Raw genomic sequence first — 72,089 nt, 5'->3', positions numbered from 1 at the left:
GTAAAGTTTGAAATAAGGAACATTTTGGTATAACTAACTCAATATGTCATTTTTTCGAATTAGTGTCTTCTGCCAGAACAGTGACGATTTTTTGTTAATAATTATTACTATTACGAACGGCCTACGTCATTATATGGCCGAGCTTCAGGATACTGACATTACCTGGGAGATGCAAAAAGCTTGGCGATTAGAGAGCGATAGAGGTTTTTCAAGCACAGCATGTGGTTCATAATATGCCTTACTTAGAATTAGTCAAACACCTGAAGAAACAAAATTTAATTACTTAACATGACCATACAATTATATTTGTAATCGTCCTTTGACGAATTCATATTTTATATGTACAGTTCGGTTATGAGGAATACAGCGGAAAACACATTTTGAAAATACCCGATATACTGGATTATTTGTTTGTTTGGGTAATTTTAGGTTAGGTTAGCTTTGGTTAGGTTATCTAACAAATAATCTAGTACATCGGGTATTTTCAAAATGTGTTTTCCGCTGTATTCCTCATAACCGAACTGTACCACATTTTTTTTATCTTTGGCGTTAAATAAAAAATACTTTTCTTTTAAATGTTTTTCGGTACGTAATTAAAATATTATGTGGTTGCTACCAAACGTTTGTAAGTCGATAATTTAGGTATTTAGAGTAAAGTTAACCACGGATTATGTGTCTCTATATAAATAAGTATGCTATCATCCACGGTGGCCGCGTGGCTTAAGCGTTGGATTATAACGCCGTGGGTCCCAGGTTCGAATCCTGGGTCTGGCAAGTACACATATTGTTTTTCAATTTGTGTCTGTCAGGGCATGGACCTAATAGGTTGAGCAAGTGGCTGACATCCATTTCTCGTAAAAAACAAAAACTGTTAATACAAACCTCTACTCTGTGGAGGCCCATATGATCCTATTAGGATCGGACATGGTCGAAAGAAGAAGAAAAGAATAAAAAAACTCAAAATCATCCAATATATTATAAACGTACACATAAACCACAAAGAAATCAGAATTATGCCTGATTTTAGAGGGCATGTCAAATTTATAATTGCATTTACTCCATAACATGATCTAGAGACTTACCAACTTTTGGCAGTAATCCCTCAAATTGCAAGCTTCATATTCTTCCGCTCGGTGTCTCTGGTAGGCGGCGCATTCACATTAAATAAAAACAAACCATTTAGCGAACTGTTTCTTGTTAATTGTACATAAGTTTATATTTAAATTTAAAAATATATATTTTTTAATATTAATGTTTTTCGACAAAAATTAAAGTTATCAGTAAATTAATGTATAATATGCCTAACTTTATATTCTATCGCTAGAAACTATTCTTATAATACATTACCCTAATACTGCACTTCGCACTAAATAAACTTAATACCTATTTATGGCATTCGATATTTGATTTTTCTAACTCTTTCCTGCTTTAGCCATTAATTTTAGATAATAAAAACATTCGAACAAGTTTGTTGTAAAAATTTACATATTCAATTAAAATGATAATTTTATATCCTTTTGATGATAGAGTCTGCTTCTGTAACTGGAAACTTCCTAGCATGCTGTGTTTGATTGCATTTACTATAATATATTTCTTATTTGATTTGCAGACCATCCTGTCAAAGGTCAAACTCATTAAGTGACATTTTCTTGTTATAGAATTCACATTATCTTTTCTTTACATGTTAGTAAACTAAAACAGGAATATATATTATTATTAATGACTTTAGTTAGAACTGTTAATATTTAAATAAATTATTACCATTGTCCATCGTTCATGTAATATCGCTCTAATAAAATTATATGGTACAAGTCTGTTTACTGAAAGCCAGGCGGGATCAACGGCAAAATAATTATTGAATTCAAGAATGATAACCTAACCTAACTTAACAATTAATAATCCAGTATATCTGCTATTTTCAAAGTTTGTTTGCCGCTGACTTCAACTAATTAGACAAGAATCACATACGTATATCTAAAGATGTTGTAAAAACCTTATTCTATAGAAATGGAGCCTAAATATATGAAATTTAAACAAACAAAAGGACCAGTGGTCCACTGATTAAGTAAGCTATAAGTGACCGCATTGCAAGTTAGATAAATTCAGACTACTAATATGACATTTGAAGCGTGTATTTTCGAAGTGAACTTATTCCACTTCAACAAATTTTTGGCATTGGAATAATTTACTCTTGAAACTAACACCGATTATGAAGTTGATTTTTCTACTGAATTGAATGCTAGTAGGTTCTTCAATACAAAAAAATACTTGATCGAAATTATATCCTTTAAATTCTGGCATTCATAACTCATTTTCGTCAAGTATAATAAGTTCACTTTTAAAATACACCTCTCATTTATTTGCCAATTTTCAGGGCATATAAAGAAACAATCTCTCGGCATTATTATTTAGTTGAAAAAACATGTAAAATTTGTGAAAAGCGTTTATAATATTGCACTAGAATAAGTAATCACAATGAACATTAAAAAAATTATTACCATTGTGTATATGTATGTGTATGTAATAGAATCGGAATTGCAACTGAGCGATCTTAACATTTGTGGAGTTTACCAACATAACAATACTTCATGCCCTTGTAAAATAATTTCAAATGTCATAACAGAAATAAAATAATATCTAATTTTATATGTATGTACTAATTTCATGACATAATGTCAGAAAGGTAAACATTTCCAACCTCAAACAGAAAATTCTTTTGACTACGCAGCCTCCTTAAGAGGTTCAATGTTCATGTGCTTGGCATAGGAAAGGAAGATGTAATACAATTTGGTCGCTAACCTCAGATAAAAGATGCGAGGAGAAGACGAACACTCAAACAATTAACGTTTACGCCTTCCCATCTTATCCGTTATCGACGTCTCAATCAGTTCATAAGTATCCCATGACAACCTGATAACAATGATCAGCATTCAAACACTTCACATTGTTAAGTGCTTAACAACAGCTTACACATATTTATATTATATATATGTAGCTACATTGTTAAGCTAAGTCAGTGTTTACTGTTTGTAATGCAATTGACTTGACACGCCAACGTCTACAATAATAATTTATAATAGGCACTATTACTCCATAGGTGGTGTCACACCTGTCAAATTGTGGTACTTGACAATTATAAATGACAGCCAATTAGTCGTATAAAACAATAAAATTCACAGAGAAAATCATCTATTTTTAGTTTCAATTTTAAATGCTATTAGTCACAACACAGTGCAATAGATAACTTTATTATAATACAATATAATATATTAATCAACTTTTTTAATAAAAGGTTTATTAAATTATTGGCAAGTGCAAGTACGTTAAGAGTAAAATTTTGAGAGATTACTGATACCTGCTAGTAATCAAGGCATATACATATTATTGGTACCTTGATTCAAACCTCAAAAGGCAGTCACCAAAAGTTTGTTATAACTCAAAATACTACTACATACATCAATATTTATAAAACTTAATAGACTATATTGCTGGTAAAAATTCATTAGTTTCATATTGATATCTCAAAATGTACTGAAGTTAAGATAAAACTTAAACTATAAAGTGATCATGTTTTTTCATTTAGTAGTGATAGATTAGTGAAGTGCGGGTAGAGGAGCTAGTATAGCAGTTGGTAGAAGAATATGCAAAAGAGCAAGCATACGACCGGGTGAAGGAGCTGGTATAGCAATGGGTAGAAGAGCGTGTAAGAAAGCGGGTATACGAGCGGGTGAAGGAGCAGGCATATGAGCTGGTATAGCAGTGGGTAGAATAGCGTGTAGAAGAGCGGGTGTACGAGCGGGTGGAGGAGCTGGTATATGAGCTGGTATAAAAGTGGGTAGAAGAGCGTGTAGAAGATCGGGTATAAGAGCGGGTGGAAGAGCTAGTATATAAGCTGGTAAAGCAGTGAGTAGAAGAGCGTGTAGAAGAGCTAGTTTATGAGCTGGTATAGCAGTATGTAGAAGAGGGTGTAGAAGAGCGGGTATAAGAGCGGGTATAAGAGCTGGTATAGCAGCATGTAGAAGAGCGTGTAGAAGAGCGGGTATAATAGCGGGTTGCGGAGCTAGAGGCGCTGGTATAGCAGTGGGTAGAAGAGCGTGTAAAAAAGCGGGTATACGAGCGGGTGGAGGAGCTAGTATATAAGCTGGTATAGCAGTGGGTAGAAGAGCGTGTATAAGAGCGGGTATAAGAGCGGGTTGCGGAGTTAGTATAGGAACTGGTATAGAAATGGGTATAATAGCGTGTAGAAGTGCGTGTAGAAGAGCGGGTATAAGAGCGGGTGGAGGAGCTAGTATAGAAGCTAGTATAGCAGCGGGTAGAAGAGCGTGTAAAAAACGGGTATACGAGCGGGTGGAGGAGCTGGTATAAAAGTGGGTAGAAGAGCGTGTAAAAGAGCGGGTATAAGAGCGGGTAGAAGAGCTAGTATATAAGCTGGTAAAGCAGTGAGTAGAAGAGCGTATAGAAGAGCTAGTATATGAGCTGGTATAGCAGTGTGTAGAAGAGGGTGTAGAAGAGCGGGTATAAGAGCGGGTATAAGAGCTGGTATAGCAGTGGGTAGAAGAGCGTTTAGAAGAGCGGGTATAAGAGCGTGTAAAAAAGCGGGTATACGAACGAGTGGAGGAGCTAGTATATGAGCTGGTATAGCAGTGGGTAGAAGAGTGGGTATAAGAGCGGGTATAAGAGCGGGTATAAGAGCGGGTATAAGAGCGGGTGGCGGAGTTAGTATATGGGCTGGGATAACAGTGGGTAGAAGAACGCGTAAAAGAGCGGGTATAAAAGCGGGTGGAAGAGCTAGTATATAAGCTGGTATAGCAGTGCGTAGAAGAGCGTGTAGAAGAGCTAGTATATGAGCTGGTATAGCAGTGGGTAGAAGAGCGACTGTAAGAGCGGGCGTAGGAGCTAGTATATGAGCTGGTATAGCAATGGGTAGAAGAGCGTGTAAAAGAGCGGGTATACGAGCGGGTGGAGGAGCTGGTATATGTGCTGGTATAGCAGTAGATAGAAGAGCGGGTAAAGAGGTAAGGCGCTGGCCGTTTATCCAGGGGCTTCGGGTTCAATGCTGGTTGAGGTCATAATATATTTATTTGATTTTCTCAAAGTCTATGTGTTTGTGAATATCTTCTATTACTAAATACACTTCTGTTATTAGGCACCATGACCTGTTGTAGTGTTGAAAATAAAGAAGAAAGGTCAGCATTTTGACTATAAAATCATTGTCAAAGTTTGACAGATAACGCGATTAAAGTGATAAAATAATTGAACATACACAATTTTGAAAACACTTCTGAGAAAATATATTATAACCAATAGAAAAAATCTCTTTGAAAAAAGTAAGACACCTCACCCCGCAGGAAACGAACTTGCATCTCTCGGGTACCGCACCCACGCACATTTACCACAATGATAAAGGAGTCATACTTAATTACAACAAATTTTAACTAATGGCTTTTAATACTCACTGAAGTGCTTTCTTAATTGAGCTACTTATTGGCGATCGGCTTTTGTATTTTAAATCAAAGTAGGTATTACTTTAATTACTAAACGACGTCACGGATCATTCCAAGATTTTTTTTGTTGTAACTTGAACTTGCTAATAATTTTTAATTAACAAGTTTTTATCCAACGAATAATTCACAAGATTTAAGAATGTAACATTCAAATTATACCCTGTGGGGTGTCTCACTTTTTTTAAAAAGATTTTTTGGTACAAGACGGTTATGGAGAAGCCAGCGGCAAACACATTTTGAAAATAGCCGATATACTGAATTATTTAATAGGTTGGGTTAGTTTAGGTTAGATTAAGTTAGGTTTGGTTATGTTTACATTCTTGAATTCATGAATTTTGCCAAAATCGGCTATGACAATTAGCGTGGTTCCCGCCTGGCTTCCCCATAACCGACTTGTATCGATTTTTTCTATTGGTTATAATATATTTTCTCAGAAGTGTTTTCAAAATTATGTATGTTCAATAATTAGAATGTATAATTTATTCCTTGAATAAAAAAAATATTTAATTCAAAAAGATATAGGTAATAATAATTGCACTTTACTGACTAATAAATTTAATAAAAAAACACAGTTAATTCTAAGAGACACCCAACTAACTACCTAATATCTGATCGAAACGGTTAATCGCAAAAGAGTAGGCGAATGCTGCGGTACTTTTTATACAGTACACAAAATTCATCTTCTCGTAAAATAATATTGCCTTCTAGTTATGTCGTGTGAAGTGGGTCGAATTTCGTGATTTAAAATGTTTAACCTACCGTTTCCATGAGCAAAAAATTACATAATCGAAAACAACAGTATGACACCAAATGGAAACTGTGTCACATATCTTTAAAAAAACCTCTGTATTTTATGTATTATTGTATTATATGTTGAGTATGATTTTGTTCTCTTCAAACAAATAATTACTTAATAAACTATTTTTTCTAGTGGCTAAATATTTCTCAGACGTGTTTTTCGTTCGATAAAAAAAATGTTATATTGTTAAGCCACGTGAATTATTCGTTGCATAAAAAAATGTTTATTAGATTATTAGTAAGTGCAAGTACGTTATAACAAAAATTTTGAGTGATCCTGATACCGGTTAGTAATTAAGTCAATTCAATACTTTAATTTAAAATACAAAAACCGATTGCCAATAAAAGTAACGCATTCTAGAAAACGCCCAAGAGAGTATTGTAAAAATATTACTTAGGTAACTTTTTTTAAATTCTTCTTCTTATTGTGCCATCCCCTAGCGGAGGTCGGCCACCATCAAACCGATCTTAGCTTTGTCATCTGACGCTCATTCAATATTGGTGTATTTGAAAATTTCAACACGCACTATTGCACGTCTATAATGTTTGTCTCATTTTCGTAGGACACTCACACATTAAAAACCGTACTGCATAATGTAGTGTACTATTTTGGTATAGCCTATCTGAATTATATTTATTAATCTGTTCTGTGGCTGCAACATATTTTAAAATACGTCATACTTGATTCCAAATGCAGCCAATTAAAATCTCCAACTGGATAAAAAAATATTATTACTTTGTTCTGTGGGATATATAAATAAATTATATTTTGTTAATTTCAATAAATAATACACACGATTAAATAATGTAGCATTCGTTATTGACCATACAAAATTTGAAATACTTGAGAAACATACATTTTCTAAAATAAATGTTGATACGGGGCGAGACACGAACCCACATCCTACGGATTCGGACCAATATACGTAACCAATTAAGCCATTAATGATATTAAAAATCGAACGCAGACTCGTTAGTTATTTTTGGGGGTATTAGTTATAGTACAGTTGGATTAATTGGTAAATCACATTATACAGAATCCGATGGATGCGAATTCGTGTCACTCGTGTTGGGAATACATACATACATATGGGTATATATATTAATATTCTTCTAAATATATTAAATCGATACTCCATTTCAATAAGGAAACAACAAACTCATAAACAACCCCCCCCAAAATATGAAAATCATCAGAATGATTTCACACATTGAAATCGAAAGCCAATAAACTATACCTTGGGCTTAGACAAACAACACTGCAAAAAATGATTTGTAATTCTCCAGCACCCTTTTTAGTAAAATTTCTTAGATTTTAATTTCTAACACAAAAATTTCGAAACACTAATGTCAGGTTTTTTTAGAAACCCGTTCCCTAATGAAAATCTCGGTGTCCACCCGAATTCCGGAGTGGTATAGGTCATGGCTGGGGAGGGTTGACAGGGCTCTAACCTGGGGGCCCGGGCTGTGGAGGGCTTGGCGTGTCGGGTTGACTAGATAAGTGATACATCATAAATTAGCTTTAATAGTAAAAACTAGGCGCTCTTATACTCCATGACTATGAACATTTTAATTTATATAATTGTCCAATTTACCAAGCGGGTAGCACAGCCGATATTATTTAAGTAATCTTTTAGCATACTAGGTACACATGTCCAGCATGGTCGCTGTTCACTTCCAATCCGCCAGTCGCTGATGACACGCTCAACGCCACTATGCCTCCAATTTAATAAAAACTAGGAGAAACTGTACAAATATATCGCTGTGTATTGTGAAAATATGTAAAAATATTTATATGAAGAAGAAAAAGAGCCTATGGGACTAATTTACATTCTCCTCCTTGGGCCCCCCCCCCAATAATAAATCCTGGGTGCGCCACTGATACGAACAAGTTTCCTGAGACGGTTTCCGGTGTATTTCAAATAATATGTGTTACATAAATAAATATGGTTTCAATTCTTACATTATTTGTACATGTGTATACAGATTATTGTGATTATTAATATTTCACTACGATAAGTAGGTGTGTAATCAATCAATATCCAAATACAATAAATAAGATGAAATATTTTACTAACAGATTACAAGAACGTTACCGTTTCGACAAAAGCTTATTACACTCAGTAAATACCATGCTTATAGTGTTAAGTACCAATGCTTTTAAATCGTACATAAAACCTGCATGGTCAACCATTTTAATGAGCATTATTTCATAAATATAATATAAAAACATATTTGCTTCTATCCGTATTATTTTCCTGGTAATTTCTTCTTTTTGTGAGGTTACTAGTTGAAAATTCGGTGATATTCATAACCTTTGAATCTAAGATATTCGCACAAAAACATTTATAAGGTTATCAGTACATTTACTCATGTTTTCCATCCGTGGTTCAATGAATTTGTATAAAATATTTGTATAAGTACAATTTTTAGCCAGTGTTTCCCTTGGCCTGGTCGGATACATGTTCATTTTACATACGCAGTTCAGCGTGAGCTGTCGTACCGGAAACAGATGACTGTATAGCATTTTTTATACTATTTATTTTAACTACACTAGTTATTTATACTAACAAATTTGTAGATTAAAATTCTTTGTTGTAGAACACGTATAAACACTAATAAAAGTTATAAAAAAGTAGCTAGAAAAGTGACAAATAAGCGATCGCTGTATACCATTTAAGTATAAATGGCCGCCTACGCAATCGTTTTCCAGAAATCTCTATCCTGAGCTATCTTTCGCTCTTCAGTCAGGAATTTTCGCGTCTCTACTTCCCTTGTTTGCCCATAAAAATTGTCTACCTACTTAATTTAAATTCTAATGAAATCATGCAATTAGTGTTTATCTATTTTTAACAGTTTATCTAAATAAAACATACACTTTACAATAAAATAATTAAAAAAAAAAAACATAACTCATCCTTAAACTGACGTATCTTCGGACAATATGTTAATATGTTAATGAGTTGAACTGCGCTTGCAACTGCTTGACGCGAAAAAACAGTTGACAGTTAAATGCCATCACTTTGAACATGGAAATAGATAAGTATTAGGATCATATTATAACTTAAGAGCGGAATGCACAATCTAAGATTTCGTTCCTAAGGATAAGTCGCCGAAAAGCTTGACTTAACTATAGACAATCCTGAGTATAGAGTTAAGGAATCCTTAACCATAGACTACTTTTGTTATGAACGCGCCCCCTTCTATATTACCATTTACCACTGACAGCTGCTGTCAAAATAAATTCCCATGTCTATAACACAGTCCATACACTCAAATTCATTTAACAATGTATCTCAATATGGATTGATAGTGTTAATTCTTTTGGCATGTACTTGTTGAATATTATTTTACTTTTATACGCCAACCCGCAGAAATACAAAATACCAGGTGAAGAATAACGCTTAACGCTAGTGTTACCATGTTAAAAAAATATCTTGCGGTGCCTGTGGAATCACATATAATGACTTATAACGGAAACATAAGAGTATTATAATTTAATATTAATATGTATTTATAGTTATTGCATTTATAAAATGCAGTTGTCATATTTTTGTCATCGCTTAACAATTATAAAATAATTTACCTAATTTACCTAACGAGAATTTTTAAATATGGTATTATTTTCAATAGAAATGATCTTAACTAAGGACAATGTTTCTGCATAGTGTTTTCTGCTAAGGAAATTTTAGTTATGACAAATGTTTCTGCATTCCGCTCTAATGCTCCTATGAATATCAGGGTTATAACTGCTACCCTTTAAATTTAAAAGGATATTAAATTGTTTTAACAGAGGTAATGAATGAAATCCGAGATTAAAAGAAGTGAAAGGAGATCACAGCCTTAAAAATAGGTTGAATTAAATGACTTTAATGAATATCGTGTGTAAATCAGCGCTCTAAATGGAAAAGTTTACGAACCGGAGCGCTCAATACGACGAGGATATTAACAAGGTTATCAAATTTTATGTGTATTTTATAAACACAAGTGTGCTAGATTTTTGTTATATCTATGGCATATCTAGCTCAGACGGTCAAATTATTTTGTCCGTGAGACGGAGCGATCTTTACAGATATCACGAACCGGAACGGCGCTCCGGTGCGTTCCGGTCCATTTCGAGCCCTGGTAAATACACAAGTAAAATCTCTTGTTACATAATAGGTAGGTATATGTTTTGTATATTAAAAATCCTTAAAACATTTGTCAAATGTAAATCATACCTTATTACAACATTGACTCTCCGGACAGGAAGCAATTACTATTCCAAAGTAATTTATCGCTTCCTGATCACATATAGCGCAATCTTTATATCAAGCTCACTCACAAAGTTTACCAGAATATTAAAGTCACTCATCCAGCATGTCTCACACACCACTTCTCACTAAATTTTGTATTTCTTTTAAGTTTATACTTATTACGTGATTGTGTGTCATGTAGGGGTCAGCAAACCGTGGCTCGCGAGCCGCATGCGGCTCTCTGCCAAATTCCTAATTCACAATTTTTACAAAAACTATTGCAAAATTTACAATTTTTATTTTTTGTCATTATTTGTACACGTATTATATTATATAATGACATTATCGCGAGCCTAATTTTTCCTCCGTGATGGTTGATGCAAAAAGATATGATTGTTGTTGTTTTAAATCCGCCAATTGCAAAAGTCGACAAATAAAATTTTTCTCCATCTGATATTGACACGAGCACTTTTGAAATACAATTTTATTGGTCGATTGGTGGATTGGTGGACAAGCAAAGAGTAATGGAGCTCCAAATTTGTAGGTCTTGCCACCAAAATTGAGGGTTAATGGAGAGAGAAAAATGCTATTGAATTTCACAACACAAGTTCGTGGAGCGCTCTAAAAGATCTACATAAGGTAGATACTACGATTTTAATACATGGAATAGCTTTCCGTACTCATATTCAAGTCTACATAATATGTATGTGAACAATCACTTTCAAACATGAACAATATAAATAGCATTTAGAGAAGCCAAATAACTGATGAGAATTTGGAGTCGCGCCTGAAATTAAAAACTACAAGTTATATACCAAACATACAGAAACATCTAAAGAAATGCAAGGAAGGCCATTCATTGCTCACATTAGTTTTAAAGAATGCGTGAAAATTGTAATTCATATTCTGTAAAAATTATATTTATAATTTCAACAATAAAAACATATTTTTACATTAGTTTTATTCGGGAAAACTTCTTCACTTAATAAATAAACATTTATAAAATTTAATTAATTCATTAAAATAAATCATATTTATAAAAATATACCTACGTATGGCTCTCGAATTTTTTTTAACCGTTGTGCCACTCATATTTGGCTCCTTTGGTCTAAGAGTTTGCCGATCCCTGGACTAGTGGATTAAAATATATACTTAGCTACAATTTATTATAAATTAATATTGTTTTTAATATCCACAAATAATAATATATACCTACTGTAGTGTTCAAAAACGATCTTATAAGATTATTTTTTAAATCATATTGTAACCAAAATCGACAGTTTTCCATAACTCATCAAAACTTTTCAACCGAGCTAAGTGACAGGTATTTTAAGCACGACGCTTAGATATTTTGAGATCCCACTAAGCTGTATTCGTATCTAGAATCTCTTAACTGTATTAATATCAAAATATAAATACTAAATATTCTCATCGAGTTGTCATGACAATAAATATACAGACGTATATAAATTTACTCTCAAAGTAAATCAGATACACCACAATAATTGTATAACTGGGATTAAACATATTTAACATTTTTATGACAATCAATTAGGTACTAATTTATAATAAACAGATCTTCTTCTTCTTTCACCCTGTCACGTCCCAACATTGGGGCATAGGGCAAGCACAAGTTGGCGCCACTTCCCTCGGTCCATCGCTAACTCCTGTGCCTCCCGCCATGTCAGACCTGCAGCACGTAGGTCGCTTTTGTAGCATCGCTGCAGGGTGAGGGAGGGCCGGCCACGGCGACGGAACCCTTGAGGCTGTGCCACAAGGGTACGAAGTGCTGCACTTTTTGGCGGCATCCGGAATACATGTCCCAGCCACGTGAATCGTCTCTTCGTGATAACTTCAATCACCGAAGGCTGTTGTGTCTGCTCACGAACTCGGATATTTGTAACGCGGTCGTACCAATGTACCCCTAAGATTCTGCGGAGACATCGATTCTCAAAGCTCAAAAGCCGAGACTCTTGAAGCTTAGTAAGATGCCATGTCTCACAGCCATACAGGAGCACAGGTAGCACGCACGCGTTAAACAAACGACATTTGGTCCTCACAGAATACAGCCTTGACCTCCATGCGACTCCAAGTTGGTTGAACGCAGAGCCCGCCACACCCATGCGGATTCCAAGCTCACTAGAAATACCACCATCATCGGCAACCGTGGCACCCAAGTACTTGAATCTGGACACCAGCTCGACGGGCAGACCAGAAACCCGCAGAGGAGTGTCGGCGTCGATGCAAGCAGCACTGCACATGGATTTGGTCTTAGCGGCATTCAGATGAAGACCCACACGCATCGAGTTCGCGGCTAGCCTGTTCACGGTCACCTCCAACCTCTCGATCGTCGAGTCAAACACGACTGCGTCGTCTGCATACTCCAAGTCGCACAGTCTTTCTTCGCATAGATCGCTTGTGTCATCATGATGTAGGCGTATCCCACTGTCGGGGCAAACCGTCTTACGCATTATGAAATCCATCATGATGATAAAAAGAAAGGGCGCAAGTACACATCCTTGCTTGACTCCTGACGTGATTTCAAAGAGGTCAGAGGATGTTCCGGCTGCTCTCACGCGACACTCTGTATTGGTGTAGAGAGCACTTATCACGGCGACCAGTTTCCGTGGGACACCATATCCTAGCAGAATTTGCCACAGAGATTCACGATGAGGACTGTCAAATGCCTTTTCATAGTCCACGAAGCAGCAGGCGACAGGTATATTCATCTCTTGGTACTGTTGCAGAAGGCTTCGGAGAGTTGAAATATGCTCTGAGCAGGACTTCCCCGGGACAAATCCACTCTGCTGCGCACGCAAAACGTCCAGCATGGGACTTCTAATCCTGTACAGGAGAATCTGCGCCAACACCTTCCCGGGAACGCTGAGGAGAGTGATTCCTCTGTAATTATTACAGTCTTGTGGGTTACCCTTTTTGTGCAGAGTAACAACGGTACCATCCCTCCAGGCTTTAGGGCACTGCTCCCTTTCCCACACCTCGTGCAGAAGGTCACACAAGGACGGCAATACAGCGCTCAGTCCGCAGAGCAGAAATTCTGCATGGATGCCATCATCTCCAGGAGCTTTCCTGCGCTTCAATCTTTTGACAGCCTCTTTAACTTCAGCAGTTGTCGGAGGATCTTCGCAGAATCCCGATGCAGTAGTGATTCTGAGGGCGGTGATCTCCGACGGAATATCGAAGGGATGCAATGGAGGTGGGCGATTCAGGACATCACTGAAATGTTGGCGCCATAGCTCCTGGACCTTTGCAGGTTCGGTGACTGTCACTCCGTCAGAGTTGCGTAATGCAGTGACCACTGGACGTTTTTTACCGCAAATTGCTCTGGTGATGCGGAAGAGAGCACTTGGATTATTCTTGCAGGCAGCAGATTCCGCATCCCGAATGAGGTCATCCAGGCGTCGGCGCTTATCGCGGCGGGCAGAACGCTTTACCACGCGGTCCATTGTCTGGTATTCCGCGCTGCGCTGTGGGTCGTATGTACCATTGTCTCGCAATTCTTTCAGGAGCTTCCTCTTCTCAATCATCTCCCATGTATGAGGTGACATCCAGTCCGGCCTGTGCGTATGCCGCTCTCCTAATGCAGTAGTTGCGGAGCTCATTATAGCATCCCGGAATAATATCCATTTTCCTTCCAAGGGATCCGAGTCGATGGAAGACGTGAGAGTTCTAGCATCATATAAGCGCTTCTGCAGCTCCAGCTCATAGGTTGCACGCACACGGGTACTTTTCAGTTTTTCCACATCAATAAACAGATACTTACTGAATATTTTAAGATTACATACAAATACAAAAATAATAATTATGGATATCAAACAAATGCAAGTTATTTTAAATGTTAATTATATTAATATTATAAGTGTTATCATTATCATCAGCCGGGGTCGATCAACTGTTGAATGGAGGTCTCCCCTAACTACCTATACTCTTAACACTCCCTAATTCTTCGCTGCTACCATGTAGGTACATCTACTGAAATTTATTTGACTGAGTTTGTCTATCTAGCGGGATTCAGAGTTTCTTGGGTATCACTGTATGACGGTATTAATATGTCGACTTTCCACTCTTCGAGCGAGCTGTACAGCCTATTGTCATCACATCTCTTACTCTTCTCTGCTTCTTTATCAATTGGTTTATTTTGTGGTCTTTCCGCATTATGCCCGACATGCCCCTTTCTACTCGTAATTTTTGAATTTCACTTATATTAAGGCTTCATGTTTCCATACGTGAGCACTTGTCACACATATTGATTGAATACTATAATATAAGACACAATGTGCCGTAACTTTATAGGATCATATTATTATTCAGTCGCCAAAATGAAAATTATGTGATTTTGGTTCTGCAAACTATCTCGTTATACGTACCACCCATCGCCAATTGAGCGTAGTTATACGCAAAGCAGCCAGTCCACACAAACCTCAAAAAACATATAATCACACAATAAGTTTATAACGTTAGACGTTAAAAATACAATATTTTGTTTGGAGTGGTTTGTAAGACGTCAGGAATAATAGTGACTTTGATTTTGTCCACTTGCAATTATTACAATATTATCTTCTTCTTCTTCCACGGTGCTTCATCACGGGGTGAGATTTGGCCTTCTCCACAACCGCTCTCCACTCACTCCGGTCTCTCGCCACACTTCTCCAGTTACCGGGTCTTCCTATATGAAGCCAGTCCTCTTCTACGGCGCCCATCTCCTTCTTGGTCTCTTCCGTTGGGGTAGCGACTTCGCCATGATCCTTGGCGCTCTAACTTCAGGCATTCTTTCCACATGTCCCGCCCATCGTAGTCTTTGGGACTTACAGTATCTTATGATTGTTGTTCAACCAGCTCTTCCAACTCGTGGTTCATTTTTATTCTGTAGTTCCCATTTTCCAACGTGAGTTCAAAGATTTTTCGGAGTATTTTGCGTTCGAAGACAGCTAATTTATTTTCCTCGTTTATTACAATATTATAAATATGATAAAAAGCGATAAGGCAGAAAGAAATTTTAATTACTTCCCGTCTAGCCAGCCGATGGTGTGACAGGATATGATTTATTGGTATTAGGTATTTGCAATATACACAACTAACGCATCCTTTCTTAGAATTTTTGAATTGTTATGTATAAAATTATATTGTTTACTTATCAATCAATTATATAAATGAACTCCCTTATTCTAATTATTATTGTTAACTGGAAACTTCGTAGAACCTTTCTGATACTTGTTCAGTTATCAATATGACGCATATTTGTCATCTTCGTCGGCTTGAATCTATTCCCTACTCCAGGGTTTCCCAAACTTTTTCTGCAATGGAACACTTCGTAAACCCGGAAATTTTAACGGAACACTTAGTTTATTTTGTAGGTTATTTATTAGCGCAGCTAACCGTTCTGCCAATTTTGGCAACTGTCGTTAAACTGATAAGACTTGTCAGTCGGTAAGTTAAAAACAAGATAGGTACCCCATCTTTTTTATCCGCACGGTGTAAGAAAAGATGGTCCTTCGTCTGTACTTAGATCATGGCTTCCACATCCCGAAGCGGGCCCCCAGGCTAAGATCTTTGGCGGGCCCCCCTACTTATCGCTAAGGTTAAAGACAGTGTGACGATCTACAGTTGCATATTCCAAATGGTGTTCGAGGTAAAATTAAGGGTATGTTTAGCGATTTTTTGTATTTTTAATACACCCACTTTTATGTTGAGCCATGACCTATCTAGATAATTGATGTCATAACGATCAGTCATCACTCGCCTTTCAATATATAGTAGATTCTTTAATTATTTTAGTTTAACTTATTTTACTTATCCTTAGTAGAAGTAGAACACTGGTGTTCCGCGGAACATAGTTTGGGAAACCCTGCTCTACTCGATGAAAGCCTTTCTATTACAATTCTGTTATTTTCCGTCGTGTATATTTCGTTGCCTAGTACCATCGCGTGACTTGATTTTTAAGGCGTACTGGAATATAGCAATATTGTCAAAATAAATTACGTTTTTTTTTCATACGAGAACTTTCAGTCTAATACCAGGATAGTTTTTTCCCTGCAGAAGACCAGGAAGTTCTTAAAATTTTCTTGTTTATTAATATTCATATTTTCAATAATGTTTAACAGTAGTTATAATATAATATCTATTTTACCCTAGTAGAAGGACAGATTCTGGTGGCATTGCGGCCACGACGAAATCACTTTGGAACGGTTTAGTGTAAATTTAAAATAACGATACCAACATCTGACTAAGTCACCTGCACTACCACAAGTATCTGATACAATTTTACCTCCCTGTGAGAAGATAATTTGAAGAAATCGGTTTTGGTGCAATTTTTTCAAGACTTAAAGCGCACACTGATGCAAAATACCGCGTTTCATCGCTTCGCCTATCCCAGACCTACCTACTTATCTAACCTTCCGGCATGCATTCCGTATGCACAGACAGTCCGATCTTTAATTCTGGCAATTACCACCCAGTCTGTAACTATAACCACTGATAGTGTGATCAACTACAATTTATTCATTCTGACCTATCTCATCTGCAGCGGTTATTATATGCCCATGGCCTTAAATCAAATTAGAGAATATTGGAAATTAATTCGAACGGTTAATTAAATATTAGCATAGTTACTGCGTGTTTTTGGTTTTTTTGTTTTCTGCTAACAAATTAATTTAATTGCAATTTTTCTCAAGTTCGGTACTGCATCACAATCTTCTCCAATACATCCCTGTCGAAGCGAGGTGAGAGCGCTCGCCTTTTAAGGCGCTGTAAATAAATATTGAATGAATAAACACCGCTGTATTTATGTTGGGACACCTACCGCACGAGCGAAATATAAATAAATATTATACTGACTATTTTAAACTGCGGCACAGCTTTTGCCAATGCATAAAGCTCTGTGCCTAAGCTTTTGCGGCCCGCTGCTCTGGGGTGGAGTCGATTTTCGTCATATATATTTAAAATTTAAATAGAACGTGGTTATTACTGACAGACTTTTTTAGCAGAGAATATTTTGTTTATTTGCAGGACCTATCTCGAAGAAATTTGCATGAAAGTATCACATTTTTGTCAATATGTATCTGCAGTGTGGGCCATATAATTATCTTTATCGTGCGGTGGCAGCTTTCGGTAACTGAAAGCTTTTTACTCCATAATCGCGTTCTCTATCACTATAACACAAGAGTGTTTTATTGGTTACAGGTAAAACAGTATTTATACATACGCAGACTCAAACAAAAATATTTATAATAATAAAATTTAACATGTATTCTACACAAATTCGCAAAAAAAGTAAATTCGCACATCAGAACGACAAAGCCTTAATTCTAAGTTTTCCGTAAATGTGTAAATTATTTTATCTCTTAAAGCCTCTTCCACGTGTCGCGTTTTGATTCGCGCACATTCCATGTACATGTAACCCATTGAGCAGTCCACATATAATCGCCGCGCGAAACTGCTCACGCGTGGTTGAGGCACAGGTGACTTCATTGAGCTGTCCACATGTAGTCACGGCATATCGCGGCAAGATACACATCGTGTGGGCAAGGTGTAATCCTCATTCAAAATTGAGTAGATTAAAAGCAAAAAGGTTTATCTCCATTTTAGAAATTCTCACTCTCTTAAATGTTCAAATTAGATTAAATATGAAAGTTATTTTTAATTCAATCAATGGTCAAAGTAGCTCAGTATACTATATTAATAGAATATAACATAAATTATAATGCACTTACCTAAAAACCTCTCAGAACTACGTCATTATTTTTATTCTCATATTTCAATGATGGTGAGAAACCCTTTTTGCTTTTAAATTTTTCAATTTATCGTTGTTCATAACAGGAACCTGCGGTGTTAAGTCGTGCCTAATATTTGATAATAATTATGGCGTTATTATCAGACATTTGATAGCAATCAATTTCAAATTAATACTCTTATTGAATCTAATAAAAGTGGAATATTACTGTCTGCAATTCTCCAGGACCAAAGTGTCATTTTTTATCCTAATAGTATACGGTCATCTCTTTCTGTTAAGACAGCTCATGGTAAACTGTGATACGGCGAAATGTAATACGTACAATTTACATGTAACCGCATTGAGAAGCTGATTTTTTAAATGCAATATGACTGTTTATCAAATGTGGTAATACTTATATTGAAAAGCTGCTGCGATTTCGAATATAATAATGCTGAATTGTAAAAACATCATCAAAGTGGTATTTGTACGTTACAACGTAATTATTATATATGAGTGATGCAACTCCGCCCTTTTGTGCATACTCTTTATCGAATTCAACAGCTGTGATGTTGAGGTTGTTTATTGACTCTATGAGGCTTCTTTGCATCAAATGGATTTCGATACAAAAATGCCCATAGTATTATACAACGTTTGGTGCAATGCAATAATCAGGCTTGTAACATCAACCGCTCAGACAGGGTCATAAAAAACATCACTAACTTGTAATAATGCAGTGTGATGAAATTCAAGTGAAATGTTTAAAAATAATAAAATTATATACTCAAAAGCAGACAAACATTTATAATATTAATACTATATTATGGTCAATGCTATTAATACAAAATTTATATATGTATGTATAAAAAAGTTGATACCATGTAAGAGTATTATTAAAGACTAATATTTTCCAATATATGATCACTTTTCATAGAATTGACGATTTACACCTCTTGAGTGTAGTACTTTTATTATTTATAAAGAATAATAATCTATTATTAGGCTTTGACGATTTATTATAATATGCTATCGAGTGTATTGTTATTAATAAGATAGAGTTTTTACTAATTAGGTTTTTTACTGACACTTTAAGTATTCATAATTTTTTTTTGTTCTATTTTTTGTGACCTTTGACTTGATAGGTAGGTAATGGAGTTTTTACATACTTTATTGTATTGATTTATTATATAAGCTAGAGTTAAAAGTTTTCGTTGTCAGTGTGTGTTTACCGTTGGTGAGTGTACACGGCGCCTGAAGATGCTGAAAGACGAAACCCGGGTCGAAAAAAACGATTTAAATGGAATATTACAAAGCTTAAATCCATAAGAAGATAAACATTTGTTTATAGCAGGCATATCCACCTTCAAAAAAGCAATGATCTACTATCCACTACCAAAACTAGCGGTGACATACTATACTTTCACATAGTCATTTGTCAAATTGAATGAATGTATTATACTTGTCCGATCCTAACAAGATCATATGGGCCTCCACAGAGTGGAGGTTTGTATTAACAGATTTTTAGCTTTTATGATGTTAGCTTGGATTAGGTCCATACTCTGACTCAAACACAAGTTGAAAAACATTATGTGTATTTGTATAAACCCAAAATTCGAACCTGGGACCCACGACATTATAGGCCGATGCTTATGCTGCTCAGCCATCGTTGGCCAATATCAGGCTGTGAAAAAATACACCACACCTGTCTTTCACCATTATAGTAAAAAAAAATGTATTTTTTGACAGTTTTCATCAAACTATTCTCCTACTGCGTGATGGTAAGGGAAAACTACCACACGAGTTAAAGCGCGGGTATTTATATCTTCTATTTCTCTCACTCGTGCGGCAGATTTTGAGTATTCAGTCTAGTAGTTTATTATTTGAAAATAATTTTATTAACTTTAATGTGACTGAAATATTATATTCATTGTCTTATGGCCACCAATTAAAAACACTAAAATGTTTTGTAATCTCCATTTAGTATCATAATGCGAAATGTTGACTCTCTTTAGTTATAGTATAAACATAAATCAAATGAAGCCTCTTTCAAATTAAGTTGCTCCCAAATTTACGAGTAATAATTGTATCTGAACGACTGCTTTTTTCATTGTATTTTTCTTTTCTTATATTGCCTGCCTTCTCTACATATTGACTTTTCCAAGCCAAAAGGGCATTAGTGACAAATCGCTACTATTCAGGAGAACAAAAAAAGTGAAAAAAAATCATGCTAATGGGAACATCTTCGTTTCTTTATTTAAAACTTCTTTCATAGTATTGGAGTTTTTTTTCTTTCATTTATGGTAGAATAATATTGTTTTGAATTATGTAGTGTTAGTTTGTTTATTTATTTGTAATTATAATTTTTAAATTACTTAATTACTTTTGGCTGTCCAAGAAAAAATACAAAGTTCATAAAGAAAACATCGAACTGTTTTTTTCTATTTCATTATTTTATTCATGTTTTTGTTTGTATTTCTGTTATGTTTTATTTGTATATTATAATCATTTTAATTTTGGTACGTTGCGTTAGAGGTAGGTACGTTAAATCTTGTTGGCTTTCTGTATGGTTATCACTTACGCCCAAATTGGAAAATCGTAACTCTGTTTGCAATCATCTATAAAGAACGCCCATTTGCCAGTCTGTAGATATTTTTTTTTGTAAATCTAACCTCATATTTTACCCAAAATGACCAAAATATTACTTACACCCTTTTGGCTTAGGAAAGTCGATATATACTTAATGTTTTTCTGTATTTTTTTCCATTTTTCTTATGTTTAGTACTTGCGTGTTTTTCTTTTTTTTAACCATTTTCAATAAATCTCCAATAATACTTATAATCTTTATAACTGTAGGTAGGTACCTACCTAATATTTATTTAATTTGATTTATTAATCTTTTTGTGTCCGCCAGTTATTGAGTTGAGACCATCACATATTCTTTACATTCTCATTATGCTTGTTCTCTGTTATTAATTCTGTTGGTTGACAAAATAAAAATGTTGAATTCTTAAATCTTGTGAATTATTCGTTGAATAATTTTTATTTGAATTTATTAAATTATTAGCAATACGTTAGGACTAAAAATTTAGAGAGATCCTTGATGCAAGGGATGAATCAAAATACGTATCTATATAATTATATATTTTTAAATAAATTATTAATAACCGTGTCCTTGCTTTTTCATACAAGGTGGTCGCTAGTAATTTTAGAACAATCACAAACGCCCAGGCTTTGAGAAAAGTAAACATTATGTCCTCGCCGCGAATCGAACCCAGTAATCTCGGGTGGAAGGCCAGCGCCTTACGCACTGCATATCATTATATTACAGTACCTTAATTCAAACCACAAAAGATCGTAGGCAATATTTACGATATTTATTAAACGCATCAGTTGCTTGTCAATTAATTTATTAGGTAGGACGCAGGTGACTAAATTGATAAAACACATTGGCCAGAAGTCGATGGATGTTGTAGGATGGCGTCCTGTCCGGCGCCATATTTTTCTGACAGGTGTATTTTGACGTGTTTCCAAATTATGTATGTTCAATACTAACAGTATGTTACGTTTTTAAATTGTACAAAATATATTATGTTTATAATTACAAAATAGTTCATAAATTCTATGATTCATTACCTCTTATGGCAGCAGTGTTGGTGAATATTAGCTGACAATTCCTTGCCGTCGACGCCTTGGACATTGAGCCTTTTACCGAGGTTACATAGTCAAGAAAATATTTTTCTGCGTATGCTGCCCATGACCCCCACATCCTGAAGCGGGCCCCCAGGCCAGAATCTTTGGCAGGCCCCCTAACTATCGCTAAGGTTAAATGGAGTCTGACGCTCTACAGTGGCATTTTTCAAATGGTGTTCTTAGGGCTCGAAATGGACCGGAGCGCCGTTCCTGTTCATAAAATCCCCATAACTATCGCTCCGTCTCGTGGAACAATTAATTCAACCGTCTGAGCTAGAAAGGCCACATAACAAAAAATCGAACACACTTATTTTCATAAAAAACATAAAATTACATTAACTATGTTCAACATGCAACAACCAACAATTGTATCACACAACCATATATTTTTAAATGGTAAGAATCTTGAAGTGAAATAGCTCGAAATAATTTACTATTAGAGCAAATTTAAGATGTGTGTTTATCTCATCTATTTGGTTGACCAGCGACGCCGGGCCCCTCTGAGCCTGGGCCCCTAGGCTAGAGCCCTGTCAGCCCCCCCTGTGTGGGGGCCATGATGCTGCCCTTAACCTTTTCTTGCATTGTGAACTGGAGTATATATTATATCATGCTTGCCATTAACCTATAATTTTATTGGCTTGTTTTAAAACCTTCTCATTGACAATGGAATCGCAGTAAATATTCATACAACTACGGTCGCCAACACAAAATAATATTGTCAAATGCATACAATTATTAATGTTGCAAACTTTGCTACAAATTAATCTTTACTGCAAAATGACTATAATCTTAAGTTTTAATACTTTATTAGATCGTATTCTTCTTTGTCCGGTGGTTATTTATCAAGTACAAATCTTGCAATCGATTTTTAACTAACTTCCCGAGTAGCTAGACATTTGAAACTTTTAGCATATATCAGAACACGATGCCAATGCATTATTTTAATACCTTTGGCCATCTTTAAGTAGAATTGAATTAATTTTCATTTAATTCTGTTTTGTATGAAAAGTTATTTTGGAAGAAATCCGTAAAAATTAAAACACTATTATTGGTTGCTTGGAGTCTGGGGTCCTAGCAACTAAATTATTAAAATATACGTGCGTTACTATGGAAATCAATATGAAATGTCGAAATGATATTTCAGTATTCTATATTTATTTAGTATTTTTATCATGATATGATTCAACAGAAAATTTAAATAAAATTAAAAACGTTGTACATAAAAAGTTCTTTTTATCTTGTAATTATTTCAGATTCACTTTCATATTATATATAGCCCCTGTCTTATAGATAAGTTTTCATTCAAACTTTTGACATATTGTGATTTTTAATGACCACGCGTTGAAATATTATAACATTATTTTCATGGAATACTTTTATTAGTACTTACCTACCTACTAACATATTAGCGGGACCTCGACCCGAGAGCCTTTCAAGTTTGAAAATTAGTTGCTTTCGCAGCTGAACCATGGTTTTACGTCATTCATGAGCCATAAGGTACAATTAATCAGTAAAATCGTGATATTTCTTGCTAGAAACACGTTTTAAACCAATCAATTCAGCTGAATAACTAATGTATTAATTATTACATGCTTTCTGACCCATTGGCGTTCTTGAATTGGAGTCTATCAACAATTTAATAACAAGTACGCTACAGTGTATTTAAGACAAAGGTGATTGATTATGAATCAACCTTGACAAAACCGCCCGGACATTCCGCCAAGACAAAACCGCCCGCAAAAAATACAAAAATATATAAAACTTTTTTGTTTTCAGAATTGCGTATCGATAGAAATTTACACACTTACGATATTCAGTGTAATTTGAGATTTAATCCTTTGCAGCTGTTTTCGTAGAGTTATAACTTAAAATCATCAGCTTTTAACACTTAGTTAATGCCTTTGTATGGTAATTTTTCTGATTTACAATATTCAAGAAGGTTAGTACACAATATTCAAATTTAATTTTAAATAATCTATATATTTGTTAATATCTTTATTCGAATGTTTTTTTATTTGTGTACCTACTTATCTAAAATATAATAGGTATTATGTAAAAATAAAAATTGTCTCATTATTTTGGCGGCAATGTCCAGTCGGTTTTGTCGGGACCCCCACAACGTGGCATGGAGAAATGTATGTTGGGCATCACGCGCACAGACAAGCCGAAAATTCTGCTACACCGTATGTTCGGCTCGCCTGATGATCACAGGCGTATACCTGCCGGTAGACAAAGCAACGATTCTGTTTTTTTTATAATTTGATGATAAAAATGTATGTAAAGTATAATATTAATTACATATAGTAAATAAGCTAGAAACTAGCACTGAATCTACGCACATACAATGAATAATATGTGAATATGTAAAAAAAAAAATAGTTAGATGCAAAAATAATTAGTTTATCAAACGCTTTTCACGATTTCGTAAAAATAAAAATATCGGTATTATTTAAGAATATTCAAAAGTACTCATTGTTAATCGTAAGAATTTTTTATCCTTTTTTAAGATGTAGGTACACTAAATTATCTTTCTTCGTTTTCTTAACTCATAGAAACAGTTAAAAAAATGTGTTTAACGATATTTGTAAAAAAACAATTAGGTAGGTATATTAAGTGTTACATAATCTCATAAAATCCATAGAGTCCCTGGGCAAACTAATCTTCCTTAACTTTCCCTCCTTCGATCGTGCATTTATATACCTATAAAAATACACTTATAATGACAAAGCACTCCTTTTTGCGTTATGGCAACCTACGTCACTGGTATCAAAAGTGGTTATAAATAAATTTTAAATGCAGTAATGAACATGAATAGTGTAACGATCGAAACATGTGTGAAAATTTTATGAAATACAAATTGGATAGAATGATTATTTTTATTTCGGTTGCTCTAACCGCCGCTCAGTTAGTTTATTAGATAACTTAATAAACGATTTTACGATATTTTTAATAGACTACAGCTGGTTTAAACACTTTTATTGCATATAACATAACTGTAAGACTATAATATAAAATTTTCTAATCACTAAAAAAATATAAATGGACAATTAAATTAATTATCGCAGGCATGTAAGGGAATATATTATTACTATAAAAGAATTTTCAAAGTTTTATTTCTGCTTAGTGTCCTTATAAACATTTTTTTATTCCATGTGTATCCAACCCTAGCTCCATAAATGCAATGATGTCGTACTTTTTCGTGAAAAACTTCGAAAAGATGGCGATGCGAAATACTATAATCTAATAAATCTTGACTGTCTATAAATATACCTGCATCACCCCAGGAATAACAACAAAAAAACACAAGTTCTCAATACTATGGCAGTGAATATCGTATAATAAATTTTAAGGTTTCTGCTGAACGTCGTAGTACGTGTGTTCAATAAAAAAATACATTTTCAAATCTTTTGAAATATTCTTAAATAAAAATAATATTTTATTAAATTATTAGCAAGTGCAAGTACGTTATAACTAAAATTTTGAGAAATCTTGACGTCGGTAGTAATAATTAATGTAATCGACACCTTGATTTAAGCAAAAAAACCAATTGCCAAAATTAAATACCTGATAGTTCCCTCCAAACCAACTGTCCCGCACCATACTCGGTCTTAATCGGGCATATCACAAGACCCTACGTTTGACGTGAAGCATCAGCAGTTTCTTACGCCAGGTAATGTCTCAGGAACAGATGTCCAAGACTAAAATCGCCACGCTCTCAAGTGTACTTTGACGGAGTTTACTGAGATATAATTTAATAAAAAAGTACCAACAGAAGAGAGGAGCACTGAGAATTAACCACAATATATGCCATCTTGTAAGGTTTCCTTGAAAATAGCTTCCGAGTGCACGTTAAATAGTAGAGTTGACAATATACACCTCTGTCGAATACTACGGATTTTTATGTCTCCACTGATTTCGTTTTCGAATTTAATATTTGCTGTTTGTTTAATATAGGTTAGCTATTATTTGAATGTCTCTAGCATCCATGCCTTTCTCCTGTAAGAGTTTGAGAAGTTTAGGATGCTTAACACTATCAAATGCTTTCTCGTAATCGATGAAACACATATAAACATCAACATTAACATCTAGGCATCTTTATTTTAAGGCAACAAAACATTGTGGACAATGGACATAACAAATCAAAATTCAGGACGTTGGCAACATGAGATTTTCTTTATAACAAATATTACCCTCACAAGAGAGAAAATAAAAAATAAAATTATGTGTACAGTAAAATAAACTTTAAAAAATGCATATCACATCATTGAAAATTTTTGTCTTTAGGGAGCGCATTTACCAGTTTTGCACCCCTCCCTAATGGCGCCTGATACGCTTGACTCGAGGAAACAGTTCTGACCCGGAATAGGTCATGCGACCGCGTAGGTAATTGACAGGCAAATATAAATGTAAGCCGTTTAGAATGCAAGGACTGGAAACCTTCCCTCGTGTTATAAGGCAAAAATGTCTCAAGAGCAGGAGTGACCTACGAGATTCCAGAAAGTGAAAAGTCAGCATATGCCTTGTAGAAAGGCAGTTGGAAAGTAATCGTTTGACGAATTATTGAAAGAAACATAATTGCAATATGTTTTAAAATAAAGACATCGTAGAAATTTCGTCTGAACGCACTCTAAAAAAAGCTTGTAGGAAACTTTATTAGGACGTAGAGTGTATGACATTTAGATTCTTGAATGGAATGCAGTATTAAAATAAAGTTATATTATAATTATTATGTATTTGTACCTACATTTTTACAGATGACGTCACCCTTATCACATAGTTTTAGGAGTACTGGTTATTGACACTAAACAACGTTCCTTTGAATTGTCACGCTTTATTCAAAATGCACCTCAGGTGTTGCTACAATATTGAAATAATTCATAACACTGGCAATACTACTTTAAATAAGAAATCAAATTGACTACCTACTATGTAGGTGTACCACAATTTTATCTTAGAATTAATATTATTATTCTAGTATTGAGTTTCAAGAACTGTTTCAATATACTATTTATTGAAATAATGATATTATGTTCGTAGAGGGACTTTTATTATTAAATTTTTGTATTAACTCCCTCGCCCACTATGATGGCTAGACGCAACCACAAATCGCAGGCTGTAGCAGTCATATCCTCGTACTGAACCATTTTAGAAACATTCAAACCCCATCCATAGACTGAAACTGCATATAGTTTTAAACCGTATGCTATATTAAATTTATAATTTCTCTTCATGGAAATATGTTTCTATTAAGTATATAAGCGTATTATATGTGCGTATTGAAAGTATGTATCCAATCCATGAACAGAAAGTATAAGTTTAATATGGAACACAGCTCAAAACTACATGCCGTTTCGGTTTATGGATAGCCTCCTAGCCTGTTACTCCATGAGATTTATGATTGCATCTAGTCATTGTAGTGGACGGCCGGCCTTACAATACTTTTAGAACTTTTGCAGTGTGATTGAATTTTATTAATAATTAAAATAAAACACAATATTTCGTACTTATTTTACATAAATTCATAGAAAATGCCTCAATGTGATATCGGACGTCAGAGGACACCTGAAGGATGCTGGACGAGAATAGGGGAAGATAAAGGAAGTTCTTGGACTTCTTACATTTTAGCTATTAGACCATTGATGATGATAATGTGTTATTTTGGTAATCCTTTCTTAGGTTACTAAACTAAAATTATTACCCGAATTTGGGTTACTTCTCAAAAACGTTGTCAAACACTGGTATAATAAACTATATTTTTATTCAACGAACATTTCACACGATTTAAGAATGTTACATAGTTTATTAAAAGTTTTCAGCTTCGAGTCCCGCCCTGCAATATATTTTTTTTAAGAATTTTCCTATGAGTATATTTCTGAGCTGTTTTTTTTCGAATTACTGCTATGAATACAAAAGGGCGAATTTTGAGAATCCTATCATTCACCTTTATTTTGTTCTAATACGAAGAAATATATCCTTGTTGCAGTTCGTAGAATCCTTAAATTGGTCAAGTAGGCATTCATTATAGATATATCATTAGCTTCCAGTGGCGTGCGTACAAGTTGCGTGCGAAATAAATCAATGCGAGTTTAGAATAAATTTTCGGCGTGGGCAGGTCTTTTCATAGATTACGCTGCTAATACCGCGCTTACACCTAATCGTTAATCATTTCCCCCTTCACTGGAGTGTTTTACGACTTGCCCGCCAGAGATTTACTTACGATATGTTAATATCGCATTATTTTATCTATGCATTTAAAAACCAACATAAGAACAGCTGGTTACTGGTCAACATAATATTTCTGAGCTTATGAATATATTATCATTTGAATAGGGAGAGTTTTACTTAATAGGAAATGAAGAATATTAAGGGGGGACATCATCTTCAAATGTGTTAATCTTGCCGATTTTTCGAATAATAAAATGCCTAATTCTTGTCAAATTTGGGATCACAGAGATTATCAATATAATTTTTTATCGTAAATATTTTACTAAAATTCTCTCGTCATAAATTATACTAATGGTTTTATAAATGCGATTAAAAATTAATAAATGTAAAAAACCTTAACACCACTGCACATTCATGTACCGAAATATGACTATATTCTAAAACATTAGAGCGAGAGGTTTAAAAGAATACTTTTTTATGTAACAAAAATACTTTATGCAGTCATCAAATGTTTAACATAAATATAAAGGATAATAAGGCTTCAAAATTATATAAGTAGATTATCTACAACGTTTAAGGAGTGTCCAGTATCATGGTTTGAAAATACAATAACCACTAAATTTTGACGAGCATGTGGGCCGTTAAGAAGGCATCATATAAAAAATAACCGGCTGATTGCGACTTGAGACTACATTTGGGTGACACACTTGATCGATTAAGACCCTATATCCCTTGTATAGGTCGAAAATTAGTCATAGTCATCATCAGACTGCTGGATGAAGGCCTCTCCAAGTTGATTCCACTTCTCTCGATCCTGTGCGTTGCGTTGCCACATACTTCCACAAAACTTTATCATTTCATCGATCGAGCGGCCTATAGGTCCATCTTGCGGACGTTTTGTACCTCTTGGATACCACTGGATGACTAAATTTATCCAAAGATTGTCCTTTCTTCCAGCTATGTGTCTAAACTAAAAAAAAAAAAAATATTGCCTCTACGTGCTCATCTCTTCCATAGGTCTCGTACCTTAACTTAGAGTCATTCTTTATGCTGGCGTTCACGTCACGTTGCTCGCGGACGGAAAACATTGTGTCATTGAGGGAACGAGAGGGAGTGCAGTGTTAAGATGCTGAAGCGGGGGGAAACCGAACGCCATCACAAAGAATACGGACTCTAGTCATGTAAATTCAGTCAAAACACATATTACACCTTAGTCTTGGGTAACTACTCCTGAGACATTCCCAGTCATAAAAATATGATGCTTCACATTAAACGTAGGGTCCAGTGATACGCCCCATTAAGACCGGGTGTGGTTTGGTATGGCCATTAACTTCAATGTCTATATTTTTTCTACATTTTACGCAATCGAAATAAATTATTGTAATAAAGCTAATATCATTTTTGTTGCCAGTATTTCTTGAGAACAGAAGTGAAAAACAATGTTCTGCACGAATACAACTTGCCCTGGGAAATGAATTGATGTTGGCAAATAGTGAGTAGAGATTCACACTTTCGGTACAGAATACAACCGTCTGGCAAACCGCAACGTATTATGATGTTATTTATTATTTATCAATAGTGCAGTAATAAAAGACGATTATAATTTTGACCACAGCTCGAAGGAAAACAATCACAATACCAGTTTGGTAGTTTAGATATCATCTAAAAATATAAAATAATAATTGGAATATTAATAAAGAACAAAGATTTTTAATAAAATCCTTCTTCTAATAGACGTATAATGTACATACTTCTAATGGTATAACGCACAGTAGAACCTCGATTATATTATTATCAATTTAACTATGAAACGTTATAACATCGTGTTGCTTCTCAGTACGGCTACAAAATTTAAACAAAATATAGTTAACAAACTGTTGTACTAAAATAATTACCACTAACTGTATATTTAACACAAAAATAATAGATTTCACGTGCATAACACGTGCTCGCAGTTTTTAGATGAATGTAATCAGTCTAATCCATTTTTACCGGCGACGATTTAAAAAAATATTCAATTCAGCCGTAGAAATTCAATCTTACTCTAAAGTCGAACTCATAGCGTGGAGATATAAGCGTGCCAAATGCTTACTCACTCTCACTTATGGTTCGTTTTTGTTCAGGCCTTAGTATGTACCTAATATAAGTTTAATTTAAATATTAACTTCTAATGGATTTAAGTTTTATACTTCTCTATTTGAGTCGTCTTTTGCGACCCGGGTTTAAACCTTTAGGCATTTTCAGGCACTGTGTACACTCACCAAAAGGCAAGTACACACTGACAACGAGTTAAAGAATACCGCACGAGTGCTAGTACCACCATACCTCGGAACGCGCCTCAATAACTCCAAGGTTACCGCCTAGATCAACTCTCGTATAAATCGCCCCCCCTTAGATCAATAATTCACAAGCATCCCAAAATTACAGTCCACTGCGAAAAGCGCAACCAACAATGTAAAGTAATTTCGCCACCAAATTTATTTATTCCCAATCAAGTCTAATTTAATTAATTGTCTCTTTCTTTCAAATACCTACCCGGTTAAATTATATGGTGTCCGGTTATTTAAAAACATGGTTACCCGGTTTCGGCTTAACCCGGTCTGGAAGCTCTAGTCAACTGTCAGTGAGTGAACTACGCACACGTGAAAATAACGTATTTCTGAGGTACCTACGTATAACTCCTCATGAATATTTTACCTGTATCTTTTAGATTAATTATTGTATTTCTTCTTCTTTTTCGGCCATATTCGCCCCATAATCGGAGCATATGGACACCACGCGGGGCCTCCAGGAATCTTTGTTCCTCGCCAGTCCAGGTCAAACCAGCATCCCGTAGCTTTACCGTATACACTCTATAGATAGTATTTAGCGGCCTTCCAGGACGCCGGACCCCAGTCGGCTTGAAGATGGACAAGCCAGGTTGAGGTTATCTTACGGCATCCGCAGAACGTAGCCGAGCCAGATCCAACGTCGCTCCTTCACTCTCAGTGTAATGGGGCTGCTTGGTGCGTTCCCTTATCTCCTCGTTGCTCCTAAAGTCATCCACCGCACACCCAATATCCGTTGCAAACGTCTGTTTTCGAAGCTCAGTATACAGTTGCTCTGAGCCTTCGTAAGGTGCAATGATTCGCTGCCGTAAAGCAGCACCATCAGAATGCAAGGGTCGAATAGGCGGCATTTGGTTTTGACTGAGTACAATTGTGAGTCCCAGACACTCCGCATCAAGTTGAATGTTGCTCCAGCCATTCCCATTTGCATGGCGAGCTCTCTCTCTGCAAAATTCCATCTCCAGTGATGTGTATCTCCAGGTATTTGAAGCTGTCGACGCTCTCGATGTTTTTGCCGTAGCTGATCAGAGGGAAATCTGGATCAGGACAGGTGCTATTATACAAAACTTTGGTTTTCTTCGCGTTGATTTGAAACCAACGCGAGATGAGTTGTCAAGCAACCTGTCGATTGTCTCTTGAATGCCCTCGATTGAGTTATCGAATAAGACAGCATTGTATTTAGTTTTCTTAACTAAAATATTATACAAAAGTGGGTTGTCAGATTTTTCCTATGGACCGGGCGTTCATAAAACGTTTATATCTCATCACACGCGCTTATGAAAGAATCTGTGAAGCATCGCAACATTTAATTTCATAACTATTATGTAACCAGATAGCAATTTCAAATTTACCCACTAAAACCTCAAGATTACAAGTTCGAAAGTCAGTCAAAATATTTTCAATGTCATTAGTCTAATGACTCTAATGCAACATCATAATGATGTGAATTTACTCTAATATCAAATAGATTTGATACATTAGTTTAATCTCTAATGTTTTATTGAGATTATCTCTATACTTCTCTCTTATAGAGAAAAATGATAACCTACTCGTGATGTTGGGCCGGGTTAAAAGTCAGAGAGGTCTAGGAAAACCTCTCTCTCCCGAGTTCATATCAGTAATTCTGGTATTCAGGGCGGCTCTACCTTAAGGGTTCGTAGGGACCATACCCACATCGTTATCATCGCAAAAATATACGTCCAATATGTTTATCATTGTCTTAATACACCTACTTAATTATATGACTAAATGAAATATTTATTTTATCCATCTAAGCCCGTGGCAATTTTATTGAGACATTTATTATTATTTTTATACAAACAAATAAAGCAATGATTGTAAATTATGTAATAACATAATGATGATTACGCGGTATTAAAATAATGAATTAAATTAAATAGGTTCTATTTCACGGTGACACTTATATACAAATTAAGAAAGCTATGGCTTTATTTTTAACTGACCGGGGTCATTCAGTCCCATCCCGTCGCCGAGGTATATATATATTTCCTCATTAATTAAATCATATTATTATAAGTAGTTTTGTACTGTATGGTAATGTATACAATGAGAAAGTAGGTAGGTATTTATATTATACTAGCTGACCCGGCAAACGTTGTTCTGCCATATAAATTATTTCTAGTGAATATTTTGGTTGGTAAATAAAAAATAACGAATTTATCGTAAGTGTGTGGGGATGGGATCTATGACAGAAAGAGGAATAGAGCGCTGTAGACGATGACCGCCGATAAAAACAAAAAAACATCAACCATTCATTTTCTCAATTCAAAATGAGTAATGATGTTCATAATGAATGAATTACCTGTGACAGGATCTCAGTGATTGTCACTTTGCAATTCGTGCATGTGTGCTAAGAAGAATTTCAATAATTCATTGTGCTCATTCAATAGGGCGTCCAGTTCGCCGACAATGCGCCTGGCATTATGCGAAATTAGGCTACTGTAGCCGCAACGTGCATCCACATGATTGATGTCCTCACCGCCGCTGAAGTAGATTTGTAAAAATGTATGTGGTTCGTTTGGCATTGGCAGCAATGAGCCTACTTTGTGGTATACTTGGCCTTTGATTTGGAACGTAGAATGGAATTGTTGACCATTTGCCGCAGTATTGTGAACTATTTCTGTTGGTCCGGACGAAGTCATTTGGAAGCATGAATTGAATGTGCGAATGGACTTCAGCAACAGGTTTGAATCTGGAACCGTGCCGATGAACAAGCCGTTCAATGGTTCTGGTGGTATCTCAATTTCTGGTAGTTCCACTTTTCCTGATGCGCAACACATCCCGGCTGACTCATGTTTGAATTTGAGCGCATGACAATGGGGGCATTCTTTGTCCATAGCACCAATCAGCACTTTCGGATGAGCGGAATATTTAATATCTGGCTCGTACTCGAATGCGAGACGAAGCGGATGTAAATGTTCGATGTACTTGTTGTTGCGTTGTCGGTCATTTGCTCTGCGTGTGTTAACTACGAACCGGCGCGCTTGGCTCCGTTCCAATTGTCGTTGTTGATTTCGTTCAGCTCGTGCCTCTTGTAATTGAGATGCACGCAATTGCAACATGCTTACACGCACGTTTTTGTTATCTTGTTGGATTTGTTCGTCTGTTCTTTCTGCTCTACTATTTCGCATGTTTGTTGCTATATTCGTTCGACGGCCCAAATGGCCCCCCTTGCGTCTTGCTGGCATTGTGCACTGTAATACACGCACATAAAAATATATAAATTAAAATAAATCGTACAAAATTTTGCACGCACTGCGTTGTGATTTGCCGAATGAAATGTCAAAATGACGCGACGCTTCTCTTGAATTCTTCTCGGACGTAGCGCCATCTGTTATTCAACAACATAAATAATTTCGTTCTGTTTGAAATACGAACGACGGTTAAATTTGTTCATACAAAAATAATAAAATCGCGATTAAAAAATGGGAGGGTGGGGGTAGGAGATTGAAAATTTGAGGTTATAGGTATTTTTTTATGCCAAATAATAAAAAAATACAAAAAAAAATTGTCAAAAAAATTAAAGAAAATTTTTCTGGATAGAGATACCCTAATCACCTAGCGGTATGAAATATACTTGTTGACCTATTCTCATACCTAACAAATATACATAAAATAATTCATAAAAATCGGTCGAGCCATTTCGGAGGAGTTCGACCACAAACATCGTGACACGAGATTTTTATATATATAGAGATTATTAACGGCCCACGTGCTCGTCGTAGGTCAAAATTGAGTTTTTATTGTATTTTCAAACCATGATCCTGGACACTCCTTAAACGTTGTAGATAATCTATTTATATAATTTTGAAGCCTTATTATCCTTTATAGTTATTTTAAACATTTGATGACTGCATAAAGTATTGTTGTTACATAAAATAGTATTCTTTTAAACCTCTCGCTCTAATGTTTTAGAATATAGTCATATTTCGGTACATAACTCTGCAGTGGTGTTAAGATTTTTTACGTTTATTAATTTTTAAACGCATTTATGAAACCATTAGTATAATTTATTACGAGATAATTTTTGTAAAATATTCACGATAAAAAATTATATTGATAATCTCTGTGATCCCAAATTTGACAAGAATTAGGTATTTTATTATTCAAAAAATCGGCAAGATTAACACATTTGAAGATGATTCTAAAGATATTTATTATAAGCTATGTCTTTGACCATTCAAGTGTGATAAACATCTTATGAATAATGATTGCTTTATAATAATTATTGACCTAAGAATAAGGTAGTGTTTTCTTGAAATACGCCATTTCTTTTGTCATTCCCCAGTAGTTAAGCTACAACATACGGCCGTAGCCATAAATTGACAAACTATAATTGAAGTAGGGAGTAAAATGATATTGACGCGCGTGTTTGAACATGTACCGTTTAAAAAAAAAATTAAAAAAAATCGGTTAGGTACATGTTCAAACACGCGCGTTAACATAATTTTACTCCCTACTTTAATTATAGTTTGTCAATTTATGGCTACGGCCTTATGTTGTAGCTTAACCACTAGGGAATGACAAAAGAAATGGCGTATTTCAAAAAAACACTACCTTATTCTTAGGTCAATAATTATTATAAAGCAATCATTATTCATAAGATGTTTATCACACTTGAATGGTCAAAGACATAGCTTATAATAAGTATCTTTAGAATCATCTTTAAATGTGTTAATCTTGCCGATTTTTTGAATAATAAAATGCCTAATTCTTGTCAAATTTGGGATCACAGAGATTATCAATATAATTTTTTATCGTGAATATTTTACAAAAATTATCTCGTAAAAAAATATACTAAAAGTTTCATAAATGCGTTTAAAAATTAATAAACTTAAAAAATCTTAACACCACTGCACAGTTATGTACCGAAATATGACTATATTCTAAAAAATTAGAGCGAGAGGTTTAAAAGAATACTATTTTATGTAACAAAAATACTTTATGCAGTCATCAAATGTTTAAAATAACTATAAAGGATAATAAGGCTTCAAAATTATATAAATAGATTATCTACAACGTTTAAGGAGTGTCCAGGATCATGGTTTTAAAATACAATAAAAACTCAATTTTGACCTTCGACGAGCATGTCCCCCCTTAATGGCTAAACCCCAACACCTAGAATGTCATCGAGCCGCCACTGCAGGTTATGTGATTTTGTTCTTTCCAAATATACAATGGCGATTGGAGATGACCAAATTGACTCCTGACCACTACACCAGTCAGTTTTTGACAGGCCATGGTGGATGCGCTGCCAATCTCTACGAACTTGGACTTACCCGGCCAACATGTCCATATGGCGGATAACCTACAGGATGTAAAACACACCCTCTGGGAATGTCCGATAATGTGCTCTGAGAAGGAAGAGAGTTGGTCCAACCAGCTTTTGGGTCCATCGTGTCGTCTGACCTGGTCGCCACAAAGGACAATAAAATAAAAAATGCGGCACTTTATTGCGGATGTAAAGATCTCTTCACGTAGTTATATATGTCCGTATTGTTTTAGCTTTGTTTTTGTATTATATTTGTTTCTTCTTCTTATTGTGCCATCCCCTAGCAGAGGTCGGCCACCATCAAGACGATCTTATCTTTGTCGTCTGCTACCCGGAACAGTTCAGTGAAGCTGCACTCGTACCAATTACGGAGGTTCTTAAGCCACGAAATGCGGCGCCGTCCTCTGCTACGCTTCCCATTGATCTTTCCTTGAATGACAAGTTGGGGAATGCCGTTTGTTTATGTATTAATAAATTCATTATTTCTGTTAGTTATTCCTGCTTTTCTCTCCCGTTGCACCATTTATTAAATAAAGTCAACTTAGTAAACTGAGTCAAAGCTCACTTGAGACCTGAGTCTTGGGTATGTATAGGCGTAAAAAAACAACTGATGCTTTACACCAAACGTAGGGTCTAGTGATTCGCTCGATTAAAACCGAGTGTGGTTTGGAGCAGGATGGTTTGGAGGGGTTTATGTTTGTGTTGTATGTATTTTTCAAATAGTTTTAAGGGAATTCTCTGGATTGATGAAATCATGTGACATTTTTCGAAATAATTTTGTGTTTAGTTCAACATAATAATATTGATATATCCTTGAAAGTTCAAACAATACAGCATATTTAATTTTGACATTCTCATAAATATTCATAAAAATACAAATGTTTTATTTTCGAGCCGAGTTTCATATTTTGGTGTCTTCAGGTTTAATGAAAAATAATTACAAGATAAAAAGAACTTTTTATATAGGTACCACGTTTTTAAATTTTCTGTTGAATCATATAAACTTGACAATTAATTATATGTATTAATAAATACTTTTTTTGTACTTAATAGAAATACTGAATAAATATTATAGAATACTGAAATGTCATTTTGACATTTCATATTGTTTTCCATAGTAACGCACGTATATATTAATAATTTAGTTGTTTGGACACCCTTAGCAACCAATAACAGTGTTTTACTTTTTACGAATTTTTTCCGAAATAACTTTCCATACAAAACAGAATTAACTTAAAATGAATTCAATTCTGCTTAAAGATGGCTTAAAGTATTAAAAGAATGCATTGTCGTCTTGTTCTGATATATTCTAAAAGTTTCAAATGTCTAGCTAGTCGGGAAGTTAGTTAAAAATCTTCAATCGTCCAATACAAATCTTGGACAAACAAGAAAAAATTTGTAACACAGAATAATCATTACCTATTAACAATAAAACAATATTGTAGTGTAGTCAGTATTCTAGGAATACTATTTTACCCGTTGTTCACTGGGCTATTTCGTCGACATTATTATTTAAAGAATCATTGGATGGACCAAAAAATTCCCGCCTCAAAAATTTGTAATCAAAACACAATAACAAGATGTAGACCGATCAGAAAAGATTTTTGTGTATAGCTATCGCAAGAAACTCTTGCATTGTTTATGTATGAATTGTTATAGTAGTGTGTGTTAATTGATAACAGAAATCATTTTACGTAATATTTGTATCTAATACGATTAGTGAATTAATTTATAGATATTTGATCTTTCGTTGTTCGGTGTGTGTCGATCCAACATCTATTAATTGTATGTAGAAGGTTGCGTCGTGTGTGTGATAGTATTCGGGGCGCAATAGAAATAAGACACAGTGATGTATTTTATTGGGTTTATATTGTGGCACTACATATTAGATTGTACACGGCATTATAGGAAACTGTCACATTGATATTGAAGGTTTTGTTACGTAAGATTTACATTATGATTTTATTGGATTGGATATTCACGGAGTCGTGCGTGAATATTTGACTGTACAGATCAAGGCCGAATATGCGACTGATTTGTTGACTTTCTTTCCGCTTAGTATTATTAACTATGTTATACAAATGAACATAGACAATAATACCTCAGTTGTAGAGTTGGGTGGTGGTCAACGGCTGGTCGGCCCCAAGTGGACACATTGACGCCAGTAGATGTGTTCATAGCAAAAGTTGGGAAATGCCAAACTGCCAGCAAGTCCCATCTGCTGGCCTCCCCGTGGCGACCTCCGGGCAATGCAGCGTACGCTGTAGCTAACAGCAGGGGGCGAAGGGCGAGTGACCGGCGCCATAAAACTGGCCTTCTGGCTAAGGGAAGGAAATCCCCGACAGAAAAACCTGGTCGAGCCGACCTTCAGGGCCCTCGTGGCTCAGGCCTCGGGAGCGCTGGGCTAATCACCTTGCCTCCTTAAACGAAACAGATTAACAAAACACCTACACAGCAGCCTCGGACGACAACCGGCTCTGTAAAACGACGACCTTGCATGGAAATGGACAATGAAACAGGTAGAGTAATCCTCTCTAACAACTCGAGTATGCGCATTGGGACATATAATGTTCGCACCCTGCGTACCCCCGGAAAGGACCTGCACGCCACACGCATCATGCACACCTATGGTGTGGACATCCTAGGGCTGAGCGAAGTGCGCTGGAAAGGAGCCGGGAGAAAGTTGATTGAGGGTTACTCTATTGTCTACTCAGGTCAGGAGCAATACCATCGCCAGGGAGTGGCAGTGTTGATGTCAAAGAGAGCGGCCCGTTGCCTCGTGAAATGGGAACCAATCTCGGAGAGACTGATACGTGCCTCCTTCAAGACGCCTGGTAGCTCCTTGACCGTCTTTCAGTGCTACGCCCCCACTGAGGATGCCGACGCGTAGACAAAGGATGCTTTTTACGATTCTCTCCACGCGGCAGTCTCCGCCATCCCCCGAAGAGACCGCGTGATTGTAATGGGGGATTATAATGCGAGAGTAGGAGCAGACCCGGTGCTTGGCCCCACGGTGATGGGACGACACGGCCTCGGTGACCCCAACGATAATGGTGAGCGGCTCGTAGAATTCGCCACTCTGAACGAGCTTGCAATCGGAGGCACTGTTTTTCCCCACAAAGACATTCACAAATATACGTGGACGTCTCCTGATGGACGCACGAGGACGCAGATTGACCACTTCTTATACAGCTTGAAGCACCGAAAGGAACTTCTCGACGTGCGTACTTACAGAGGCGCCGATATCCATAGCGATCATGAGTTACTTATTGGAAACATCCGAGTAAAACTCAGTCGCCAGGCGAGGCCTCCAAAGTGCGAACGAATTGACGTTGAGAAGCTCCGACGCCGAAGAATTCGGACCGACTTCGAAACTGCTGTACGAGATAGTGTAGATCGTATCTACGAGCGGCACAAATCTGAATCCGACCTCATTGAGGCGGACTGGAGCCTCATAAAGAGTGCGATTGTGTCGTCGGCTCGTACCGTCCTTGGTACCAGAAGGAGTGAGCAGCCAAAGTGGATGTCTGACGAAACGTGGGTTGAAATTGGTGAACGAGCCAGGCTGAAAGCCCTGAGAGACGAGGAGAGAGACCCCGACCGAACCGAGGACCGCCGGACTGACTACCAGACCCAAGACAGGGTAGTCAAACGATCCGTGCGGTTGGACAAGCGCAATTTTATGAACCGGCAAATTGAAGCGGCAGAGGAGGCAGCAAGCAGAAATGACACCAGGAAACTCTTCCGAATCACCCGTGAAGTCTGCGGCAGGCGACCACCGACTCCCGGAGCCATTCGTGGTCCCAGTGGAGCAATAGAGTCTGACGCAGAATGCGTCAAGAAGATTTGGAAGAATCATTTCTGCGGAGTGCTGAACCGCCCACCCCCCTTGGATCCCTTTGACATATCTGCGGAAGCTTTACTTTTGGACATTCCCCGAGCAACCGACATTTCCGATTGCCCGCCCACGCACACCAAGATAAAATCGGCTGTGAAAAGGCTCAAGAACGGAAAGGCACCGGGGGGAGACGGGATTCATCCTGAATTCCTCAAGTACAGCTTGAGCGCAATCCTGCACCCTATGTTTCATCTGATGACAAAGGTGTGGGAAGAAGAGCGCTGCCCAAGGGACTGGGTGAACGGTGAAATCATCACACTTCTTAAAAAAGGTGACCCTCTAAGCTGCGACAATTACCGAGGCATTACGCTACTCAGTGTTCCGGGAAAGATTTTGGCAAACATCATTTTGATGAGAATAAGGGACCCAATAATGCACGTCCTCAGGAAAAACCAAGCCGGGTTTCTACCTGGTCGAGCGTGTGCAGACCAAATCCACAACCTTCGATGTCTTCTCCAGCAGAGCCATGAGTTGAACAGTCCGATGGCCTGCTGTTTTGTGGATTATGAGAAGGCTTTCGACAGTCCGCACCGCCCCTCCCTCTGGATGATACTGGGAGCATACGGGATCCCTCCCAAGATCATTGCCATAATCAAAAGCCTGCACGAGAATAGCGAATGCTGTGTCAGAATTGGAGACACTGTCACGGAATGGTTCGGGGTCACGACCGGAGTCAGACAGGGTTGTGTCCTTGCACCGTTTCTCTTTATCATTCTCTTTGACTTCATACTACGGAAGTCAATACCACCCGACCGAGGCATACCTGTTACCCCCACGGTGAAGCTATGCGACCTGGAATACGCCGATGATGCTGTCCTATTCGACAACTCAATCGAGGGCATTCAAGAGACAATCGACAGGTTGCATAACAACTCCTCTCGCGTTGGTTTGAAAATCAACGCGAAGAAAACCAACGTCTTGTGCAATAGCACCTGTCCTGATCCAGATTTCCCTCTGATTAGCGATGGACAGAGCATCGAGAGCGTCGACAGCTTCAAGTACCTGGGGGTACACATCACGGGAGATGGCATTTTGCAGAAAGAGCTCGCTATCCGAATGGGAATGGCTGGAGCAACATTCAACTCGATGCGAAATGTCTGGGACTCACGATTGTACTCGGTCAAAACCAAATGCCGCCTATTCGACGCTTGCATTCTGACGGTGCTGCTTTACGGTAGCGAATCATGACACCTTACGAAGGCTCAGAGCAACCGTATACTGAGCTTCGAAAACAGATGTTTGCGACGAATACTGGGTGTGCGGTGGTATGACTTTAGGAGCAACGAGGAGATAAGAGAACGTACCAAGCAGCCTCTCATCACGCTGAAAGTGAAGAGGCGACGTTGGACCTGGCTCGGCCACGTGCTGCGGGTGCCAGAAGAGAACTTTAACCTGGCTTGCCTGTTCTTCAAGCCGACCGGATTCCGGCGTCCTGGAAGGCCGCTAAATACAATCTACAGAGTGTATACGGCGGAGCTACGGGATGCTGGTTTGACCTGGAACGAAGCAAGAAGACTGGCGAGCGACAGGGATTCTTGGAGGCGCCGCGTGGTGTCCATATGCTCCAGTTAAGGGGCGGATATGGGCAAAGAAGAAGAGAGTTGGGTAAACCTCTACAAATTGTAGGTGATGATAACTGTTACAATTTTTTTAGAAGACAAAGCCTAAATATATGAAATTAAAGCTGAAAAAAGACTTATTATCTAGAAGAAAGAAAAAGTTTAAATTAGCTAAATGTCATTTTATATTGCAAATTTATCTGTAGCAAACATCGCAATATTATTGCCGGTATATAGGTAGTTATAAAAACATTAATTTTAAACACAATCAATTAAGGGGGGACATGCTCGTCGAAGGTCAAAATTGAGTTTTTATTGTATTTTCAAACCATGATCCTGGACACTCCTTAAACGTTGTAGATAATCTATTTATATAATTTTGAAGCCTTATTATCCTTTATAGTTATTTTACACATTTGATGACTACATGAAGTATTTTTGTTACATAAAATAGTATTCTTTTAAACCTCTCGCTCTAATGTTTTAGAATATAGTCATATTTCGGTACAGAACTGAGCAGTGGTGTTAAGATTTTTTACATTTATTAATTTTTAAACGCATTTATAAAACCATTAGTATAATTTATTACGAGATAATTTTTGTAAAATATTCACGATAAAAAATTATTTTGATAATCTCTGTGATCCCAAATTTGACAAGAATTAGGCATTTTATTATTCAAAAAATCGGCAAGATTAACACATTTGAAGATGATTCTAAAGATACTAATTATAAGCTATGTCTTTGACCATTCAAGTGTGATAAAAATCTTATGAATAATGATTGCTTTATAATAATTATTGACCTAAGAATAAGGTAGTGTTTTTTTGAAATACGCCATTTCTTTTGTCATTCCCTAGTGGTTAAGCTACAACATACGGCCGTAGCTATAAAATGACAAACTATAATTAAAGTATGGAGTAAAATTATGTTAACGCGCGTGTTTGAACATGTACCTAACCGATTTTTTTTTTATTTTTTTTTAAACGGTACATGTTCAAACACGCGCGTCAATATCATTTTACTCCCTACTTCAATTATAGTTTGTCAATTTATGGCTACGGCCGTATGTTGTAGCTTAACCACTGGGGAATGACAAAAGAAATGGCGTATTTCAAAAAAACACTACCTTATTCTTAGGTCAATAATTATTATAAAGCAAGCATTATTCATAAGATGTTTATCACACTTGAATGTTCAAAGACATAGCTTATAATAAATATCTTTAGAATCATCTTGAAATGTGTTAATCTTGCCGATTTTTTGAATAATAAAATGCCTAATTCTTGTCAAATTTGGGATCACAGAGATTATCAATATAATTTTTTATCGTGAATATTTTACAAAAATTATCTCGTAATAAATTATGCTAATGGTTTTATAAATGCGTTTAAAAATTAATAAATGTAAAAAATCTTAACACCACTGCACAGTTATGTACCGAAATATGACTATATTCTAAAACATTAGAGCGAGAGGTTTAAAAGAATACTATTTTATGTAACAAAAATACTTCATGCAGTCATCAAATGTGTAAAATAACTATAAAGGATAATAAGGCTTCAAAATTATATAAATAGATTATCTACAACGTTTAAGGAGTGTCCAGGATCATGGTTTGAAAATACAATAAAAACTCAATTTTGACCTTCGACGAGCATGTCCCCCCTTAAGATTCATTCAAACAGAAAATTCCGTAGTTTCACTTATGCGATGACCGCATATCAGATAGGTACATTCTTGTTCAAGGCGCTCAGTGCGATGATGGGATAAGTAAAATCACACCATTATTAGATATGCATTCCCATACAAATACCCTAAAATGAACGGATTTATGAATGGCTTATTTTATTCATTAGTATATATATCTACATTTTAAAAAATTGAATATGAAATACCTAAGTTTAGGAATCAGTAGATTAATTAAATCACAAATGTTTCTACCACTGCCTGCGAAAGGATAGACCATAATCAATGTTTGTATATACATACCCAAATACACAGGGCGATAATTATTTAGAAAATTTAGATGAACAATTACAAATATTGCGTCATAAAATGTCATATTTTTTTTAATACTGATGAAAGTGAATAACACTCGAGCTTATTACAATTGAATCTCCTCGAACATAAAAAAAATTTCAAATACTACGATAAATAATAAAATAAAAGAAAATAAATTGAGAAAGAATTTTACATTCTTAAATTTTTAGCAAGTTCAAGTACTAAAATTTGGAGGATACAACGATTAGTAATTAAGGAAATTAATACTTGCTTTATAATACAATAGTCGACAGTCAAAAACTAAATGCAAATTTGAAAGAGCTTCAGATATAATTGTAAAAACTTTTAGTTATTTCCGTCGCAATTAGATAGGACGCGCATAGTTTAATTGGTAAATCACATGGGCGCGAACCCCAGGAACGCGAGTTCGAATCCCACTTTGGGTCGTATTTTTTTCAAAACTATATATTTTCTCTACATACACATGTAAACGCAAATAAGCCAATCCCGTACTAAGACAACAGGCAGATCACAATACATATATTTAGTATTTATATAATAAGTATTATTACACTAAATTAACATAATCGTGCACGAACAATACTAATAGTCGCATTCTTTAAATGTATTTTTTAAAGATTTCCAGTATACATTTACTAAAATGCAGTGCACCAACACAGTATTAAACACACGTACAATCCTCAAAGTTCGTGTACGACCTGTACTTCCGACAGTCCGTGATAACCGCAGAAGTGGCCGACAACGGACTGTGCAGGTGAAAAAGCAAATTACGCCGCCGATTGATTGAAGCTACGCCATCGACAGGTATGCTGGCTGGACCCAACAGGTACCTACCTGTTATATTGGCTGGTGCATTCTGTAGGGTGACCATCAATGTTTTGATAAACATTTATCAACTCTTTTTTTATTCAACGAATACGTCCCAAGATTTAAGAATGTAACATTCTAATTATTGGACATACATAATAATTGTGAAAACGTTTATAATAAGTATAACAAAAATATATTTTAACCAATCTTTTTGAAAAAAGTAAGACACTTGCTTGTGAAGACCGCGCACATCTACCTAGAGCCAGTCGCGCGTAGCCTTCAAAATGTTTAGATATTTGAATGCGGCGATCAGCGAGCCGATGGAGGAATGACCAATTCGTAGGTGTTTGTATGCGACTTCGAGTCTTCAACTCGGAACCCGAGAAGGATGCAAATTGTCGATTACAATAGCAGATGTTTTTTTCCAAATAAAACAGTCACATTCGACTAATCTACGGAGCTCCATTTGGCAACGTGTGTTTTGTGAATAACGATGACGTCTGGGTGCTGAGAAGAGACGGACAAAACCTAATCAAAATCTTTTTCTTTCTTCCTTACTTTCTTTTTCTCTTTGTTTCCTTAATCTAACTTTGCAACACACCACTAGAAATTGTACTTTCCAGCTTTCCTCAAAAGCCGGATCAAGTTAAATTAAATCAAGTTAAAATCACACACAGTAAACTCAAACAAACCTATAATCTAGATCATTAACTTCAGACGAAGGGGATGATGCAACTGCATAAATGTGCCCCATAAAAAAAAATAGGAATATCCCAAGTCAAGTCAACGTATTTGACACGTTTTAAGCGAGAAGAGTTGTGATGTGAGACCCAGCTTAATAATGAAAGTGGCAAAGGAAGTGAGTGTTGTTAATTTGTAGCGTGATCGCTTGGTCGCCCTGTATAAAATGCACATACCGCCTGAACAATTTAACATGTACAGAATGACGGATTGCATCAGAAGTAATTGATACTTGCGCCATCGCGAGAATCATAAGGGCAGACGTGTAAACGCTTCATCGGATTACAAAAATAACCAATGTTTGTTTTTTTGTTTTCATTTTGCGGTCTGAAGCGTGAAAATCTTGAATCATTTTTAATAAAACATCCGCCGGTGCAAGATGGCGGCTTATCCACAAAAGACCAGATTCGGTCGTCATTTGCGACCAACGGTAAATTACTACACTCGCAAAGGAAATGTTAAATAATAAAGAAAATTATTTTATTATCATCGCATTGCAGTGTGGGTTTTTTTAATGCTCATTGACTGACGGAAGTTTCGAATAATTTATTTAATTTTTTCATTCTCACAACCTAGATAATATAATAAACAGAACAAAAATCAAAAATATATGACCTTGAAATTAATTCCAGAAAAAATAAATACTTACATACATTTTCTACATACTTATCATGTCATCCTAGGTAAGCCACCATCGAGAAGATATTTTCTTTATCATCTACTACCCAGAACAGTTCAGTGCAGCCATACCAATCAACGAAATTCTCTGCTACGGTCATCGTTGAAAATAACCACCCTATTGTAGATACGCATGAGCATTTCAAATAAATTCATTCAATTAACCGTTGAATGTCGATTTAAAATAATTTTATAATTTATGTGAACGTCGTACATTAAAAAAATGCATTCATTTTTTTATCATGGAAAGCGGTGTTGCCATGTTTTTACTGTTTGATGAAAATAATGTCGTCTATGTATTAGGATCGTAATTAGTTAGTTTTACATCATAATGTCGGTGGGTACTTAAAGCATCATATTTTCCTCTGTTATTTGGGAAATATAATATATACAAGAAAATTCACAATTTATTCATAGTTTTTTATTTTGTTTTAGAATGTAGTTTTCTATGCTACCGCAGTCTGCAATTTAGAAGAGATTTTAATTTAGCTACGTATTTTTTTTCGACTTATACGAGGTATAAATGAGAACTCTGCCATGCTGGGCAGTGTTGACCTGCGTGTCCCTGATAACTATTTTAGGAATAGAGAGAATCAGTTGTTTATTCTGCCACTGGTAATGCCAATTGGTAGGGCAATAACTGTGTTCAACCAAATTGCTTCGGGTGTTGATAGAGTTGGATTTCGGGAATTTCCCGACGGGAATTCTCGAGAAATTTTCGAGATTTTCCATCCTGAATCTCGAGAATTGAAATTTTTAACATTTCGGGAAATCCCGGATCTCGAGTATCTTTTCTCGAGATACGGGATTTTTTTATTATCAAATATTAATTGAAAAAACGATTTTCTATGTGAAATAAGTGGACAGAAAACACAAAACGTTAAAAGACTGATCGGGGCATTTAACACAATTAAGCCAACATTGACTCAAAATGAGCGCAATTTTTGCAACATCAGGGAATTTTGTGTCTCAAAAGCGTACGCGATTGTCAGACGCAGCGATTGACAGTCTGTGTTTTTTGAAATTCCATTTTAATAAGTAATTTTTTGAATTATTTTTGTTTTCCTACTTCTATTTTGTTTGTCTTCTTACATAAATAAAAAAAATCATATTTTTTTGGAATTTGTCTGTTTTTACACTGATTTTAGGATTTTTACAGGTTTTTTAAAATTTCCCGATATCTCGAGAATTCTCGAGAATTCTTTTCTAGAAATCCCGAATCTCGAGATCGAGATTTTCTCGAGAAATACCCAACTCTAGATATTCCGGTTCCAAGAGGGTGAGTTTAGGTGGACGCTATTTTATAAATTCTTAAAATAGAGTCTCCTTAGCAAATTCGGTGTACTTCTTTGAACTACTATAGAAAGATGTATAATTGTACTTTCACTACTTTTGCTATTGTCTGTTTATATTATGTTCTCTTTTTATATTTTAATGTTTATCCATTTTATTACTTTTCTTTTTCTTTCTTCTTTATAATAATGTTTCATGTTATGTTGTGAACGTCTTAAAATTATAATTTGCATATAAAATTGAAATGATTAATATTCAATTGTTATAGTCGCGTCGGAAGTAGTCATTAGAATATTAAAGGATTATCTCATCTGTTTAGATATGCAAATTTGGTCTCAAAAACAGTGAAAATCAAGTTATCTAGTTGAGAATTGAGGTGACGATATATTATGAGATATATAAAATTACTCGTTCATTGAACTTTTACACCTGAATGTGATCCGGATTATGCAACTTTAATAAAGAGAAAAAATGATACCGCAAGGCCATTCAAGGCCACGCCAATAAATCGTTCAAATAACAATTTGGAGTTGTAAAGTGAGGCTAGAGGTAACAAAATAATTTCTGTAATAACTAATTGATTCTCAGGTATGAATTACTGTTAGTTGCGACACCTTTTTATTGTAATAATACTAATAATATTATGCTTACTCAAGCTTGATAAAAAAAAATAAGTAAAAACAATTCTTAAGAAACTAAAATTAGCTACTGTACTCGTATCAATTATGAAATATTCTATGATTCTGAAATTAAATATTTATTTATTTAAGAAAACAAAACATTGTGGACATAACAAATCAATATTCATTACGTTCAGGATTCTCAATCATCATCAGCCTGCATCTATCCACTGCTGGATGAAGGCCCCTCCAAGCTGATTTCACTTCTCTCGGTCCTGTGCATTGCGTTGCCACGTACTTCCGCAGAACTTTATCATTTCATCGTTCCAGCGGCCTCTAGGTCTACTTGTATACCACTGGATGACTAAATTTGTCCAACGATTGTCCCTTCTTCGAGCTATGTGTCAAGGCCATTTCCATTTGAGGTTTTTAACGAACTCTATTACATCGTAAACCCTTGTCTGTTTTCTTATCCACTCATTCCTGATTTTGTCCTTCCGCGTTTCCTCTCCATACCACATTGTGCGACGGGATCTCTCTTTTACTTAGGGTATATGTGTTTCACGTTACGTTATATCAATTGATATGACTCTCACAAGAGAGAAGAATAAAATAATAATATTAATAAAACATCAACAATTTTATACAATACAATTAAGTTTCAATGATCAAAGCTCGCGGCCTCACAAAAATACTGACGGGCCTAGGATGTTAAAAGTTTTTGGAGGAGGTCAAAACCCGCCAAGGGTTGCAGTGCCATAACTGATGATAATTTCTTTTCCATACATTCTTTGACATGATGAATGCGATTACTAATTGCAGTAATAATGGAGTCATTAGAATTGATTACTCAGACTCTGTTGTGAAGCAGGAAATCTCAAAGACTTGATTAATTGCAGCATATACCAATGAGGAGTACTGATTTATTGACATCTTAGTAGAAACAGAATATAATTAGTACTACACTGACTAATTGTTTTATATCCACTTGAAATGTATGTATATTTTAATCATCTTCGTCCTAGCTTAGGTGAGTGGGCAATATTGTAGAGTTAGTAGGCATGTCATATTAACCGACGTTTTAAATAACCGAATAGTCAAGTATTTTTTAATTAAAAAAAGATTAACTATACATTTATTTTGAAGCTATCTCTATTGAAATTAAAACCCAATATCGACTGCTTAATCTGCAAACCAGCTTTTCTCACTCAGCACTTTTTACCAAAAATGGAACCACTCCGTTCTTTATATAAATTGTCTTCATATATAAAAGGGAAGCTAAAATATTGTATTAATTCATAGTACAGCTTATTTGTAAGAAAAAAAATCCAAGTGTATTTTTGAAAGTGTTAAATTCCGCTCGATAGATAAATTATTAAGTTTTTTCTCCTTCCTGAACAATTAGACCAAATGCCAAAATGGCCAACAATTTGCACCGCCTCTTTTAATACCTTTCATCTCAAGAATCATCTTTACATACACATTGATTTAGGAAGTTTTTTCTCCTTCCTGAACAATTAGACCAAATGCCAAAATGGCCAACAATTTGCACCGCCTCTTTTAATACCTTTCATCTCAAGAATCATCTTTACATACACATTGATTTAGGCTTGCCTTGCTGTTTATAAAAAAAAACTCATGGGTGATTGGATTTATTCCATACTTAAGACACGGCCTGCTGCTCAGAGTCACACAATATGTAAGACTATAGAAATATCATTCTACAATGTAAATAGTTAATAGTACTACCATCTTCCATTGATATACTACTGGATGAATCATATGCTTCTTAAAATGACGCCGATTTTCAGCGAGTCGGCCTTTGTTAAAACTTACTGAGTAAGCCCGGTCTAGCTTGCATCTTACTCTAACTAATAGTCAGCGCATGACGACTTGCTCTGTCTGTTTTGCGTTGCAGACACCCTTAGGTTCACTATTCCAAGAACGCAAATTTAGTTTTACAGCCAAGGCAATACGGGTGAAATTCGGGAATCCATGTTAACGGTCTTAACGCATTATACCTACAAGGAAATATTATAAGACGATATTCGTTTGTGGTACATTTTTAAAATGACTATGGGAACTGCTCATCTAGTAGTATATCAATATTCAATGCCATCTTCACATAATAGCTCCCAAGTCCCTGGGAAATTTCTTAGTGTATATTTTAGCAATAATTTATTGGTAAAATTGAACATAAGTATTGAACATTTATACAAACAATGTTTAAATTATAAAAGAAACACATTTTCAAATAATAACCATGCAATGTTATATTTTTGGTACTATTTCATTCAAAATTTTCATTGTTTAAATCAGAACCAGTTTTGTTCGCTAGAAATTAAAAAATAAAAGCTGTAGATATCTTAGCGGCGATCTGCAAAACTATAAATAACTCATGTCTTTTAGGTACATATATATAACCACGACCCCCGCTTTCATCCTTTATACTTATACATACAACAAAATCGTAGTCATGGTATATTGTATGTAGAATTTTGATATAATTGTACAAACTATCAAATAAAACTAAATATTAAAGCAGTTTAGATTTGTTTGCTGCCTTTTTAAAAACGGTCTAAAAAACCTAAATTTTCTCTACAGTCTTAAATAGTACAAACGTATTGGTAGCATCCAAAGAATGAAGAAATAAGTTCACACAATAATTTGTCAAAATAAATCCGATTATTCGATTAACCGGTTACTTCTAAATCATGTTTCCACACCTAATTCAAAGTAATTAGTTGAATATGTAATTGGTATAAGCTGATATTAGGTCGAATAAAACATTAAATGAACACAAGTTTTAAATGAAATTATCTATTTGAAAAAAAAAATCAGGACCTTAACATAGCCTAGCTAAAAGAATTTTTTACTCATTGATTCAATAAGTAATTACCTGACATTTTTTTCAAAATGTATATTAGTTCAATACAAATTAATCAAAATTAAAATATTTTTGAATTATTACACATTAAGCAGTTATTAGCTTTTGTCAACATGATATTGATTTTACTGTGGCTCTTTATACTAGATACAATCAGCTTATCTGTCTTTACATACTGCCAAAAAAAATCGTCTTGTATCCAGAGACTAGTGAGAGTAGGTTATATCAAACTTTCAGCCGTAAGATACTCAAAACATGGAAACAACATAATATATCATTCACAAATCCACATGGTTAGTTTCCATATAGAAGTTTAAAAAAAACATAGGTGCCGTCGATTTATTTTTCGAAATATTGAAGCTAATGGCCCCGTCAAACCTCATCTACTCCGCACCATACGCGGTTTTAATCAGACGTATGTGTCACGTATGTGAAGCATCAGTTTTTTTCATGACCAGGAATGAATATTTCAGGAACAATTGTTAGTTACTCAATACTGAGGTCGACATACATTCAAGTGTGATTTGACTAAATTTACATAACTTTAAGTTGAAAGTCCCCATGGAAGAGAGGACCACATAGAAGCAAAATATTTTTTTTAGTAAATAACAGAAACTAATACAAAACTGCCAAACAATCCAAGAAAAGAGAGAGATAATTGACATCACACATAGGGCTAAGATACACGGTGCTGTTGCAAGTTGCAGCAAATTGAAAACATACTTCGCTTTATGTTATTGCGTTCACACCGCGTTGATAAATAGATAATGATTGCATCTGGCATAAGCAAAACGACCTAATATCCGCGTCAACGCAGCAACTTGAAGTGCCGTGTGTTTTAGCCAGGGAACTCAGAAATAATGGGAACTGAAATACACAACGGGTAAGGCGATAGCAGGTAACCGACTCGAGTAAGGAAGAATCCGGGTTAAACTTACACACGTGTCTAGAATACGTTTTACGTCGAATACTGAAAACTGCTCTCGGTTTATGCATTTACGCTCATTTAATGTTGGTGTATTACACACACTATTGCACGTACATAATGCGTGCTTCTTTTTCGTAGGACACTCACACATTCAAAAGCCTGCTTCACCATGCGGCGTATTGAATATAGCCTATCGGTATTTTATTTATTATCTGTTCTGTGGTTTTAGCCCTATATAAGTTTATATTATATAGCGTTTATATTAAGTTGCAATGAAGAATGTAATGATTTCATATACCTACACAATAATATGATCATGACGTTTTATCAATTCAAAAAGCAAATATTTCTCTTCCCCATACAAGTTTAACTTTTTGTATTTTTTTTTTTAAATTTCATCTCGCAATCAAAATTTGCAATTCATGCTTACGGGTCAGTTAGTTATAGGGTTGAAATATTCGAATCCATAATTTAATCAATATCTCGATCGATTTTAAATGAGTTTACCTTATTTATGGAGTGCTTTTTAAATTTAAATCACGTGCATAAACAGCCTTGTTTGGCAGATTAGCGAGATCTTCTCAACTTATTACATGAATTATTAAGGTATTTTCTTTGTAATTCCCTGTAATAAATATCCATGCATTCAAAAACAGGTCATTTAAATTCGCAGGCTGTAATTTATTCAGGTTGTTTACGTTTAAAATAAGAACAATGAAAGCAACCCTCGAATTTTGATAAATTTTGGGCCGATATTATTCTGCTATATCTTTTTAGATAATGATTGTGTATGCTTGCCTTTACGAGTAGGTTATTATATCAAAAGTATTTAATAAGAAAAATATATTTAAACACTTTTCTACTACACACATCTATTAACATGGAACTGTTTTTATGGTTGTTTATTCGTTTAAACTGTAAACTTTAAAGCGATTACATTTTTAATGTATTTGTTCAGCCACTGGGGCACCATTTGTTGTTATTCTATGATGTTCCCACCACCACCCATCATATATGCACAGCCGTGAATATGCACGGCCGCTTTCACGCCCTTAAAGAAGTGATTTTAAGTGCTCATTCCGTCCCGAGAAGGAGCCGCACGGGACTGATGCTGTAACCATGCACCGTAGTGCTTAAAGAAGAAAGTTTAGAAAGATTTTTTTTTTGTTTTCTGGACTGGCTCTTCTGTCCGCTGACGTTAAGCGCCCTGTGTACCCGCATACTGAGTGTCACGAATTGAAATAGATGAGTCTACAGAGGAGTCGGGACTATCCCACTCCCCATACGACGCTGCGAATTTCTCGAATGCCGCAAAGTTGGCCTCGGTTGCTATCAGATCTCCATGACCAATTGGGCCCGTGTGAGGACGGACCCCGGCAAACAGCTCCGCTTGTTCGAGTTCCATAAGCGGGCAATCCCAGAGGATGTGTCTTGGTGGTCATGCCCGCAGGTACAACCCGGCCCATCTACTATCAAGCCAAACTCGTGGAGTCTGGCGGCGAAGTTGCCATGGCTGGTGAGGAACATAATTATTTAATATTCTTTCTAAAAATTCTCTATAACTCCTTAGTTAGAAGCAGACTTGAGAGTAGGTCAATTTCTTGGGCCCAGCATCAGTTGAAGGACGGCCTTATGGTGAAGAGGGTCCAGAAGAAATTTTTGAGACTCCTTTACTTTCGGCTGTATGGATATTATCCGTAGCAATATCCGACTGACTTTCTCTTAGGTATGCTTATATACTGTAGCTTAAAGTTTAAAAGAAATCTTTATTTAGCTAGAATTTTTTCCGAGTTATACGCGGCGTAAATGGAAACTCTGCCATTCTTTGTGGTATTGGCTCGTGTGTCTCTGATAATTATCTTAGGAATCGGGGGCATCTGTTTTTTGTTCTCCCAAGGTGCAGAACTAATCTGCCATTAGTAATGCCAATTGGGAGGACAAATTTTAATCAATTCGCTTCGGATATTGATATATTCCACTTACGTGAGGGTAAATTTTTGAACGTTGTTTTATAAGTTTGTGAGATAGGGTATATCATCCTAGTTCACTCCGTGTACTTTCATGTACATACTTTTATTTTTCTTATTTTATTATTGTATTATTAAATTTACTCACATTCCGCTGTGATTTTATTTGAAAATTGTTAACACTTACTTTATATCATGTCATGAATGCTTTGAATTTATAATTTATCGTGTTCATTATATTTAAAATAAATAAATTTGAATTTGAAATGTTATTTAATTTTACATCACTTTCGAATGGATACGTCAGTTTATGTAATCTGTCTTGTGACGAATGTTTCATTATCGAATGAGATAGTTAGTTCTCTTTTATGTCGATAGATGTTACTGTACTATACACAAGATTGATGTATAATTATTGTAATAACAAAATATATTATAATTTTCAAACACCTCAGAAACACGCTTATGTTTTAAAAAAGTCATCGATAAAAATCTTGCACCTAGTAAAATTCGACCATATTCCTTTCATTATATTCTATATGCGTACTTTTCATCAATTAAGGCTACAGACCAAAACTTTCCTTCTACATTTTAACCATTTGCGATCCTAAAAAAATCTTATGGGCCTCCACAGAGCGGAGGTTGTATGCTATGTTACCTACTTGCTCAATCTATAAGGTCCATGCTTTATTCGAATCGCACATTTAATAATAATTACAAAATAAAAAGAACCTTTTATATACAACGATTTTAAATTTTCTGTTGAATCATATAAACTTTACTTGACTAGCTGAAACGATCAAAAAAAAATTTACTTGATAGAAATACTGAATAATGAAATGTCATTTCATATTTATTTCCATATTAACGCACGTGTATATTAATAGGGTGTTCAACCAATGTGTGCTACCCGTGCTCACATATGGCTGCGAGACGTGGACCCTCAACACGAGAGATGTCCAAAGGCTAAGAGTCACACAGCGAGGCATGAAGAGGTGCATGTTGGGCATCACGCGAAAGAGAAACGAATGGGTTAGGAAGCAGACAAGAGTACGCGATGTAATAGACGTTGCCAAACAGCTGAAATGGAGATGGGCGGGGCACATTGCTCGCCGAAAGGACGGCCGCTGGACAAATGCCGTCATCCAATGGTACCCAAGGGGTACGAAACGGCCACAGGGTCGCCCTAAAAGCCGCTGGGTTGATGAACTGGTAAAGTTCGGCGGAAATACGTGGCAGCGAACGACACAGGACCGAGAGAGTTGGAGAAAGCTTGGGGAGGCCTTCATCCAGCAGTGGATTGACCCCGGCTGATGATGATGATGATATTAATAATTTAGTTGCTAGGACCCCCTAGCAACCAATAATGGTATCGAAATAACTTTTCATACAAAACAGAATCAACTCAAAGTGAATTAAATTCTACTTAAAGATGGCTAAAAGTATTAAAAATGCATTGGCATCGTTATCTGATATATTCTAAAAGTTTAAAATGTCTAGCTAGTCGGGAAGTTAGTTAAAAATCAATTGCAAGATTTGTACCGGACAAATAATAATACGAGCTAAGAAAAACGTTGTAACAACATCTGAATTTGCCAGACCCGGGATTTAAACCCAAGACCCACGACATTATAGCACAATACGTTATCGTTCGGCTATCGTGCGCAATAATATGAATGTGGGATATAAACATGGGCCCTATTAAACCTCAGCTTACAACACCTTTACCTACATATTATATAGTTGGGAATCAAGCTCAAAAAATCTTCAAATTTCTTCTCTTCTTTCCTGTAAGTAAAAAAATAATGCACGAATCTCATAATGCCGTAAAGCGAATGGTTTTATAATAATTACTCCAATGCCACATTGACGAATGTTTTGCTGATAAATTATTAATTTCCTTTTTTCCCAAATGCATCACGTTTGTTTTAGATTTTCGATGCATAATAATGACTACCATGCAATACATTTTTCAAACGTCAATGGCCTACGCCAGGGGATTTCAATCTTGTGTAAATCAAAAGTTAAAAACTTTTTATTTATTTAACTTAAAATTCTTCACAATATTAGATCTCCATGGTGGCTGCGCGGCTTAAACGCCGGCCTATAACGTCGTGGGTCCCAAGTTCTAATCGTGGGTCTGGTAAGTACACATATTGTTTTTCAATTTGTCTATGAGGTGTATGAGGTAACCTACTAGGCTGAGCATGTGGCTGACATCCATTTCTCGTATAAATAAAATCTGTCAATACAAAACCTTCACACTGTGGAGGCCCATATGATGTTACTAGAATTGGACATAGTAAAATAATAAAAATAATATAAATTCACAAGATATCAGAATGTAACTTTCTTTTAGAACATACATAATTCTGAAAGATTATCTACATATTATACAAGCAGCAAGCCAAGCAAGGTTAACCAATTTATAACGACGACAAATAAACATACATTTGGGTAGCCGGAAGGCAAAAAAATATCTAGTTAACCTTGTAGAAGATGAAGGGATAATTTCTAGTTATATTTATTTATTTATGTAAGACGTTCACAACATGAGATTTACATTATAACCAATATTACCCTCACAAGAGAAAAGAAGAGAATATATTATTATAATAATAGTAAAAATACATAAGTAGGTACAATTTTATACAGAAAAATTAAATTTGGAAAACAAAAAATACATACAATTGTATACAGAAAAATAAAATTTCAAATACAAAATACATAGCACGTCACTGAAAATGTCTACGTCTTTGGGGAGCACATTGACTAGTATAACACCCCTCGCTAATGGTGCCTGATAGGCTTGACATGAGGAAACAGTTCCGATCCAGAATAAATAATGGATGCGACCACGTAGGTAATTGACAGGCACATGCAAATTCAAATTCATTAGGACACCAGGATTGGAAACCATCCCTCGCAATAATAGGTAAAAATGTTTCAAGAGCAGAAGTGACCTACGAGATTCAAGACAGTGAAAAGTAAGCATGCCTTGTAGAAAGGCAGTCGGAAAATAATCATTTGACGATTTATCGAAAGGAAAAGGGGTCGGTCGTCTTAAACTGGTAGAAAGCGATTTTGGACAGACCTGGATCGATCACATCCTCTGAGAGTGTCCACATAATATCTTAATGTGGAATTAAAACAATTTGAGATTGTTTGTTGTATGCATGCAGAAATTTCATCGAGAGAAAGACGATTAGGAAAAAGAGTCGTTCGTGGAAAAAACCATTGACTAATTAATACTAATAATACATGGGTAATATGACGTAATACCATGGGATGTGATGACAGTACTCAGGGGCGCAGTGCGCATGCGCAGGATTTTTGGAATTTTCTGCAGTGATCCAAAAGTAGAACAAATTGAACTTCACTCACTTTTGATTCTGCATGATCACTTTCGATGATTCGTTGATGAATGTGCGTTTACACGGGTCACTGCGTGATCATCCTCCGCGATGATCGTCAAAAGTGAATCATGTAAACGTGACTTAAGGTACTCTCACCACAGTATTGAATATGGTATACGCCTTCATAACGGATGTGAAGACGTGACGGGTGGTGGAGGGAAAAGCATGACCTGGATAGAATTATAGCACCATAAAGATGATGAAGAAAAAAATAATGTGTATTAATTAGAATTATAATTCAAATTCCACCAAGCAGTATAGAGTAGGTATTGAACAAAAATAATAATAACGGATGTAAACAGTCGTAGTATATTCTTGGGTTTTTACCGTGTCTCCTTCTTCCTTCTTTACTCGACGTTTCGGGCTCGTTGCAGAGGCCATTATCAAGAGATATGTTTTATGATGAAATGTAGTGTATGTATGTGAATGTAAACGTTGTGCTAAGAATGTCAAATTGAATCCGATTATCTAAGAGCAAACGTTGCTCAGAGTAATCTGTCGATCATTACGACCGGGGATACTGGCTCGAATATTAGATTTTGCTGATAGTGCCGGAAGCCATGACGTTTTTAACCGTAATCCATCATCCCTATTGATATTTTCAGGGTTTCTGTGGATTTCAATGGCCTCCTTTACCAATCGTGCGAAATATCCTTTATTCCGACCCAATATCTTGGTCTCAAAGTCAAATTTGTGCCCTGTATCCATCGAGTGCTCGGCAATTGCCGACATCGTGTAATGTTTAAGTCGGTATGCTCTCTCATGTTCACTCACACGCTTCTTTACCGTTCTAGAAGTCTTGCCTATATAGTCTGGCCTATATACCGAAGGAGTCGCTATGGGGTCCCCTCTGTCTCCCGTGGTTGCGAATTTTTTCATGGAAAATTTTGAACAGACAGCTCTTGACACGTGTAGATTAAAACCTTTGTGCTGGTTACGGTATGTTGATGATATCTTCTTAATATGGCCTCATGGTATAGAAGCTCTAAATGAGTTTTTGGCCCATTTAAACAATCTACATTCGATGATTAAATTGGTGATCAAGATGATGAAAACCCAAGAATATACTACGATAAAAAACAACCGTGAAAGCCTCAAACATTATATGATGTAAACAGTGTTTCAAAATAAATTAGTAAAATATAAAGTAAAACTGCCTCACACAATCCACAATTATTTGCAGTCGCTATAAGCCGCAAACGTCAGTTGCATCTCGGTAAAATATGCTTGCTACACACGTTTATTGTATTGTTTTTATATATATAAATATAATACGAGGGTGGGTCAATAATTCCTTAGAAAAAAGCATTAAAACAGTTTTTATTTTTGTATTTTTTTTTTATTTCTCAACATAATCTCCTTGGAGCTCAATACACTTGGTTAGACGTTTCTCAATTTTTTTTAAACCGTCAGAAAAATAAGTTTTCGGAAGGTCCTCAAAATAAGCATTTGTCCGATCGATGACTTCTTCATTTGAAAAAAAACGTTGTCCACTTAGCCATTTTTTTAAGTTTGGGAAAAGGAAAAAGTCACTGGGGGCTAAATCTGGCGAATACGGTGGGTGGTCGACCAATTCGAACTTCAATTCTTCAATTTTAGCCATTGATCGTAAACATGTGTGAACACGGGCATTGTCCTGATGAAAGAGGATTTTTTTCCTGTTTAAATGAGGCCGTTTTTCTTCAATTTTGTTTTTTAGCTGGTCCAATAAAGATGCATAATAATCCCCTGTTATTGTTTTTCCTTTTTCCAAATAGTCAACGAAAATAATTTCACGTGCATCCCAAAATACAGTAGCCATAATCTTACCAGCTGATTTTACGGTTTGCGCCTTCTTTGGACATGGTTTGCCTTCGCAATCCACTGCTTTGACTGTTCTTTCGTCTCGGGAGTATAGTGGTGTATCCATGTTTCATCTACAGTCACAAAGCGACGAAAAAATTCATCCGGATTGCGTTGCATGAGCGACAATAGGGCTTTAGAGGCCACCACCCTATTGCGTTTATTGTCGACTGTGAGCAAACGCGGCACCCATCTTGCAGAAATATTTTTCATGCCCAATTTGTCATGTAAAATAGAAATGACGCTACCTTTTGAGATCCCTGTAACCTCAATTATCTCACTCAACTTTAATCTTCGGTCACTTAACACCATATCGTGGATTTTATTGATCATTTCTGGTGTAGTCACCTCTACAGGACGTCCTGAGCGTGGTTCATCCTTTGTTGATGTACGACCACGTTTAAATTCATTTAACCAGTTATAAATAGTTGCAAGTGAAGGAGCAGATATGCCGTGAACTAAATCCAACTCATTTTTTATTTCCTTTGCTGTTAACCCTTTTATATTAAAATGTTTAATAACAGCTCTAAACTCAATTTTCTCCATTTTCCATTTTTCCATTTTCCACAAGCAAATTTTTTTTTTAAATGTACGAGAAACACACAACAACCCGACCAATCTGATTGAAACTTCGCAGCATACTGAATCGGTAGTGCCGCTGCATGAAAACAAACCGCTTACAGTACTAGTCGCGCCACCTGTCGGCTTTTCTAAGGACTTATTGACCCACCCTCGTATATAACACCCACGGTGGCCACGCGGCTTAAGCGTTCGACTATCACGCCGTGGGTCTCAGGTTCGAATCCTGGGTCTGGCAAGTACACATATTATTTTTCGATTTGTATGTGAGTCAGGGTATGGACCTAATAGGTTGAGCAAGTGGCTGACATCTATTTCTCGTAAAAAACAAAATCTGTTAATACAAACCTCTACCCCGTGGAGGCCCATATGATCCTATTAGGATCGGACATGGTCAAAATAAAAATATATTGATATATATTGGCAGTTGCCTACTTCTATGCAATAAATAATTAACGTGGTTTACCCTTCCACATGAGCGATGCATGTACATTAGTAAAAAGTGTTTTAGTATAGGTACTTATTAGTATACAATTTATTATATTATGAATGTTTTGGTTTGGTACAAGTCTAGTATATTTCATATTTTAAATAGTGTAAACATGTGTAAAGTAAAAAAAAAAACTCCAATACAATACTAATTCAAATTTAAAAGTTATATAGTCAAATTGCTTGAAACAGGACATTGGTAGTTGGCATGCTTTGGCATGTAAAGCGAATCTAAAATATCAGCACTTTTTTCGAAGAATGGTGTTTATTTTAATATCAAAGATAAATACAGCTTAAATACATGTAAAAAAAATGGTCTTCTCGGAATTTGGCCTGCCCATAATTGCACATAAAGAAATAAAACTTATTATTATTAAAGATGTTCCAGAAAATATTCCGCTTATTTGACAACCAAATGCTGGTTATAGCTTTTTTTTCGAAGGCTCACTAAAATGTTGGTATCACTTGGTTATATCTGCAAATTTAATAATTTTATAAAATTCATTATTTGAAATTGAATCGTTTTCAACAATATGTTAAAAATGGTTCCACAATATGAAATGATTTTCAGCTAATTTAAATGATATTATTATATTTGTCTATTTATCAGCTTTAATTATTGTCTTTAAGATATTCCTTCAATTCTTTAAGGTATTAAATAATAATCTGTCATTATATTGTGTACCTAAAATGCAACATAATAATATCATAGAATATTTCTAATAGCCTCCAGGCGGCACTCGTGGTGCAGTGCGCAGAGTTCTAGGTTCGATACCCGGTGATGACACAAACATTTATGTGCTTTTCTCAAAGCCTGGGTGTTTGTGATTGTTCAAAATGCCTAACAACCACCTTGTACGAAAAAGCAGAGGCATGGTTATTAATAAACAAAAAAAACATCCTTTGCACATTTCGAAGTCCCTGTTTTAAAGAAAAATTATAGAGTGAGATGCAAGATCGCGAATCCGTGAAATCGCAAACCCGATTGTCCAGTGAAGCCGGCCTCACACATTTTAATACTCATAAATCTGATACGAGACAGGTGGCGGCCCGCGCATGAGTTAGATACTTATACACCTGTACATTATTTCTATGGCGTTTCTTGGTAGTTATATTTTTAAAATATTACCATTAGACAACAGGAAAAGGAGCTTCGAGGCTTTGCGGCACGGTTTCCACCATGCAAAGTATTTTAGTTTGCATCGCGTTTGGCAGACATCTAGCTCTACAACATTTGGCTAATACATGTTAATCATTAATTTATTATTTGTGTATCAATACAGATTGGCACCAAGTAAAAATCTAATAAGAAATTCTTGAGACTCCATTACTTGAAGTTGTATGGATACTATCCGTGGCTTTATCCAACTGACTTTCTCTTAGGTATGCTTACATACTCCAGTCTGCAATTTAGAAGAGATCTTTGTTTAGCTATGTATTTTTTTCGACTTATACGAGACTTAATGAGAACTCTGTCGTTTTGGGTAGTGTTGACCTGTGTGTCCCTGACAACTATCTTAGAAATAGAGAGTATCAGTTGTTTATTCTCCCAAGGTCCAGAACCAACCTGCCACTGGCATTGCCAATTGGGAGGGCGATAACTATGTTCAACCAAATTGCTTCGGGTGTTGATATATTCCACTTGCGTGGGTGAGTTTAGGTGGACGCTATTTTATAAATTCTTAAAAAAGGGTCTTCTTAGCAAACTCGGTGTACTTCTTTGAACTTCTATAGATGTATATTAATTGTATTTTCACTGCTTTTGTATGCTTATATTATGTTCTCTTTTTATATTTTCATTTTTATGTTTTTATTACTTTTCTTCTTTATAATAATGTTTCATGTCATGTTGTAAACGTCTTAAACTTATAATTTGTAATGTCTACAATATGTTAAAAAATAAATTGAAATTGATATTGAATTGATGCATAAAATATCACGAGTCGCTAAATACCATTTAGCTTATTTGTTTTTAAATTATGGAGTAGATTCAAAAATATTTCATTATTCTAAATTTAATATTTACTTACCGAAGCTGACGCTACAGTTCATCCAGGTGCAAGGCCGACTACACGACTATCATCCAAGAATCTCTATTCCTAGCTTTCGCTCTCCAGTCAGTCACATTCAGCCACTCAGCGTCCCTTTTGTCGTTATCCGTTTCTCCTCCGAGGGTGGCCCGGGGCCAAGTACCTACAGGAGTTCCTTCATAATTCATATAATTTATAGAGAACTCTAGATCCATCGCATCTAACAATGTGAACGGCCCTTATCGATGGCCTAATGTTAATATCCCGTAACTGACTATTTACATTTTGTGCAAGAAGCTAAAAAAACTATTTTTTTAATATCCCATATCTAAATGTTATGTTGTAAATTGAAACGTTAAATTGCGAAGCCCAATATATTTTTATACTGCATAATATTACAGATCATTCGGCAATTATTACGAAAGTTTGTGCAAAATAATTATATTATTATGAAAGTTTCAATCAAAATTTTGTTAAACTATATTGGTCACCTTGCGAATTGTTGGTTATTTATATGTAAAAGTTGTATTACATTGTACCTACGTACATTTTAAGCTTTTCGCAATATATCTTTTAATAATCTTACCTTATGCTAAATAAGAGACATTTTAACATTATCATAATCACATTCAAACTGGTAGATAACTCTCCAATCTAAGCGTAAATTTAAAATATGCTAATGGTCCATCGGAGGGAAGGTCTGTCTAAAAATACTCTGTAATTGGTCAAGATGCAAGCATTATAATTCTTATATTACAGATAAATTTTCTGCTGGCTTTTTTCCGTTAAAGGTCATAATTTATCATGATTTTCAATGTATCGATTGGTATAAACAATTCATTATTCAATAAAAAAAAATATTTTAACTACCCATAATTATTACAATAACGTTAATAATCAAATTTGACTATATTCAGACGTCTGTTACGATTAAGCTAGTAATGTTATTACCTTAATTGATCACAAAACTGACAAAGCAGATTACCTCCTGATTTATAGAATTTTAAATACCTCAGTTTTAAACGTAGTTATAAAAAATAGTTTGCATGAATTATAGACGGATCAATAGTAACATCTACTGACAAAAACTGTAATTAACGTTCATAGTTTATAATGCAGCACTCCTCAGAAAATACTTCCTTAGATCACATTGTAATGTTAGTAGTGTCACAGAAGTCAATAAATAAACATTAATCAATAACAGGTATGTTTATTAATTAATTCTGACTCCACATCTCAAAAACGTAAACTTAATAACCAAACAGCTAGAAATTGGTGACCCCGTAACTAACATGAAAAGGGTCTACTAACAGAACAGATTAATAAATAGAATTCCGATAAGCTATATCCCAATATTCTGGATTTTGAAGCAGTGTTTTGAATGTGTGAGTGTCCTACAAAAATGAACCACACATTATAGACGTACAATAGTGTATGTTTGTTATACACCAATATTGAATGAGCGTCAGCGCATAAAACGAGAGCAGTTTTCAGAACGAATGCGAACGCGTATTCTTGACACGTGTTTAAGTTTATTCCATACTATTACACATTCGAGATCGGTTGCCTGTTTCTCCACACCCGTTAGGTATTTCAGTTCCCTGGGTCTACTACATAACCACACATATATGTGTCGCTAAATTTCAAAATCAGCCAAGTCCACCTTTAGGTATTTTTGACTTTTTTGTGAATTGCTGAAGAACTACTGCTTTCTAACATTTCTGCATTATCAAAATGTGGAATTTATTAATTTTAAATATTCTATACTCGAAAAAATATAAACTTTCACCCTTGTGACTGTGTATTTGAGAAAACAAAAAGCTGTTTTTCTCCTATTCATCTATTATCAATGACATATTAAATGGACAACTCTCTTCATATCGGCGCTCACGAGAAATTGTGCATGAAAGTCATTCACAGATGAATAGGTAGACGTGACGTGACCAAATGACGTACCATTTCCATTATGCGATACAAGCTTCAAGAATATATAGTAATATAACCTTTATTGTAATGGCGTATTAGTGTCATTGCGTTAGAAACAGATTATCGGTTACTTACGACTTCTCGGAGATTAGACGCAAGTGAGCCCAGCACATCACATGCGTCTGTCCAATGGTTTCTGTCATTCAATTGCATTGAATAAACATTCATCAATATCTTAAAATGGCATTTTAACAATAATAAATAATACTAACACATGAAAAGTGATATTCCATCTTTTTTGGAGTGTTTAGTAGATTTTTTTTTATAATTTTAACTAGGCACATTGGCATTTTGTAACACAATAATAACGGCGGAATCGAAACCTGACAGTCAGAAATTTTGTATGGGCAGACCCAGCGGTGTCGCCAGACCGCTTGCAAGCAGAATGTTCATTTGAGCGTAGGATACCGATATTAAAATATGAATTTCGCCATCCGGCAGACCCGACACAAAGTGAGTGTCATTTTATTTTCCAGATGCTTCGTCTATATTAATGTCATTGTCTATTATGGACTTTTGAAATCTAGCGACACATATTATATACGTACTTGTATATAGTAAACTATTAATATTAGGTATTGTATGTCACCAGTCATCACTGTCATCTTCAATAATAATTGGGAACGGAAGAGACACAGATATTTTTACTAGGTACCTACGTTGGCAGTTGGAATTTATAGTTTTTTTTTTATTTCGTAAAAGGCCTCAGTGTTTCGAGCCTCAAAATCCTTAAACTCACCGCTGGTTGATGTGAAATATCTCTATTCACCACTGTACCAGTTCTTTATCGTACAGTGAAATCAAATTTTATATAAAAATTGTAAATAATATGTAAACTTGTTTCAAATGCTATTCAATACATCTTCAACCATACTATTACATCCAAGTACACACTACACATTCAACTCAAACGATTTCTGAGTAAAGTGTCTAACGTCGAGTTGAATAAAATAGTTATTTTGCAAAATGCTCAGACGATAACGATTTAATGGAATTGCAATACAAATTTTCCGATTCAAATAAAGATGCAATTCATAAAGAGTGTTTGCTGCTCATCTCGGCGGTCATCTCCGCTTCGGTTGGCTTCGCACCTCGTGATCACCGCTTGGATGCATCTGCAGTCAGGGGAACTCAAGCGGGTGACTGGACCGAAGGACTTACATATCATTATCACATGCGTCAGCCACTACCAAATCCACCACTGGAAACAGTGAATACTAATAATATATTTTTTAATACTGAGCCCAATTGAGCAGTTTATTTTCAAAAACCGATATGTGACAAACTATATTTTTTTTAAAAAAAATACTATCTACAGAGGGTTCATTCAATTTTAATTGATTTGAGTTTTGTACTATCCTATTTGAGCTATTTTTTGCAACCCTGTCTTGAGGGAATGACTGAAAAGAAAGAGATAGCGTCTAACTGAAGCCTCTACACGTGCATGGATTTACTTGCATAGTATGTATTTTAAACTATCGTGATAATAACTGTTTACACTTAAAAGCTCTGACTGCTTTGCCAATCTCATTATTCTAGAGTAAGTGAAACGCGTTGTTGTCATTTTATATTACTATTTGACAGTTTGTGAAAATCGGGTAACCTCAAAATGAGTCTGTGCGCGGTGTAGTTTATTTTTTTACCGGCAGGTTCGCCACTATAATTCTACTGCGCAGGCGCAGATATCGAACAAATCAACTGTCGCGTGAAAATTTCAAAGCTTCCATACTCTTTTGATTCATGCACGCAATCTTGCAAGTTGCATGATAATAAATGCTTACGCGTGCATTTTCTTGTTATTACCGCAATAATGCATACTGTCAGCAGTAAATCCATGCACGTTTCTCTCCGACCATATCCGATCCTAATAGGATCATATGGGCCTCCACAGAGTAGAGGTTTGTAACAGATTTTTATTTTTTACGACAAATGGATGTCAGCCACTTGCTCAACCTATTAGGTAACTCACACACAAATTGAAAAACAATATTTGTAATTGCCAGACCCAGGATTCGAACATGGGACCCGTGGCTTGATAGTCCAACGCTTAAGCCGCGCGGCCACCGTGGGTGATGATCTATGCACGTTTAAACGGGGTATAATGATATAAAAAAATTAATAGTGTATATTATATAGTAATTCGAGGGCTTAATGTCAAACAACACTATCTACAAAAGTGCAACTTTACAGGAGAGCCAAAATTTTTTTTTAGTTTCTTGTAACTGAACAAAGATGTTTATTTAAAACCTAATGTTCATATTTTATAATTTATTGTGTATTGTACATTTACCTTGCTTATTGTGATGTTAAAATTTATAGGTATCGTTTTAAAAGACTATGAAAACAAGGGTGACTTTATGTAGTTAACGTTAAACTTTACTGTCGATTTAAGAAGAAACTAGAAAAGATTGACATAAAGTTGTTTGACTATCGTGTAGCCGAAAATGTTAAATAACGTTATCTATAAAAAAAATACTTTTTTGTAGATAAGTTTGTTAGATTTTAAGCACTCGAATTATTGTTATACTTTTATAATTGTTGGAAATCCAAGGTAACTTTTTGAAAAAAGAACATTCTTCAAGATGACCATTTTAACATTCGCCATTGATGCGAATGTTCAAGAATTAAATACATAAATACTTCATTTTAATATTGTTGTTTATGGAGGCCCATGGTTAAAAGTCCCTTTTTTATTACATTTATTGCATCAGGTGGACCTTATATCGTATTTGTAGGAACGAGCAATTCGATTCTGCAGATAACGAAAGTGGTTGTAGTAAATGGGCAGACGGATTTTTCCCTGTCACTTTTCTTTATATGCAAAATATCAAGCTCGTAAAGATACAATTCCTGGCAACTTTGTGTGTAAAATGTATCCCTTCTATCAGCAAGCCTGCGATATTGTGCATTGCCTGAGGGCGGGAAAATAAACTTTTTGGTTCTGTTTATGATAAACATTTTTGTAAAAGTCGCGACTTAATAAATTAATTATATCCTCTCAATCAAACATAACTACTATAGGATGGTTTTTATTTATAAGAAATAGAAGCACTTCCGGTTATAGTATTTATTCAAAGTTCACAGAAATTAATCAACAATAACAGAGAATACTAAATAACCAGATGAACTTGCCAAATAATTAGTTCAGTTCAGGTAGGCATCACATTTGACAACTAGAAACCACACTTATCACTAGAAACGAATATCGATAGTGTAAGGTGTTAAGTTTAAAAATAGAGGACCTGTATGATCAAAGGGTCAGAGGTAATCAAACTAAGCTGACTGGCTGTAAGACTACTTTGTTTTCCCACCACCCGTCATGTATGTACAGCCGTGGATATGCACGGCCGCCTTCCATGACGCTATAAACGTGTCTGAAAGAAGTGATTATAAGTGGTCATTCCGTCCCAAAACGGAGCCGCATGGGACTGATGCTACAACCATACACCGTAGTGCTTAAAGAAGAAAGTTAAGAAAAGAAGAAAAAAAAAATCTTTTTGGACAGGCTCTGCTGTCCGCTGACGTTAAGCGCCCTATGTATCCGCGTATAAGACTGTGAGAGATAAAAATTACGGAATTAACATTGAGTTAAATCCTAATCCGTCTATATAGCGCTTGCGGCGTCTAGTCAATGGGTAGCACCATCAATGGGTCTCTTTTATAACGTCTCCCGGTTGGGAATTAAATCTGCAACTTTGCATGCTTCTCATGAGCAACTTATAGCTACTATCAATAGTTTATGATAGTTTATGATAACGAATCTTTGGGTCAAAAATAAAAGGTCGGGTGTCACATATAGGAGTTGTTCAGGAGAGAGCAAAATGATAAATAATGCAACTGTGGTCCCACATTCCCAATGGTTCAATTTATTCATTAAAATAAAACATAATATTATTATGTAGTATTTATTTCACATTGGTTAATAATAATCATCTCTAAAGCTCTATGACTCCGTTGTATTCCCGGCTTTAGTTTTCATATCCCTATTTTATTGAAGATGATTGAGATGACATAATGTCAGCGAACCATATATATACAGTCAAATTAACCAATGGGACATCATCAACAGATACAAAATATACAATATTACATGCATTATTAATTTCCGGTCCAGCGCATCTATTATATACACAAGACTGCTGTCGGCCGCTATGTCAGCTATCTAGGGTAGGTTTTTGTCTAAGTATTAGCACTTATTGTAACAATTACAACAAGTTTGTTGTAATTGTAACAATACGTGGTATGTTTTAACAGAACCTCTCTTGGCAATGCTAAATTTTAGAGCGAGATAGACAGTTTTGACTGTTTAGATGGCTAACTTATTGTAATTGTTACAATAAGTGCTAATACTTCGAAACAAACCTACCCTAGATAACTGCCGTAACGGCCGAAAGCAGTATTGTGTATAGAATAGATGCGCAGATATAATTGATAAAAGTGGAATAAGTACGATAAAAATTTGCGTTTTATTAAATTAAATTAATATTACAATGCATTTCCATTTGAAGGACAATCATTATTATTGAACCAAGTTCTACAAAATTCTCTGTTCAAAAATAAATGTGTCAGTTGTAATATAAATTAATGTACTTTTAATGTTGGTAGCCAATCTCTGATAGGGGATGGCACAAGACAAAAAGAAGACAAAAAAAAGTTAAGAACAACTTTGAATTGGGACACCCGACGTTTTACTTTTGATGTAGCGGAATAATATGTACCTAATAATATTATTTAATTGGAAATACTATAATAAAATTGTTATAATACGTCTATTTTAACAACCTGTAGTAAGTCTTTTAGTATATTAATGCAGCCCAGTGCAGTGCTTAAAGTGTAAATAGAGGTAAATTATGACCCTTCATACCTTCGAGGGGGGCAAATGCGTCTGGTACAGAGTTTACTATATGACTATTATAGGAGCAGGAAGCAATAATTTCAATGCTATAATAACTTCATTACGCAAAGGTGGTAGTATTTATAATTTCCCAGCCTTATATAGCACTGGATGTATATCAGTGACGAAGACTCATTACTAGGTGATTATTTAGCGCATGCCTTAAAAATACTAGTGGCAAACACTCGGTAACAAACAATTATTTAACATTTGAAAAAAAATTGCCATATCCGATCCTAATAGGATCATATGGGTTTCCACATAATAGAGGTTTGCATTAACAGATTTTGTTTTACGAGAAATGGATGTCAGCCACTTGCTCAACCTATTAGGGCCATACCTTGACTCAAACACAAATTGAAAAACAATAAGTGTGTGTATTTGTCAGACCCAGGATTCGAACCTGGGACCCACGACGCTATAGGCCGACGCTTAAGGTGAAGTCTTTACTAAGCCCTTCTACCAAAGGCACCTAGCGGAAAAATATGAAGCTTGCAATTTGAGACATTTTTTTGATAATTTACAATTTCAACTTTATTAATGGATAAATATGTATCTGAAAACATTAAAAAGAAAAATATTTTTTTTTTAAGTCAAAGATAAACTTAAAAATTATTATAAAAAAAATGTAATAAAATGTGATTTTGTTGAATTGGACCCCATCTTAATATTACATATATTTTATGGTCATATTTATTATTAAAATTTAGTTTATCAAGTTTTCTAAGCATCGCCCAGACATTTTTAACATAATATATATTTAATATTTTTTTTACTTATCTATTTTATTAAAAAACATCGATTTTTATAAAAAAATATAAATGTGTATAACTTGAAATCCTTTTTATTTATATCAAATCGAGCTTCAATATTGGGACCATACATAAATGGTTATTAAGATGATTTATAAAAAAAAACTTATATCCGGTATTAGCATTAAATTGCGATACATTAATATTATCGAATAATATCATTTTATGAATACAGGTAACCAAAAATTATATGTGTAAGACATTTTTGTTTGTAATAAAGTTATAGTTAAAAATATTATATAGTTATATATATATATAGTACGGTGGCCGCGCGGCATAAGCGTTGGACTATCACGCCGTGGGTCTCAGGTTCGAATCCTGGGTCTGGCAAGTACACATATTATTTTTCAATTTGTGTGTGAGTCAGGGTATGGACCTAATAGGTTGAGCAAGTGGCTGACATCCATTTCTCGTAAAAAACAAAATCTTTTAATACAAACCTCTACTCTGTGGAGGCCCATATGATCCTATTAGGATCGGACATGGTCGGGAAAAAAAGTTACTATTATAGTTGTTAGAGGATATTATATAATATCCATTTGCCATTTTGCTATCCATGCGTAATTCGGAAGATATGTCGTTATTAATGATTTCACTACCTATTGCTTTAGTATTCCCATCCTGTAGAAACGGATATGGGCCATAAAAGATATTGTGTGTGATATATACGACACCCAGCGGGGTTCAATAGAGATGTAACATTCTTAAATCTTAATAACAATTCAATAAATTTTTTTTTGTTCAACGAATAATTCACAAGATTGTCATATCTTTCTTGACTCCCGCTGGGTGTCATATTTTTTCAAGACTTTTTCTAGTGGTTAAATATTTCTAGCGTCGGCCTATAGCATCATGTGTCCCAGGTTCGAATCCTGGGCCTGGCAAATACACATATTGTTTTTCAATCTGTGTCTGAGTCAGGGTATGGACCTACTAGGTTGAGCAAGTGGCTGACATCCATTTCTCGTAAAAACAAAATCTGTTAATATAAACCTCCGCTCTATGGAGGCCCATATGATCTTATCAGGATCGGACATGGTCGGAAAAAATATTTCTGTGAGGTGTTTTTAAATTATGTACGTTAAATAAAGAATGTTAGATTCTTAAATCGTGTGAATTATTCTTTGAATAAAAAATAAATACGTAGTTTATTTACATCTGTATCTCGTCGCGTAAACGAAAAGAATTCAATATCAGTAATATTTGATGATATTCAGCGCGTCTATTATATACACAAGACTACTTTTCAGCCTCTACGGCAGCTATTTAGGGTAGGTTTGTATAGAAATATTAGCACTTATTATAACAATTACAATAAATTAGTTGTAATTGTTACAATAAGTGCTATGTTTTAACAGCACCTCTCTTGACTGTGTTAACTTGTACACAGTTTTGACTGTTTAGACGGCTAACTTATTGTAACATAAATCATAAAATCAATACATAAATATGATAAAGTGATAATATTTATCACTGTAGCGGTCTATAAATATAGAATAGACCCACAGGATGCGTTTGATGGCTCGCTTCTCTCAAGTCTTACAACTGCCGTTTGTATGTATGTATAGTATTGGTATATGGTGATTAGTTTTCACATTTCTATTTTATTGATGCGTTGCTATGTGGTTATATTCTTTCATCTTGTGTATGAAGTAAAAGTGCTTTAATTGAATACTGTTTCATTCATAAGCCATACCATAAACCTTTAATTCAGCCGTTTGATCTCCCGCCGCACACGCCGCAAGCATTCGCACAATCGAACGCATATTTTATAGCGGCACAAAGGGTTAATTATTTCTACGCGCGCTAGGCAAGCCGACGCATTATTTTGACGACCACAGTGCCAAGGCGAAATTCGCGAGCTGTGCCCCGTACGCGCACGGCGTGCTGGGAAATAATGACGTCAACCACCCACGGGGTGTCGGATGGATTCATCCATCACCGGGATTGACGCAATAAATAAATGCATACATTTATACAATAACGCAAACAGGGTACTTTCGTCTTATTGTTCTGAAATTGACGTACTTTTCTTAAAAGCTTGTCGGAGCTTTTTACTCACAATTAAATAAGAGATAATAATATTATTTAACAGTATGACCCCAATATCGAAGACCCATTCAAAAAGTTATTTATTTGAGAAATCGATATTTTTTGATAAATTAAATATCTCGGACTGCGCCTAAAGCGCAAAGTGTTCAACCAATGTGTACTTTCCTTAATCACATATTCGTGTGAAACATGGACCCTAAGTAGAAACAGTAGCACAACGTGGTATGGAGAGGTGCATGCTGGGCATAGGACAAAAAGAGGAACGAGTGGATAAGGAAGCAGACAAGGGTTTGCGATGTAAAAGAGGTCGCAAAAAACCTCAAATGGCAATAGGTTGGACACATATATCGAAGAAGGGACAATAATTGGATAAATTTAGGCATCCAGTGGTATCCAAGAGGTACAAAACGTCCACAAGGTAGACTTAGACCTAGAGGCAGCTGGATCGATCAAATGATAAAGTTCTGCGGAAGTACGTGGCAACGCAACGAGATAAGTGGAATCAGCTTAGAGAGGCCTTCATCCAGCAGTGGATAGATTCAGGCTGACGATGATGATTATATTATAATATAATCTTTGAGAGACATTACCAAAGGACGTATTAGTGATACAAATTACCATAAAATACTCACCCGGTTTCTAACGGACGCACATCATATATTTAAAATATAAGTTTATCTTTGAATTAAAAACATATTTATGTACATTTTTTTTATTTTTAGATACGTATTGATTAAATAAAATACTTTGTAATGTAAATTATCTAAAACTGTTTCAAATTGCAAACTTCGCATTGTCTCTACGCCACTAATGAAACTACATATAATATCGTAAAAGAAAATAAG

Source organism: Rhyacophila brunnea, unplaced genomic scaffold (assembly GCF_057557595.1).
Source record: "Rhyacophila brunnea isolate RB1 unplaced genomic scaffold, BYU_Rbru_1.0 scaffold_18, whole genome shotgun sequence".
In the NCBI taxonomy this organism is placed as follows: Eukaryota; Metazoa; Arthropoda; class Insecta; order Trichoptera; family Rhyacophilidae; genus Rhyacophila; species Rhyacophila brunnea.
Note: the sequence above shows the minus strand (reverse complement) of the source record.